The sequence below is a fragment of the Bos mutus genome, chromosome 18 (genome assembly GCF_027580195.1).
Source record: "Bos mutus isolate GX-2022 chromosome 18, NWIPB_WYAK_1.1, whole genome shotgun sequence".
NCBI lineage: Eukaryota > Metazoa > Chordata > Mammalia > Artiodactyla > Bovidae > Bos > Bos mutus.
Genome location: NC_091634.1, coordinates 37,923,000 through 37,995,088, shown reverse-complemented (window position 1 = coordinate 37,995,088; position 72,089 = coordinate 37,923,000). Strand labels below are relative to the sequence as shown.

General features: G+C 45.2%; 1 protein-coding gene across 2 annotated transcripts; it reads left to right on the top strand.

Moving 5' to 3' along the window:
* The first annotated feature begins 39,843 nt into the window (after window positions 1–39,843).
* CES5A (carboxylesterase 5A) lies at window positions 39,844–67,943 on the top strand. Of its 2 annotated transcripts, XM_005899869.2 has the most exons (13): window positions 39,844–39,916; window positions 41,341–41,548; window positions 44,361–44,499; window positions 46,471–46,604; window positions 49,607–49,760; window positions 50,793–50,897; window positions 53,014–53,118; window positions 54,761–54,901; window positions 58,342–58,410; window positions 60,158–60,305; window positions 64,881–65,030; window positions 67,548–67,620; window positions 67,712–67,943. In XM_005899869.2, exons 1-13 carry the CDS (start codon window positions 39,844–39,846, stop codon window positions 67,941–67,943), a joined length of 1,731 nt encoding a protein of 576 aa, XP_005899931.1. The 2 variants fall into 2 exon arrangements, with proteins under 2 accessions (XP_005899931.1, XP_070242957.1); XM_070386856.1 differs by lacking the exon at window positions 64,881–65,030.
* Window positions 67,944–72,089: the final 4,146 nt, after the last annotated feature.

Below are 72,089 nucleotides of genomic sequence, written 5' to 3'. Positions count from 1 at the left end.
CCATCTTCTAGTTTCCTCATCTGTAAAGTAAGCCAATCTTCCTGCTTTCTGAGGTTACTGGGAAGATCAAACAGAGGGTATAGGGGAATGGATGTGAAAATGTTTCATGGAAAGTTGTGCCATATTCGTAAAGGGTTTCTTTTCTTCTAATTAAATCGAGGTTATTTTTATACAATAGAAACACACAACTTCTAAATATTCGGTTCTGTAAGTCTGCACAATTGTAATCGACTCTGAGACCACCAGTCCAAACAAGATATAAAGCATTTCCATCACTCCAGGAAGTTCCCTTGGGTCCATTTCTAGTCAGCCTTCCCACCCCGCAGGCAACTACTGTTCTGATTCTTATCACCTTAGTTTAGTTTTACCTGTTCTAGAACTTTGCATGGATGAAATCACACAGTATGTACTCTTTTGCGCCTGGCTTCTTTGGCCCACCATAATATTATTGGGATTCATCCAAAAACATCCAAGGTTGCTCTTTTCTTTACTGCCAACTAGTATTCCACTGTATAAATGTAACAGTTTATCTATTTTCCTGTTGAAAACATTTGAGTTATTTTGGGGTTTTGAATATTATGATTAAGGCTTCAGGGTGTAGTCCTGTATGTATTTTAGGTGCACAAATGCATGCATGTGTTTGTTGAATTGGAAGTGACACATTGGAGCAAATGATGTATGTTTAACTTTATTAGAAGTTGCCAAACAGATATTCAAAGTGGTTGTGCTGTTTATGTTCCCAGCAGCCATGCATGAGAGTTCTGGTTGGTCTATAGACTCAACATTTTGTATTGTCGGTCCCTTTTGATTATAGCTATTCTGGTGGGCATCCATGGCTTGTTCTCGATCTGAGGGGACAGCACATAGACCTTCACCATTAAACGAAATATTAATGGTAGAGGGTTTTGGTTTTGTTTTTTTTTAGATACTACTTATCAAGTTGAGAAAATTCCCTTTTATTTTACTCTTACTGAAAGTTTTTATCACGAATTGGAGTTGAAATGTGTTAAAAGCTTTTTTCCTGAATCATTTATTATGATCACATGGCTTTTTCCCCTTTTAAGTTTTCATATGATGATATCATTGATTGATTTTCTAATATTGAACCAGGCTTATATTTTTTCTGGTAAATCTCACTTGGTTATGTATTTTATTCTTTTTATTATATTGCTGAATTCGCTTGTTATTATTTTGTTGAGAAATTTTATATCTATATTCATGAAGAATATTATCTGTAGTTTTCTTTTTGCCACTATCTGTCTGCTTTTGGTATCAAGGTGATGCTGACTTCATAAAATGAAAGGGGTGTTTCCTTCACTCCAATTTTGGGAAGAGATTGTATAGAATTCGTATTATTTCTTCTTTAAATATTTTGTGAAATTTGCCACTGAAACCACTGGGCCTAGAAATTTCTTTTGTGAAAGGTTTTTACCTACAGATTCATTTTCTTTCATATTTATAGGACTGTTTAGGTTGTCTGTTTATCTTGAGTGATTTTTGGTTCTTTGTGGTTTTCCAGGAATTGTTTAATTTCATCTAAGTTGTTGAATTTGCATGAAATGATGTATTTGTAGTATTTCCTTCTTACTCTTTTAATGTAAAGTAGTATATCCCTTCTTTTCATCCTGATATTAGTATATCCCTTCTTTCATTCCTGATATTAATGTTTGTGCTTTGTTTTTCTTTGTGAACCTTCCAAGACACACTTCAATTTTATTGATCATCTAAGAGAAGAACAACTTTGGGCTTGATTAGTTGTTTCTATTACTTTTTTCTTTTCAATTTCCTTTACTCTGCCTTACCTTTATTGTTTATTCTGATTGCTTTGGTTTTATTTTGCTTTTCTTTCTCTACTTTCTTGTGGAAGTTTAAACTACTGATTTGAGACCTTTCTTTTTTACTAATGTAAGCATTTGATATAAATTTCTAAGCACTGCTTTATAAGTGAAGAGTGAAAGTATTAATTGCTTAGTCGTGTCTGATACTTTGCAACCCAATGTACTGTAGCCTGCCAGGCTCCTCTGTCCATGGAATTCTCCAGGCAAGAATACTGAAGTGGGTTGCCATTCCCTTCTCCAGAGGATCTTCCCGACCCAGGAACTGAACCCAGGTCTCCTACATTGCAGGCATATTCTTTACCATCTGAGCCACCCAGGAAAGCCCAGCTGCTTTATATGCATCCCACAAATTTTAATATGTCATATATTCATTTTCATTCAGTTCAAGTATTTTCTGATTTCTCCTGAGACTTCTTTTCTGACCCATGTATTATTTAAAAGTGTATTGTTTCATATGCTACTGCTTGGAAATTTTCCTCTTATCTTTATCTTATTGGTTTCCAGTTTAATGCCATTATAGCTTGAGAACATATTTTACATGATTTCAAGTACTTTAAAATTGTTAAAATTTGTTTTATATCTAGAATATGGTCTGTCTTGGTAAGTATTTAATGTTCCCTTGAAAAGAATGTGTATGCTACTTTTGACTGGGAAAAATAAGGAATTGGTAAGCGTCAAATGGATGTACTTTGGTCTTGGTGGTGTTCAGTTCATCTGTATCTGAGAATTCAGAGTTGTCCTTCCTATTCCTTGAGCTAAAATTATAGAGTTATCCTAGAGCTCTCTGTTCATGATAGTGCCCACTTGGGTTTCAGGCTGATCTGTATTCAGGTCCAGGGATATGAGAGTGGGGGAAAGATAATTCACAACTGGTTCATTAGTACTGTGAATTCTGGTCTTATTCTGCTATCTATCTGTTATTATTTACCTTACAGAGTCCTCTGAATGCTCCATGCATTTTTTCCAGGTCTTAACGTTGGCTTCTCTTTGGGGAACTATACTCTTGCACTCAGTTTGTGAAATGTGAATGGAGTGTCTACGATGACTGGTAGGGAAAGGGCATGTGACTCAAACTGTGCACCCTTTCCTTGAAAGGACAAATGGCTGACTTCACAGTTGTCCAAACAGAAATGGTTGTCCTTAGAGAATCTTAGCATGAGAACAGGCCAGAGAAGTTGGGTCTCAGCATGGAGCCAGAGAGTGTGTGTGCAAGCAATATATCTTGCCTGTATCTATTGGCAAGATTAATGTGCAAGGAAGGCCCTGGGCCAGAGTTTATTTTTAATAGTCAGAAGCCAATCTTACTTTTGAAATGTGCTGCATCTTCTTGAGATGACAGGCAAGAGATGGTTCATCCCTCCTTTCCCTCACCCCATGAAATCTAAACTTCTCAGAATTTAGAGATGACAAAGCTTAGTCACCCCGGAGACTTAATATTCAAGAAGAAAAAAAAAAAAATGGGAGAGGGTAGGGGGGAAAGACAGGTAGGGGGAAAGGAATATGATCTGTTTCTCTGCAGTGTTTTGCTGCATTTGCTAAAGTTCATCAGGCTCCCAAACTATGGGGGTAGATAATATTTTGGGCATGTCATGAGACATATTCCTTGGTTGTTGGGATCACATAAGCTTAAAAACATGGAGACCATGAACTTGTAGCCTGGGATTATTCTGATGGAGAGAAAGAGGACCCTTGAAGGAAAGGGCTGTGCCTGAGATCTACAGAGAATTAACAGCAGGTAGGAATATTCCCTTGTGTAGGCTCCTCCATTAGTGTCCAAACTCCTTCCTGTCATAGCTCACATAGTACCCACCCCTTTTACAGCTTCTCTACATTTCCAGAAGGGCCCATTTTTTGCAGGGAGTTCCCAAGGTGTGGATATGTTAATTTGGCTTGGGCACTCTCCACCTGTCTGTCCCCAATCCATCTGGCAGTCCCCCTGGAGTCTTCTTTGGCATAGCTGAATTTGGCCAGGCAAGGTCTGAGGTGTGAAAAGTGTAGCCAGAAGCATGTAACTTGCTTTGGGCCATAGAATGTAAGCGGAAGTGACATGGGTCACCTGAGAATAGAGGCCTTTAAGTAAGTTTGTGCTTGTGCTCAATGTCTAAGTTGAGTACAACTCTTTGCGACCCCATGGACTGTAGCTTGCCAAGCTCCTCTGTCCATAGGATTTTCCAGGTGAGAATACTGGAGTGGGTTACCATTTCTTTCTCCAGGGGATCTTCCCAACCCAGGGATGGAACCCTCATTTCCTGCATTGACAGGCAGATTCTTTACCACTGAGCCACCATAGCAGGACTTGTAAGCCTGACTTACTGCTGTATCATTCATCAGAAGTTATCCTGTGCCATGCTCTATGCAGGGGAGGCCCTGGGTGCACAGTCTTGCCTCTGCTCTCCAGGAGCTCAAAGCCAGCGAGGGGGACAAATATGGAGCAGCTGTCACACAGGGTGGTCAGGCTGGGTAATGCTATGACTCCGGCAGGAGGCATCAGTCAAGGGAGTGGTCATCTCTGCTGGAGGGAGGGGTAAGAAGAGGCTTTACCAAAAACACAGATCTAGGGCTGAATCTTGAAGGACATGTCAAGTTCTCCAGGAAGGAAGGCATAAGAGGGAACTCTAGCAAGGGAACTACCCTCTACACTTTCCTCTCTTGTGGTGTTTATCTTACTCTGCCCTTCTGATACCACTCATGTGTTTGCTTGGACTCCTACAGCCCATTTGCTGCCCTACTTAACATCCCTGTGTGTCAGTTTCCTCATCTGTAAAGTGAGTGTAATACTACTGCTCCCTTTTTTGAGGACTAAATTTTTTAACATGTATGAATGTCTTTGAGGCAAATGGAGGTGCTCTCTGTGCACGTAAAAGTTACAGTACAATACTTTGTACATAATACCTGCTCAAAAATGATTTCTGCATTAAAGTGTTCTTTAACTTCAAGTAACCCCTCATCTAAAACAAAAACTTTATTCTAACTGTAAGGAGCCTCTCGTAACCTCATGTCTACTCTCAAAAGGCATCCCTTTCTTGAATTAGTTAATTCTCTGATCCATATGGGTGTCATTCTGTGATCTGCCAGGACTAAAGAAGCACCTACCATTAAAAGTCAGACACAGAAGAAGGTCTCCCAGACCTGGCTGTATGACTCAGGGACCAGATGGAGAAATGCAACATATGCTAGGATGCAACTGTAAAGAGACTTCCCAGGACAGACCTGCTTTCCAGCTTGTAGGTACTTTCACATGGAGAGCATCATTGCCAGGAAGGTGGGCATCGGGGAATTATCTGATTTGGCAGAGAGATCCCAGCAGCTTCTCAAGTGGATTCTCCCGCAAGTCCTCCAAACAAGTCCACTAAAAAAGGAAAGATATCAGACTGCAGAGGTGCAAAGACGGCATTGTGAAATCAAACGCCAAGTCCCTCCTTTTCTATTCCCTTCCATTGGTTCTTTGAGGCATGGGAAGTAGATTTCCAAATATCACAGAAAGTTAGGCATGCTATGGAGGATGGTACGGAAATAACAGCCCAGGTACTGGGGGTTCTCGAAGACTAGAGGTGACGGAGGCCCCAAGGATGCATGAGAGTTGAAGTGGCACATCAGAGGACGCCCACTGAAGTCAGCAGAACAGAAGACCCGAGCACATGGGCTGTCCTTGGCGACCATGAAGGACCCATCTACAGGCTGGAATTTTGGCAACAAGGGCAATTTCAGCATTTGTGTGTCTTTGCTCTGACTCAGTGTTTTCATATGTTGCTTCCTGTTTATTAAGTTCTATTCCTGATAACTTTGTGATGAGAGCGTTGGCAGGCCTGCCTGTCTCATATTTTGTATGGTGACAGGAAGACTATGTGGAGTGTGTGTGGAAGAGAGGATATACCAAACAAAGGCATTAATCGCTGAGACACATTCGCAGGAGAGTACACGGGAGGGTGCACTGACATGGATGAGAGATAAGGAAGTGTTTCAGTACTCAAACCACCTCGATGCCATGTTCTGCTGACTAGCAGGGTTAGGGTGGAGGGGTAGCTAGGGACCCACGCAAGGACTTAGACAGCACACTGAGAGTTTCACTTGCATCCTGACAATATTGGGAGCCACTCCTGGGACTGAGGATGGTGAGGGGCAGGAACACAGTGGGTTTTACCAGGAACTGGGTGAGGAGAGTAAGGCATTGTCATGGGCACGGAATTTAAGTGGAGGCCAAAAATTAGTAACTAAGATAACTAATAATGCAGTACTTTAAAATTTAAAGGTAATGCAAAAAAAAAAAAAAATCTACAGTACACACAAAACCAAAACGTATACCAAAATTTTTAAATAAAGACATTTAACCCTGTACTTACACGATGTGGCATTCATCACCTCAACCCAATCCTCAGCTTGTTATAGACTGTCTATATGTAAGTTTTTGATATTTGTTCATTGTGGACTTTTTTGCATTAATTTTGTTTTTTAAAAAATATCACACAAATGATTATTTATCTTGATCACTGAGTAATTTTGAAGCTGCCATAAATATTATGCCTCAGCTGCCTCACCCTAGTCCCAGCCCCAACTCTGAGCTGGTAACTCAGGCCTGTGAGGAGCAGAGGCCTACAGGGCTAGGGTGAGTGGGGGAGATGAGTGGGGGTGGGTCCATGTGAGAGATGCAGCCAGATTGTGTGAATGCAGGCGGGAGGAGATGTGCGGGCAGGCCTGCTGCTCGCTCCTCCCTGCTTCGGAGTATTCTGAGGAGGGGGCAAGAGGGGGATGCTGTCAGCAGCCCATCTGTCCTACATGCCTGCCAACCAGGCTTGTGAGCTAGGCTTCCACTTCCATCAGCGATGCTGCTGGAAAACCATCTTCCCAGAAAGTCGGAAGGTTGAACTTGGCCTTGCCTTGGGGCTGATCCACGATGGTCCCCAGGGGCTGATGGACCCCTATCTGCTCCCTTCCAATGCCTACTCAGGGCCACTCCCCTCCTCAATTACCACCCCTGTGAGCCCTGGTCCCAGCTTTGACTTCTCTCATGTGGCCTGTGTAGATCCCATGAGAGGCCACATGTGCTGAGACCCCACAGGTGTGTGGACCTGGCTGTGTCACCAAGGTCTCAGATTGTACCCAGACCTTGAACATAACCTGCCTCTGTGCTCCTGCAGGTTGAGGTTGGGAAGCAGACCCTGGAAGTCCACTAAGGGCCTTGAGCTCCAAGGCCACCCATGATGTAAAGTCAGAATCAACTGGGAACTCTGAGTCTTGAGATCTGATTGTCAAGATCATGACCACATGATCTCAGGTTCTGAATAGAGAAATAAGAGGGACAGAAGAGGAGGGGGCAAGGCACTGGCTCAGAAGTCAGCAGCCCCGGGTTCTGGTCCCGGCTGCTGAGCCACCTACTTACGGTAACCTTAAATCCCTTTGACTCTTGGAGCCTCAGCTTCCCGATTTGACAGATTAGGAAATTAGACTAGAGGGGCTCTGGTGTTCTGTTACATGAGTATACCCACTGCCTTTAACACTCTTGTTTATTCCAACCTCAATATTAGCTCACCAGCCTGAGCTTCAGCTTGTTAAGACCATGCCACCAAGCCCTCATTCCTCTGGCAGGCTTTGTGTCACAATGTGGAACTTGAGAATGAAGCCAACAATTCAGTTTGGTTCAGTCACTCCATCGTGTCCAACTCTGCAACCCCATGGACTGCAGCATGCCATCACCATCATCCTTGTCCATCACCAACTCCCAGAGCTTGCTCAAACTCATGTCCATTGAGTTGACAGGAAGTACAAAAATGAGAAACTTTAAGGGACCAGGTCCTGAAACATCATCAGAACCCCTAGATACAGCCATACCTGAAGCCAGACTGTCTCAGTTATATGAATCTGTAAGTTTGGTTTTTGTTTTCAACTAACATTCAAATTGGGTCTTCTGTCACTTGCAACAGCATGAGTGGGTTTAATATAGGAACTTACTTACCCAGGAAGACCCCACGTGGGAGAGAGGGTGGCAGGTACTTCCCAGGCACCGTGAAGCTTTATCTGCCCCTACCCCCTGAGCTTTGTCCAGCAGCCACTGGAGATGATACTAATCACAGTGACACTGGCTTCTCTGTAGCCCTTTGACCTGCCAGAGTATGAGACTGTTTCTCCATCTCGTGTATTTATTTGTTGAACAAACCTCAGAAGAGCTGCATGTGGGCCTTGAAGGCCTGACACAGCCCAGCTCTTCTGCAGAGGAACACAGGGTAGAGTTGCCTGGAAGCTGGCGAAAGCCATGAAGGAGGGGAGCCTACCACCTGGGACTCACTCAACCTCTGCCCAGCAGGACATTTGATCTGAGACCTGGGGAGTTCTGTTACTGACTCTGTGTATGGCTGAGTTAAGCTTCCAGCCTAACAGAGACTATTAGTTGAGGTGGGCTTGAGGTAGGAAGGGGCTCTGGCAGAGCGCTGTCAAGGCTCCAGAATTAAGTCGTGCACCTTGCTCCGATGCCCCTCTTACTATCTGTTTTGTTAATTGTCTGTGAGATCATGGACAAATCACTTCACCTCTTTGTGCTTAAAGAAAACTTGGAGAGGAGGAAATTTGAGATGGGAAAAAGGAGTTCTATCATGGACATGTTTAATTTGAGATGCCTATTTAAAATAGCCCCCAACATCCCTGCATCCTGCTGTTCATGCCCTGAGTAATATTTCCCCCTTGAGTGTGGTCTGAATTTAGTGACTCACTTTCAGCAAACAGAACTGGGAAGAGGTGGTGGAAGGTCCCTTCTGTGAGTAATGACAAGAAGACCACAGCTTCTGTCTTGGGTACTCTTTCTTGTTCTTCGGCTCACTTACTATGATGCAAGGCAACTGCTGTGCTGTGGGCAATCTACAGAGAGGCTCTCATGGCAAGGAACTGAGGGAGACCCCCATCAACAGTCAGTGAGAGATAGGGACTCTCAGTCTAGTGACCGGCAAGGAAGCAAATCCTGCCCACAGCCACAAAAGTGAGCTTGAAAGCAGGTCCTCTCTCAGTCACACCCTTAGGAAGAGACCACAGCCCCAAACGACAGTCTGACTACACCCTCATGAGAGAACCTGAGCCAGAGACACCCAGATAAGTGGCACCCAAATTCCTGACTCACAAGAACTGTGAGACAACACGTCTTTATTGTTTCATGCTGCTAAATGGGGTGGCGGGGCAAGGGGTCATTTGTTACTTGGCAATAGAGAACTAATACACTCAAGTGGCTACTTGTGCTTGGAGCTTAAGGGAGAGGTCAAGGGTGGACATATATGTTTAGGAACCATTAGTGTTTGATGGCATTTGAAGCCATGGAACCGAATGATACTATTTAAGTAGAAACAGTAGCTAGAGAGGAGCAGAGGTCTGAAGAGTGAACCTTGGGGCTTCCCAACATTCAGAGTCATTGAGCAAAGGAGAGAGATTCAGCAAAGTAAGTGGGCATGAAGTGGCTGAGGTGGAAGGAGGAAGGCAGAGGGTGTGGTATTGAGAATCAGGAGGAGGTCATGTGTCAGAGGGTGGTTGAGGTCAATGCTCTTGAAGGGTCAGTCAAGGCCAAGGCAGAGGAGTGCACTTTGGCTGCGACCACATGGAGCTGGTTGGTGACCTGGACAATAGTGGTTTGAGCCGAGTGGGTCCCCCTAGAGAAGACTGAGGAAAGTGTGGAAAGCAGATGATCTGTGCAATCAACTACGTATTGATAGCATGAGGCATGGTCAGAGAAATACGGACTTTCTCTTTCAGTTCCGGTATAACTGTGTTTGCTTTTCCATGTGGTCCCTGGTCCTGGGAGATGGCTGGCAGAAAGAGACAGAGGCTCTACAGAATGGAAGGTGGCTTTGGGGAACAGGACCCGGCTAGGGCAAGTTTGGTGGCAGAGCCAAGGAGCTCAAATTAAGACCGTTTCTTTGTATGGCCTGAGTTAGAATCTATCTTCCAGTCATTCAGCACTCACTCACTGTGCCGGGACTCTGCCAAACTGGGGTGATCTGTCATGAGGTCAGACGTCACCCCAAAGGGAGAGCATTCAGGGTCTAGGGGCAGGTTGTTTAAACGAACATCAGGGGGACCTTGCAATTAGTCAAGTGTAACAGAGGTCTGTCCTGTGCAATGGGCAACCAAGGAAAGAAGGGCCTGAGGCTTGCAAATGAAGACTTCCTGGAGGAGGTGGCCCTGAAGCAGAGGCTGAAAGGGAGTGGCTACAACTGTGCCGGGACCCTTTCCTCCCCTCCCCTGCAACCTACCTGTTCTCACTCCCTTCCGAGCTCCTGCCCCTTCTCTTCTCCCCTTTCTCTCCTCCCCTCCGCCTTCTCTCCCTCCTGCTTCCCTGGCCCATGATGAAAGGCCTTCTTGGCCTCCCAGCTGATGAATTATGCATGCCCTTCAGCGGTGTGCCTGGCATCCAATTAGGGCCTGGCCAGGTTGATAACAGAAACAGATTAAAATGTAATTCATTGAGGCTGACATTTAAGCCCCAGTGTGAATGACAGGGAAGAGAGCAAAGCTCTCCCAGAACTGTGGAGTGGGAGCTCTCAGCTACCTGCACCTGCTTAGCTCAAGCCAGGTTAGCACATGGGCCAGGCCTTCTGATGCTCCACCAGTCTGGGGAAAGGCCCACAGCAGGCTGTGAGCTAAAGCAGTTGTTTTTTAAACCTCTAATTTGGAAACAATTTGCGATTTATACAGGAGTTCCGACAATAGCTCAGAGAGTTCCCAGATAGCCTTCAGTGTGAGCTTTCCCTCATGTTAACATCTTATGTAACCATAGTACAGTGATCGAAACTAAGGAATTACATGGGCACAATACCATTAACTAAACTATTGATGTTTTTCAGATTTCAGACAGTTTCCCACTAACGTCCTTTTTCTGTTCCAGAATCCAGTCCAGGATCCTATATTCCAAAACAAGCTTTTGGTGCTGCCTCTACAGGGGCAGCAGTCTCTCAGCACACACCAGACCACGGGTTCTCAAACTTTATCGGGTCCAGAGAGTCACCAGGGATTTTGCTTAAATGGCACATTCTTCCCTAGACATCCCAATTCAGCGAATCTTGGGTAGAACCCTGGCATCTGTTTGTTTTTTTAATTAAAAAAATTTTAAATAACTTAATTTATATTTGGCTGTGCTGGATCTTCATTGCTGCATGGACTTTTCTCTACTTGCAGCGAATAGGGACCATTCCAGCTTCTCATTATGGAAGCTTCTCTTGTGGTGGAGCACGGGCTTCAGTAGTTGTGGCTCCCGGGCTCTAGAGCACAGGCTCAGTAGTTGGGGTGCATGGGCTTAGTTGCTCCATGGCATGTGGGATCTTCCCGTGTCTCCTGCATTGGCAGGCAGATTCTTTACCACTGAGCCACCACGGAAGCCCCTGGTATCTATATTTTTAACAAGCACCCCAGGTAGTGTAGAACTGCTGGCCCCGACCAGCATTCCAAGTAAAGCTGGGTTGGTTCCTAGTTCTTCTGGCAAGTCAATGTCCACCAGCAGATTTTCCCTCATCCTAGCTCAGCCTTAGGACAGAACAGAGTTACCTCTAACCATCACTTATTGCTAGATCCTGAAGGGAGGAGAGCTGGGCTCAGATGTTGACCAGGGCTAAACCCCAGGGAAGCACTGCTTGGAGAGGAAAGGAAGTAACATTTATCAGCCAGCCATAGAAGTATATATGTTTTCTTATTTAATCTGAAAAATAACCCCTATGTGAGCTGTGCCAAATCACTTCAGTTGTATCCGACTCTTTGTGACCCCATGGACTGTAGCCCACCAGGCTCTTCTGTTCATGAGATTTCCCAGGCAAGAATACTGGAGTGGGTTGCCATTTCCTTCTCCAGAAAATTGTAGGAGGCCCAGTTAAATTTGAACCTCAGATGATACAATACTGGGAACACACTAATCTTAAAAAAATAATTGTCTTTCACCTGAAATTCATATTTTACTGGGTCCCCTATATTTTGCCTTGCAACCCTAACTAAATGATGTCCTTTGGTTGCAGAACTGGTAAGTGGGCCTGACCCAAATCTGCCTCAATGTCTGAAGCACAGTGCACCCTGTGGTCACCTGCTTGATGCCAACATCACTTGCTGGACCACCAGCAACAGGTGGTGGAGACCACATGTATGGGTCCCCTGCTGTATCTGCAGAGCTTGGCACAGTATGGCAGTGGGTGCTTAAGAAGTATTTGTTGAATTAATCAATGCACAAATAGGCTTACTATTCTCTACTTTTTTTTAAAAAGCTGCAAATTATGGTGATTAAACGGAAAGACTAAGCTGGTGGGGCACGGGGGCAGTGATATGACGCCGATACAATGTAAGAGGAGTTTGAGGGTCCAAGGTCTCACACCCACCCCTGGGAATCCCAGCCCTTGCACTGTGAACAAGGGCAAAGAGCCAACTCTTCTCATCTCAATCTCTCAGGGCTTCTGCCTTCCCAACTGGGAAGTGGGATTGGGTCCCTTCCAGCACTAGGCTTCTGTGATTCTATGACTTTTCTTCCTAACCCCACCCTTCTGAGTAGGGAAGGATTATGACCAAACGACAGGGTTTGCTCCCAACTCCTGTGTCTTCCTCCCAGTCCACTATTTCCTACTGCTCCTCTTCTTCCTCTCCCTCATCCTCCTCCAGGGCAATTTGCTAAGCACCCCTGTGGTGCCTGGTCTTGAGTTCCTTTCCTAGAATACTGTCTTCCACACCGTCAGACCAAATCAGAAGCGCGGAGAGACCCGGCATGGCACAGTTCTTTGCAGACAAGGGAAGATGTTGGGAGCGCATTGTATCTTTTAAAATAGACCCGTTGTCGTCGGAATGTATTTTTAGCTGTGGAGAGATTGGCATGCTCTCAGTGCCACCATCTGCCAAAGGCAGTTGCTAGGCAACTGACACTGACGACAGCAAGGGGATGACTTCATGGAGGATCTGGGGACCCTGATGGCCCAATCCCTCTCCTCTGTCTAATTCCTGCATGCCGCCAGCGAGGCCCAAGGGAATCTGCATCCCTCTTCTGGGAGAGGACAGGGAGCCAGTTTAAGGCTTGTGAGCTGAGCACAGAGGATGCTGTTCATGTCACAAGGGACACTGGGCCATCACTGCCACCGTGACTGGTAGATTTTCCTATGTGGAATCTGTAGATGCTGCTGCGTTTTAAGGCTGGGCTCTGGACTCAGTGAGCCCAAAGGGTGCATGTCCCCCTCCCCTGCAGCCCCGGAGGCACTGATCTGAACTGGAGCAGGAGCTGTTTTGAAGGTACCAGCCCCGAGCAGGCTCCATGGATAAAGCAGCCTGCTGGCAGCCAGAACCCCTGGGTCCTGGCTCGATTCAGCCTTTTGCTCTCTCTTTCTCTCTGGGTGATTTGTGGTGAGGCCCTGCCTTTCTCTGCCCACCCCCCCACATTTTGTCACCTTCAAAGTCAGGATATGGAACCAGATAAAATACATTTATAGGGATAAAAAGCAGAATAACCACAGAGCACAAAAAAACCTGGGTTCAGATCTTGACCTTGCCCCTTACTGCCCCTGTGTGACGTCACACAGGACCCTGAGCTCCTGAGTGCCTCAGTTTCCCAATCTGTAAATGGCAACAGTGACATTCACTGTGTTGTGCAGAGTCAGCAAAGCAGCGCATGGAAAATAAGCAGAGCACCTTTATTATGGAGTCCAGTAAATGGGTAGATTTTATTTCATTTCTGTAGCAGAAACTACAGAGTGGCCACGGCACCCGTCTCGCCTCCTCCAGATTACTGCTTCAAGCAGCGTACACTTCCAGCCCGCCTTGCCGCTCTGTGGTCACTAAGGACACATGAGAGGAGAGGGTGGGTGCCACTTCGATGTCACTCACTTGTAGCAAATTGCCTCCCAGCACGTCCTCTTTTTCCCTTCCTACAAGCCAGGGCATGGCTATGCCACGACACCTCTTTGGCTGTGCCGAGCAGGATGGCATGCTGGGAGTGGTGGAGGGCTGACAGGGCAAGAGATTGGAGGGAACCTGGGTCCCGGTATTGAGACTAGGACTGAGTGCATGTGGTTTGCTTTGGAAGGCTCAGGGCACTGGCAGGTGAGTGGGGAGGTGACAAAGGGAAGAGAAGGCAGCCAGTAAAGGCCAGCTACCACAGTGGATGACCAGGGGTGAGTTCCATGGGGAAGTTCTGAGAAACAGTGTAGAATACAGCCTTCAGAGCTAGCCACGGGTGGAGGAACTGGGCCATATTTATGCCCACACCCATCAGTGTCAGGGCAGGGGTTGGGGGGAACTAGTTCTCAGGCACTTCCAGTCTTCTGTGTACTGGTGGGCCAAGTGAATGTCATCAGGCCAAGGGCAGCCCTCTGCCAAAGATGCAGGTGCTGGCTTTGGGCATGGGCCCAGTAAGGGGACCCAAGGGAATGTAAGCCCAGAACCAGAAGCTTCAGCTCTGGTTCTTCAGAAAGAGAAATAAACTCCTATGTTCCTCAAGCCACTATATACTGAGGATTCTTTGCAGCTTAACCTTGACCCTAATGTAATTTCCAAATACTATGCATATGGAAGCTTTCAGTTTTATGCAGTCTCTCCAAGCTGCTGGACCCCTGGATAGTCACAGAGGTTGTCACAGTTAAGGAAACAAGGTTCATGCTAAGGAGCACACTTATCTCAACAGAGCATACAGCCCTTGGTATCTCTGGGGCTCGGGCAGTACATGGTGTATGTCTTCAGAGAAGGGGCAAATGGGTGTGGACTGGCATAGTCACAGAACCTGAAACTTTACCTGCTGGAGACTACGGGAAGAGATGAGTGCAGGGCATCCTCACTGAGCTGTGGGATGGCTCCACTGTTGGCGGGGGGGGCGGGGCACACAGGTACCTTGGCTCAAATGACTGTTGTGCTGGTACAACAGTGGTCTTGAACTGGTAGATGCTGGATTTGGGTGCATTGTGCATTTAGAGGAGTGGGCTACAGGGCGCCTCTTTGCTGGAAGTGAGTGGTGGAGGGGGACCAGCCACAGGGCACGTGGCTACCGTTAGCTGGTGCCCCTCAGCCCACACCTGATGCCTCTGCTGTCCAGCTGGTGTGTCAGGGCTCACTGAGGCTGTGGCTGCCCAGCAGAGTGAGGGTCCTGTAGTGCCTTGGGTGACCAGCTGGGGCCAGGCACTCCTGTGAGCAGTGCCTCCCACTGTCTCAGCACACAGTGAACATGCCAACTTCTTGGAAGGCAGAGCTGGGAGCCCCCTAGAGATGATCTTTTCTAGCCTGTCATTTTGAGAATGGTGGCACTGAGCCCAGAGAAGGCAATGAACTCCCAAGGCCAGTAGAGGAACCTGAATCCAGATTTCCTGATTTCCCAGAGTTGGGGGATGCAGCTGACATAAAGATAGGGTGTGTGTGTGTGTGTGTGTGTGTGCGCGCGCTCAGTCACGTCCAACTCTGCAACCCCCTGGACTGTAGCCCTCCAGGCTCCTCTGTCCATGGAATTTTCCAGGCAAGAATACTGGAGTGGATTGCCATTTCCTACTTCAGGGAATCTGCCCCACCCAGAGATTGAACCTGTGTCTCCTGTGTCTCCTGCATGGGCAGGTGGATTCTTTACTGCTGTGTGCAGGCCTCAAATCTGCTGTTGGCCACTTCTGAGCCATTTCTCCACTTGTAGGACCCTTTAAAAGTTTGTTATTTATTTGGCTGCACCAAGTCTTAGTTGCAGCATGTGGGATCTTCATTCTTCATAGAAGCATATGGGATCTAGTTTAGGCATACAAACTCTTAGTTTCAGTATATGGGATCTAGTTCCCTGACCAGGGATCAAACCCAAGCCCCCTGCATTGAAAGTGCAGAGTCTTAGCTACTATTTCATGGACCTCAGAATTTGAAGAGCACTCAAGAGATGATCAGGTCAGGTCTCTCTGTCTCCAGGCATGCGTGCATCCTCAGCTATGGCAGCTCACTCGAGGCCACCTTTCCTTGCCCTTCAGACACCATAGCTCCTCTCTGCCACCTCTGTGTGTCCTACCGCAGTGGTCTGCCAGTTCTCCTTGGTGTCTTACTGCAGTCATTCCTGCTTCGCTTTTGGTTTGATTTATTTTAACCTCTAGATACAGGTTGGTTTTGCTACATTATGCATTATGACAGTGAGGAGTGGGTTGAAATCCATGAATTCGCCCTCACTTTCTTTCCTCTTTCCATGGGAAAGGGGGTGGAGGGAAGGATCCAGGCCCCCACCTCCAGCCCCCATGGACTGAGAACAAGTAGATGAGGACTGTCCACCCAGACCCCCAGGTCCCAGTCATCCCCAAGGCTCTGGAGGGAAGGGTGGAGGGCAGTGTCTTTCAGAAACCAGTGGGCTCTACAGCCTGACCCAACCCCAGGCAAATGAAAGTTGCCCTTTTCTGCTTTATTACAATCCCATCACTTCTCCTCCCTCCTCCAACCTATAAATATGGAACATTTTTTTCTTCTGTTCTAGATTCTCTTTGCGTTTTATTCTCTTCGGGAAAATATGAGCATTTTCTTTGTTCTCTTTGAGCAGTTTGTGCCTGGAATGGAGAGAAGGGAAGAAGAAGGGGTGTAGCCTTCACCCATCAAGGGAAAGGGGTGGCTCCCTTGTAGCCAGTGCTGGGTGCCTTTGCCCCTTGTGGGTGGGGAGGTGGAGAGGCCTCTGTAGGGCAACCTTTTTGGGGAATCAGATTATGAGTCAAGGTGCTTATGGCCCGTGCAAGATATAAGGTGGACTAAACTGTGAGCAGAGAGAGCATCCTGGATTTACAGGTAGCAAGCGAGATGGGAAAAATTAGCATGGACTCTAGGAATTAAGAGAGAACACTGTTGGAACAAGAAGTCTCCATTGGAGGCTGACAGATAGGATCTGGGCAAGATGAGAGGAGAAGCAGGAACAGGAAGCATTCATGTTCAGGGGTGGGGGGCCAGGATGGTGAAGAAACAGGGGTCCTGTGCTTGAAGGAGTAGGAGCAAGCCTGGAGGGGTGGCTGATTTCAGGGGTAGATGGACAAGGGCTATGGGAGGGAACAAATTGGAAAAGAATTTGTCCACCCTGCAGGGCAGGGTGAAGAGAAGACAAAGCCAAGTGCAGACCAGAGGCCAGTTAGTCACACCAGATCACTGATGGCCTAAGGCTTCAGGGAATGATGGGACATCCATGTCCTTTTTCTGAGAGCTGTTGGGGAGGTATGGGGGGTGGGGATGGAGGGACCCAGTGAGTGGAGCCCAAAGAGGGAGTATAGGTGGTTTCCTGTGGCGTCTGGTGTGCCTCAAACCCCAGGAGGCCTGGAGATATCCTTACAAACCTTCTACGCAGCACATCCGTGAGGATCAGTGACAGAGCTTGATGGTGGGGGCAGGGAGGGGGACTTGTCCTGCTGTCTGTCCCTCCACCCCTGCCCCCCACTCTCACTCCAAGAATCCCTGGGATGAGTGAGCCTGCCTTGCCACACCCCGGGAGAGTGTCCTTGTCAAAGTGATGGGGCTCATCTGAAAGAAATGAAAGCACTCTGAGCAGAAGTCTTCTGCAGTTTTATTCTGAAACATGTTGCCCACAGGATGGAATTCTCCATTCCTTCCCATAGCATTTGAAGCTCCTGATAAATTGACCCTGACCCAATGTCCTATTCTCATTTCTCATCGTTGTCCTGTATCATCATTGTTATCTTCATCACATGAATAATTAAAATCAACTAGCTTTTATTAAGCATCTATGTGCCAGGAATTCTTCTAGGCATTAAACATGTGATAACATTTCGTCTTTATCACAACGTCAACTCTTTGCAACCCCATGGACTGTAGCCTGCCAAGCTCCTCTGTCCATGGGATTTCCCAGGCGAAACTATTGGAGTGGGTTGCCATTTCCTCCTCCCAACCCAGGGATCGAACCCGCATCTCTAGGAACTATTATCCTCTCCATCTTACAAGAAGAGACACATGAGGCACAAAGAAATGTACTGGCCTCAGATCTTTCCAGCAGCCTGTGACTCAACAGCAGATACATCTGACACTGAACTTCTCGCTTTCCATGCTTGCCCACACCTGGCAGACTTTCCCCAGGCTGTTCCCCCCAGCCCGAACTGCCTCCTCACCTCTCAGCTTCTCTCCACCTGATGGACAAGCACACAAGACCTACCTGCAAGCCCTAACTTAAAAATCGCCTCTTGTAGAAACTCTTCTGCAGCTTCCTGGGGAGCGCTTTCTCTCGGCCTCCCCAGCACACCGTGATTATGATGTTAGTCACATCGGGCTTCTGGTTTTTGTTCATGTGCCTGTTATTTCCCTCAAAGGAAGAGATGACTCTTTTTAAAAATTTTTGCACCATGAAGGAAACAGTTAATGACATTCAAAGAAACTAAAGGAACTACATTTTGTTTAGCTTCATGCCTTTTCTCTTCCTTCCCCCTCCCCACCTCCCCAGTCTAGGTATGAAGCAGGGGTGCAATAAATATTTGTTAAATGGAGACATCTTTCCGGCCCCACTCAGCTTTTTTTCTGACCACCCCATTCCCAACTCTGTGCTGTGTGGGAGAATCCAGACGTCTTATACAGCTGCAGCTCAGTGTGTCCCTTTTGGCTGGAATTCAAGGAGCAATTACAGACAAATAAGTATTATTACAACTGGCATCAATCAGCATCCCTCTCCTCAAACGCTCTCACCAGGAGACAAGAGTGATCTCAGCTAGACACTGTCTGGTTTAAGCCCAAGTGTCTTTTTTGGTGCCTGGGGCGTGTGTAATCCTCAGAGGGGCCGCCCCCACCCCCGCCCCAACATTGACCATTTGTAACAGTCCATATAGTCTGAGACTACAGGTCCCTAGAGGCAGATAGACCTGAATCTGAATCCTGACGGTCACTTTTTCTCTCTGTGAATTTGGACAAGGGGCTTAACTTCTTTGAATTTCAGTGTTCTCACTGGTCACATAAAATCAATTATTCTTCCCAGGGGTGTTATAGCAAGGATTAAATGAACTGGCACACTTAAAGTGTCAAAAGATTTCCCAGGAAATTAATAAATTAAAACTTCCTTTTCCTCTTATGTGTGCATGCTAAGTTGCTTCAGTCATGTCCAACTCTTTTCGACCCCATGGACCATAGCCTGCCAGGCTCCCCTGTCCATGAGAGAATACTAGAGTGGGTTGCCATGCCCTCCCCCAGAGGATCTTCCCTACCCAGGGATCAAACCCATATCTCTTATGTCTTCTGCAATGGCAGGCAGATTCTTTACCACTAGAGCCCTCTGGGAAGCCCTCCCTTTCCTCTTCTCAATTATTATTGTTTCTCTCCTCTGTACTAGGGTTATGGTCTATAATCATGAGGGCTTTGTGTCAGCAGCTATTAATAGATGATAAGTCCCAACATTATCTACAGTTTGAAGCTTCTTGCAAAGCACACTCTTCCCCCCAATCCCTCTTCAAACCCCACTGACCCCAGGCCTCTGACAGCTGTGGATGGTGCCTCTGATAATCCCACTTCATTGTGAATATCCTTCTGGGGAAGGTTTAAATAAACAATCATTTTATAGGATGTTGGTCAGGACTGAGAGGTGAAACCAAGGTGATGTCTTCTTTCATCTGCCTTCCTGTCTCCTATGGGAAGGGCCTTAGAAGGTCAGTCCTGATGGGCAGTAAAGTTGTGCCATCACTTCCCCCCTGGGGGTGGAAGACAGGCCCCTTGGACACTTGACCAAACTGGACAGAAGGCAGCATGTAAGAAAATTTCTACTGCCCATTCCATGTCCCATTGATCACAGCCCCCCAAAATGTCCAGTCACCATTGCAGAGTGGATGCTCACCTCTCTCGTTCCCTGACACTGGTGCCCCGGCCTGCCAGGTGATGAAGCTTCTATTTCCTTCTAAATAGAGCAGAGGATGTCGAAAATCTTCCATGGCTTCTGGCAGGTGAAGGATCAAAGCGGTGCTCAGCAGCCAGAGGCACAGTCAAAAAGGTGAAGATCAAAGGGAATGGGCTTCATTTGAGAGCAAACTCTCCTGTTCCTCATTACAGTCCTCGCCAAGGCTTCTGTCACCCTGCGCTGCAAGGAACAAGGATGAGGAATGTGGGCGGCGGCTGGCTGCTGAAGCCGCGTGCTGACAGACAGACAATCTTGGGACAGCTGCAATGTCATTGTGAGCCTTGCAATTAAAATAAAATCCATCGACTTATAAGACAAAAACAGAAATCAATACTAGTTGGATCTGAAAAACCAGTTCATTCCAAGAGCCCTTTGGTTGGCCTAAATCCTCCATTTAAATGGGTGGTGGGAGTGTTTGCCATGGAAACCATCAGAGGGAAGCTGAGGGGACCCAGGTGTTGGCAGGTGATTGCAGACTGTTGCTGGCACCCACACAGCAGGGGGCATAACTGAGGCCTAGATAAACAGGAGATCCAGAGAGGCTGGAGCAGAGGCTTGATGTGTTTTGTAAGGGGAAGGCCTCCTCACTGAGGATGGGGCATCTGCTTTCCAAGCTGTATAGTCAGCAGCTTCATGTATTTTGTCTGTATGAGTTTAACTCTACGGTGAAGTTTTGTTTCTTTAACAAAACAAAACTTTAATTAGGTTGCCCATGAGGTATCTGCTCGCTGACTTCATTTCTCTCCTTGTGTAGGTATGGAGAGGTAAGCCGCACTTACCATAACTCAGGCAAACCCCTCCCTGTCTTCTTGCCTCAATTTCCCCATGAGACACACAGTAAGGATGTGCAATCAAATGAGCACTTCCTTGATGCACTCTTTAGAGAAGTAGTTGAACGAAACTTGGAAGATCCCCTGGAGAAGGAAATGGCAATCCACTCCAGCACTCTTGCCTGGAAAATCCCATGGACGGAGGAGCCTGATAGGCTACAGGCCATAGGGTTGCAAAGAGTCGGACACGATTGAGCGACTTCACTTTCTTTCTTTCTTTCTTCTTTGGGTGAGACATTGGGCAGGTGGGATGTAAATGTCCTGGTACTAAGATGAATGTGTGCAGGTTAAATTCAAATTGGCAGGCAAGCTGCCTTGGCGTTTGGCTGCAGAGTGAGGGCAAGTTTGACTCCTGTTCCTCACCCCAAATCTGCACAACTTGGCTTGCTTCTTTCCCCCAAGACAGTCTCTAAGGTTCTTCCCGGCTCTGACAAGGAAAGCGCTCCTGTAGGCTGTGTCCTTTGCCCTTAGAAGTAGCCATGGCATTGCAATTTCATTTTTCCTGGAGGACAAGTTCCCTGGACTCCTGAAGACCCCTGCACAGGCTTTATTATGGGGGGATGGTACTGGGTCGCTTCTTTCAGAGTGAAAGTCTCCTTGTCCATCTGAGGCAGTTATTATTCCTTGAGAGGAAAGCACAAAGGCCCAATGTGCTTCTCATCCGCCTTTTCTCTCTTGATCAACATGAGCGGGTATTAATCTCACTTAATTCCCTGCAGCTGGCCTTTACTTTGCATGGCTGTTTGGGAATAAAGTTTTTTTGTCCTGCACCCCCTCTTTTCTTTCTTTTTAAGCAAACACATTTTCTTTTGAGTTCTGAATGAATGCCATTCCAAGTTTTCAGTGGGAAGCAGCCGTCTCTGAAACATTCTCCTGGGACAGGACATTAGAGCAGTAAATAGGAACAAAGCCATTTCCTGTAGCTGGAGAAATGAGCCTGGGTGGAGGCTTCTGTGTTGATGGGAAGGGTTAACAGGGACTCCGTTCAGGTCTAGATCCATGCTTACTTGCTGTGTGACCTTGGGAAATCCCCTTATCCTCTCTGGGCCACATTTTTGCCATCTGTGCAATCAGGAGTTTGGATTTGATTAATGATTTCAGTATCTAAGAATACTTTGGAACCCTTTATTAAGTTGAAATCTATACAAAGGCAATATGGATCATGTGAAATTGCCATTTGTTGTTGTTGTCCTGTCGCTAAGTCATGTCCGACTCTTTGTGACCCCAAGGACTGCAGCAGGGCAGGCCTCCCTGTCCATCACCATTTCCCAGAATTTGCACAAATTCGTGTCCATTGAGTAGGTGATGCTATCTAACCATCTCATCCTCTGTCGTCCCCTTCTCCTCCTGCCTTCAATCTTTCCCAGCATCAGGGTCTTTTGCAGTGAGTCAGCTTTTCACATCAGGTGGCCAAAGTATTGGAGCTTCAGTTTTAGCATCAGTCCTTCCAATAAACATTCAGGGTTGATTTCCTTTAAGACTGACTTGTTCATATGGTTTAGGGCAGGGTTTCTCAGCCTCTGCACTGTTGACCCTAGAGGTAGATAACTGTGGGAGGCTGCCCTGTGGAATGGATGGCAGCATCCCTGGCCTCTACTCACCAGATGCCAGTAGCACTCCCCAAATTGTGACAATCACAAATGTCTTCAGACATTTCCACTTGTCCCTGGGGGAGGGGAGCAAAAATTGCTCCTGATTGAAGCCCACTATTTTAATCCAATAAAACAGTGAAAAGGTGAGAGTCTCCTTTGAAGGGAGATGGGAGGGAGTGTGATGTGGATCCATTCTCCATTGCCCCAGAGGCTCTTCTGACACACTAGTGTTTTAGGAGACACAATGTAAAAACTTACAGACTCAGAATCCCAGTTGTCTCTTAGCTCAGAATTGCCATGTGAATCTAGGGCCCCATTTCCAAGTCAGATTTTCAGTTGGAAAGGCAGAGGAGGGGGCTCTGGAGGGACAGTCAGTCACCTCCTCAGTGCTCCCAGCTCCCATTCTGGAAGGATGTGTAGCACTGCAAGTGCTTTTTCTGGGCATCTTCATTTGGACACCGTCTCCAGGAAGCCTTCCATCATAATGCCAATGAGAGAACATACTCTCAACTCCTGTGTCGATTCTGAAAGCACCATTTGGAACCAGTTAAGTGGAACCATTCTTTTCCACCTAACTGAGCTGTCCTTTCCTTGCTATAGGCTCAGACAGCTTTCAAGATCTTTGAGATGCTGGTGTCCAGTATTTGATCCACACTGAGGTGTCTCCAGGCCCTCACCACAGAACCTCAATCTCAGTGTCCATCTGTCACATTAGTTGTGGGTTGATTGAACCTCTGCTTCCTCATTTATGAAATGCAGCCATTAAGACATCCATATAGGATGACTGAGAAGAGGAAATTAAATTACCTACTTAAGTGCCTTCACTGTGCCAGGCACACAGTGATCTCTTGGGACGCGGTCATGAGTGTGACGACACCTGTAAATTTCAGTGTTGGCACCACCACACCTAGTTTCCTTGTTCAGACTATCTTCCCAGGAAGCCCCCAGCCTCTCCCATGGTGGCAGAGACCTAGCCAGATTGCAGCAGGGGCTTCTGTGCCCTAGCTGCCCCTTAGGGACATATCTCATTATTAGGATAAAACCTTTCTTCCATAATTAGAGATGAGGCTTTAAAGGACTTCTTACTGAATTTCAATTTCCAAGTCTATTGAAACAACCTCTTGAGGTTTTATCAATACATTCATTCTGCCGAATTTTTTGTGTTTAGGATGAGCCATTATACTTTGGAGGCTTCCTCCTTTAGTCTCTTATTTGCCTTTATTTTGCTTCAGGTATGTCTTTCCCCAGATAAAAATAACCATTTTTTTCCAATTATAAAAATATTACTTGCTCATTACAAATAAAGTTTCAAACAATATGGAAAAGTATAAAGTAAAGATCACTTTGGTTCCTGTTTTGAAGATCTACCTGCTTTTGACATCTTGTGACCCACCTTTCAGAGTTCCTGAATACACTTACACATGATTTTACATCCATGCACTCAGGAAATACTCACTATTTGCTTTTACCTTTTTATCAAAATATACCATATATCATGTATATGGAAAAGTGCACAAATCCTCAGTATACAAATCAAGTTTTCACAAATTTTTGCTCATGCAACCACATCACACAGATCAAAATGGAGAGCATCCCCATTACCCGAAGCCTTGCAGTCATTACCTACCTCACCAAGGCAACCACTGTTCTGACTTCTGCCACCATAGATTAGCCTGACTGTATTTGAAATTGAGATTATGGGACTAATGCACTGTGTAATCTTTTTGTGTCTGGCTTTTAAAGTTTGACATTGGGAGAGACATTCATTTCATGGCATATAGCAGCAGTTCATTCTTTTTCATTACTGTATGGTATTCCACTTATGGCTAGACCACAGTTATTTATCCCAGTAATACATTTGTTTACTTATCCTACTGATGCCAGAAATTTGAATTCATTCCAATTCTCTACTTTTACAAATAATTCTGCTATGCACAGTAAAGTAGCTTTCTAAAGCCTAATGGTAAAGACATACTGTCATCTGTAAGTGCCTCTTAAGCAAAAAGGAAACATGGAGATATCTACCCCATGCTGAGTTCTGATTTTTTTTCCCCATTGTACACTGAGAGGCTTGGAGGCAATGTTTTCCTGGGGTCCTTCCATCAGGCAAATAAGGGGATTCTGGGAACACATTGCTACATCCAGGCTCCTACCTGGTCCTTCTTCAGGCTAAGGCAGATATAGTAGCCAGGGTTCTCCAGAGAAACAAGAGGCACTAGGATAGATAGGGAGAGATATGTAAGAGGAGAGCAGTTGTAGAAGCTGGTTCACGTAGTTATGGAGAACTGGAAGTCCCACGACCTGCTGTCTGCTGGTGGTATAATTCAGTCTGGGTCTGGAGGCCCGAGAGCCCCAGGGGGCCGCTGACATCAGTCCTCATCCACGTCCAAAGGCCAGAAGCACAGATGTCTGAGGGCAGGAAAAAACAGGTATTTCAGTTCATGCAGAAAGCAGATTTGACCTTTCTCCACTTTTTTTTTTTGGTCCTATTCAGGATCATGGATTAAAAGATGCCCACCCACATTGGTAAGGGTGACTATCTTTACTCAGTCTACTGATTCAAATGCTAATCTCTCCCAGAAACACCCTCACAGACACACCCAGAAACTATGCCTTACCAGCTCTCTGGGTCTCCTTTAGCCCAGTTAAATTGACACATAAAATTAATCATCACAGCTGGCTTCCACTCAACACATCCATTCGGTTTAGGTGTTGATGGACTTCTAAGAAAGATGAAGCAGGGAGTTCCCTGGCAGCCCAGGGGTTAGGAATCCACACTTCCATTGCAGGGGCACAGATTCGGTCCCTGGTTGGGGAACTAAGATCTCACACGCCTCTTGCAGGACCAAAAAAAAAAAAGACAAAGCAAACCTTCATCTTGGACCCCTCTAAGACCCTGGGTCACTTACAGGGTCCCAGGACCACTTCTTCCTCTTCCCCCAAAGCCCCAGCCCTGGAGGTGTCTTGGCCTTTGGTCAAAGTAAAGAACAAATCGCTCTCCCTGCATCCCACTTCCTGCTGGCTCTCCCCTCCCCTGCTTCCAAGAAAAGTGCTTTGTTTCCCACAGAGGACAGCAGGGAGTAGTCCCTGGTAGTTAGATGCTCTTGGCATGGGCTTTAGAGGAGCAGAACACTTAGCAGTCCCCTGGAGACACAAGCTGAAGAGGAGCAGAATGAGAGCTCTTTGCACACAAGTGAGCAGTCCAGGCCTCACTCAGGAATGTGGGAATGCTGCCGTGGCTCCAGTCAATAGAAAATCCAAGTCTGTGAACCCATTCCTTGGGATGAGTACCACTTGCCCTGGGGGCAGATTATGAGTTGAAAACACAGGTTTTCTAATAGAGTTTTACTTTCAAATGCTGACTCTGTCCATTCAGCATCCAAGACCTTGGGCAAGATAATAACTTTTGAAACCACAGTTTTGTCATGTTTAATATAAGGATAAACCCCATCTCCTAGGGTAGTCATGAGGATTAAATGAGGCAATGCCTGCCACCCTTTTGGTCCACAGTGCTTGCATATTGTAAGGTGGCACCCTGAATCTGTGTAGAGAACAGTGGTCAGGAGTCAGGAACCTGCATTCTGGTCAAAACTGACCCTCTATAACTCTGCGTGACCCCAGCGCTCTGATGAGGTTGACTTTGGGAATCTCTAGATCCCTCCTAGTTGTAATTCTCTTGGAATCAGTACAGCCATAGTTGTTGCCTCCAAAATCAAATTGCAGTATAAGATAGGGGATGAAACTCAGAAGTTAGGGAACTAAGTACTTAATTCCCTTAAGCCGTAATTCTGTCCTGTATAGAATGGCAGTAATAATATCCATTTCATACAGTTGTAGGTAGGTTAATTAAAGCAATGTATGTAAAGCACTTAGCACCGTGAAAGCCATGATAATAATAACAAAACAGTAAATATTACATGGTTGTATAATATTAATATGATCACTCAAATAATTTAAATAATTAATTCCCTCCAGCTGGAAGGAGCTGAACTTCTAAAGCTTAACTCATGACACTTAATTTCATGACAATCATTGAAAGTAAAGGGAAATATTGCAATGTAACTACCCCAAACTTAGAATAAAAATATAATGTTCTTTGATGTTGATAACGCTAAATTAGCACGCAGAGGCCTCACTGTACGCAAATGGTGAGAGAATCTAGCCTGAACTCTCTTTGGGCTCCCTAACCCCCTGTCCAGTTCTGGAGAACCAGTGATAATCCCTGGGTTATCAAGGCATGGTTTGGGAGCAAGAGGCTTGCAGGGGCAACTGCCAGTCAGCTAGGAGACCCTGACTCTGATAGCCTGAACTCTTTCTGGGCTCCCTAACCCCCTGTCCAGTTCTGGAGAACCAGTGATAATCCCTGGATTATCAAGGCATGGTTTGGGAGCAAGAGGCTTGCAGGGTCAACTGCCAGTCAGCTAGGAGACCCTGACTCTGAGGGTTAGGTGGCTGTCGGCTGGAACAATGGGGACCCTGGGCCTCAGAACATTGTTCTGGCAGGCTGGCCAGACTGATTCAACACAAGGGAATGGCAGGGTCCCAAAGGGCAGCAAGAGAAGGAAAACCCCAATATATAGATATTTTTCAAATCTCTGCTTGTGTTATATTTGCTGTTGTTTAATTCAAAGTGAAAGTGTTAGTTGCTCAGTCATGTCCCACTCTTTGCGACCTCATCAGCTGTAGCCTGCTGGGCTCCTCTGTCCATGGACTTCTCCAGGCAAGAATACTGGAGTGGGTTACCATTTTCTTCTCCAGGGGATCTTCTTGACCCAGGGATCAAACCGGCATCTCTTGCATCTCCTGCATTGGCAGGCGGGTTCTTTACCATCTGAGCCACCAGGGAAGCCCACAAAGTAAATCACATGGCCAACCTCTGAGTCACTGTAGAAGAGTCAATGCCATAGTTGTGGATATGGGTAGATATGGACAAAATCTACCACTAATCTACTGGGGCCCCTTCCCACTCCTTACCCCCTCCTTCTGATAGGGGCTCAAACACTTGTTCTCCTTTGATGTGGCCCTGCACCTTCCTGGGGTTAGATGTCATGGTTTGAAGCTCAAAGTGGGAGGGTAGGATGAAAACCCTCAAGGCTAGGGGAGGAGTATGCTAGGGCCTATGAGCTCCCTGCAGAGGAGGCTTGAAGCCTTTGCTCCAACAACTATGAGTACAATGGTTTAACTTTAATAGAAACTACCATTCAGTTGTACAAAGTGCTTTTTGCTCTTTTAACTCTTCCCAGCAATGTATAGTCTGCATCCTTGCCAATACTTAGATTTTTTTTATTTTTAGCATTTTGGGTGGTAATTATACTGTGGTTTTAATTATATTACCCTGAAGGTTAATGATATTGAACACCCTTTTATGTGCTTATTAACTATTTGGATAGATTCTTTCATAAAATGTCTGTTCATTTTTTCAGATGTTTTTGATCTGTGTACAGTTGATTTGCAATGTTCTGTTACCTTCTGCTGTACAGTAAAGTGAGTCAGTTATATATATACATACATCTACTCTTTTTTAGATTGTATTCCCATATAGGTCATTACAGAGTATTGAATAGAGTACCCTGTGCTATTCAGTCGATTGTTAGTTACCTTGTGTAATAGTGTGTATGTCAGTCCCAGTCTCCCAATTTATCCCTCCCTCCACCTTTGTAACTACAAATTTTTTTTCTACATCTATAACCCTATTTCTGTTTTGTAAATAAATTCATATGTACCATTTTTTTAGATTCCACATATAAGTTTTGTCCATTTTTAATTAGATGATTTGTCTTTTTATCATTGAACTGTGGGAATGCTTATATATTCCAGATATGATTTATCAGATACATGTATTGTGAATGCTTTCTCCCAGTCTGTGGCTTGTCTTTTCACTTTCTTAATGATATCTCTTGATGAGCAGTTTTGTATGTGTGCTAAGTCACTTCAGTCATGTCTGACTCTTTGTGACCCTGCGGACTGCAGCCTGTCAGGTACCTCTGTCCATGGGATTCTCCAGGCAAGAATACTGAAGTGGGTTGCCATTTCCCTCTCCAGGGGATCTTCCTGACCCAGGAATCAATCAAACCCGTGTTTTCTGAATTGTCTGAGTCTGCCAGTAGCATATTCTTTCCTGAATATGTGTTTATTTCATTTTCATCCTTGAAGGGTATTTTCCCTAGATAAAGAATTTTAGAATGACAATGTTTTTCTTTCATCATTTTGTTATCTTTTGCCTTCCATTCATTCTAATGAGACTAGCTATCATTCTTATTGCTTTCCTCTGAAATCCAATATGTATTTTATTCTCTGGCTGTTGGAAAGACTTTTTTTAAGTTTTGGTTTTCAGCAGTTGATTGTGATGTGCCAAGCTGTAGGTTTCTTTGTGTGTATTTACCCTGTTTTAGATTTGTTGGGATTCTTAGATATGTGGGTTGATGTCTTCCATCAGTTTTGCAGCCAGTATGTCTTCAAATATCTCTGCTGGGTTTGAATTATTCCAGGCCACATTTGTGTAAAACTCCCTTTTAACTATCAAATTGAATAGGAAAACACATTTATAATTTTAAATTTAACATTTGTTAAAGACTTGCTCTGTCTGGCTCTAAGCTGGTCATTGATGTGTAAAAGGTAAATCTAATGTGTCCCTGACCTCATGCAGTTCATACCCTGATAAGAGAGGTAGCTCTGAGGTTATAGTAAGATCTGAAAGCCATTGAATGAAAAGGTGACTGAATCCCCAGGAAGAAGGGCTCTGCAAAATTATGACAAGTATATACTGTGACAGTTTCCGTAGTTCTTCTCCTATGGCTATGTACTTGGGTGACTGTGTCAGCAAACAGTTCCAGGACTGTTGGACACAAAGTTTGAATTGTCTTTAATATCTAGAGACCCAGAGTGTCATCATAATCCCATTATTAGAGTGGGGACCTATATAGGGACAAATAATAAATGGAATCTCAGCTAAATTTTAGCTCATAATGGGCCCACTAGATCAGTAGACTCCTACCCAGTGATCATTTCTCCAGTACCCAAGTGCATAAATTGGGATTGATATACTTGGCAATTGGAGTAGTCCCTCATATTGGGTTCATGGTTTATGGAGTTAGAGCTGTCACAACGGGAAGGCCAAATGGAAACCTCTGTCCTGCCAGAATCCAGGAGGTCCCCATCCCATGGCCAAAACAAGAAATATAAAACAGTACTGTGTCCTTGGGGAGGGATATGACATAGACTAATGCCACCATTAAGGACCTAAAAGATAAAAGGATGTTAGTTCCTCTCACATATCCATTTAATTCACCTGTTTAGCACCTGTAGAAACTGAATGGAACCTGGAGAATGACTGATGTCTACAGCAGACTTAACCAAGTAGTACCTCTGATCATGGGGCTTCCCAGGTGGCACTAGTGGTAAGGAACCCACCTGCCAATGCAGGAGACTTAAAAGACGCTGGTTTGATCCCTGGGTCAGGAAGATCCCCTGGAGGAGGGCGTGGCAACCCACTCCAGTATTCTTGTCTGAAAAATCCCTATGGACAGAGGAGCCCGGCAGGCTATAGTCCATAGTGAAGCAAAGAATCAGACACGACTGAAGTGACTCAGCATGCATGCACGCCACCCTGACCATAGCTGCTGTGCTAAATGTGGTATCCTTGCCATTAAATGTGGTATCCTTGCCACTAATAAGGCCTCTGCTATAAGGTATATAGCCATTGATTTAGAAAATGCAGTCTTTCCTATTCCAATTTAGGAAGAAGATCAGAAATAGTTCACATTCACATGGGATGAGTAATATTCATCTGCAAGGCTGTCTCCCACTGTCTGTCATAATATAGTCCAAAAACATCTAGACTGCCAGGTATTCCACAGAATATCACACTCTCCCATTAAATTGACAACGTCATGCTGACTGGACAGGATGATCAAGGGGTGACTAGCATTCTGGAGGCCTTAGGATCCAGAGGGCAGGAGATAAATCCTATGGAAATTCAGAGAGTAGACACTTCATTGAAGGTTTTAGGAATCTAGTGATTAGGACCATATGAGAATCTCCCTTTAAAAATAAAAGACAAATCTATGCAAATTGAAATTCCTATCAAAAAGAAGAAAGTTAGGCCTCCTTGGGTTCTGTAGGTACCAAATTTTACACCGAGGCATAATGCTTTGCTCCAAATACCAGGTGAAACATAAAGAGACCTGCTGTTTGAGTGACAGGATCTGCCAGGCCTTATAGTGTTGGAGATGTCAGAGTCAGGAAAAGATGCACTCTGTGGAGTCTATGTCAAGCTCCAGTGGGATAATCATGATACAGTTCCCTGGAATTCTGGAATAAGGCCATTGCCAACTCCAGCAGAGAATTACATGCCCTGTGAGAAGCATCTCCTGGTATGTTACTGGTCCTGGTAGAGAAGAAATGCTAGATCCTGGGCACTGAGTGCCCATGACTCTGAAATTTTCCATTGTGAACTGGATCCTGGCTACAGTTTTCTTTAGGGAAGGACTTAGAAATTGCTTACAGGTAGTGGCATTGCATAATTCTTCCATAAGAGGATCCAGAAGACTTTATTCAAGATATTGTGATTTTTCATTATTATGGCTTACATAAAACTTCCGCTCACCAGCTCTTGACTTTTTCTGGTTTTAAAAGTTAAATAATGTTCAAATTGGCTGTCCACCTATCTTACTTCTAGGAATACCATGGTCTATTACTCGCTGTCATAGATCTTCATGGGATGAGGCAACCTGGTTGCCACTATCTTTGCTGCCCATTAAGGTAATTATTTCTGCCTTATCTGTAATGGTTAAGTAGCACTACCTGGCCTCTGCTTTTCCTGACTCATTCCCACGGAATCTGAATAAAGCCCATTTTCATAGTAGAATTGACTACCGTCAACCCTGATCTAACAAGGACTGTCACCATCTGGCTTCTCAAAGATGCTGGTGGCCTCTACACTAGTGCATTTCTTGTTGCCTTTGTGAAGAGAGTTCCTGGGTTCTCTTAGTAAAGATCATTAGGTGGTGGTTTCCCTCGTATTAGGAAATAAATGTATTCTAACAGACCTACAGTCCCTAGTTTTCTGATCTCTTCATCAAGATTCTGCCATGGCAATTCTAGCAGTTCCATCTCTTTTACTATAGGCTGTCAATGTGTCCAAGCTTCAAGGAGCCATTCCTGAAGCATGCTAGACCAGCCTGAGGCATTCTTTCAGGACAATAAATCCCAAGTCATGAGCATGTGCTTTTGTGTTAATCAGTTCCCTCCCACACAGACTTATGTTTTGCCCCATGCCTCAGGTCCACCACCCTCAAGAGTCACTCCCACACATGTTTTTCTCATTCCTGCTGCTGCTGCTAAGTTGCTTCAGTCGTGTCTGACTCTGTGCGACCCCATAGACAGCAGCCCGCTAGGCTCCTCTGTCCCTGGGGTTCTCCAGGCAAGAATACTGGAGTGGGTTGCCATTTCCTTCTCCAATGCATGAAAGTGAAAAGTGAAAGTGAAGTCATTCAGTCGTGCCCAACTCTTATCGACCCCATGGACTGCAGCCTACCGGGCTCCTCCGTCCATGAGATTTTCCAGGCAAGAGTACTGGAGTGGGTTGTCATTGCCTTCTCCGTTCTCATTCCTACCAGGACGTATTAGCCGTGTCATGCAATTAATTCAGTAAGAAGTCCATTTCCTCCCAGAGAAGGAACTGTATTTTCTTGTTTAGGCTGCAACCTGTCCCTGGTTATTAACTTGGGGCAATGCATGAAGTCAGGTGATCTTTATGAGGAAAAGCATTTTCATAGGAGACACACATCATAGATCACATCTGCTGTCTTCTAGTGAGAAGGAGAGAGCTGCTCCTGCTAGTTTGGAGAGTTTAAGAGAATCTGGGTGCTCATTTCTCAAATGCATACCTCCAAATGTCTCCATTCCATGTCTCAGGGTCTTAATCATTCTTTATATGGGACCTCACTTTAGCATCAATAAACTGTGGAAAATTCTGAAAGAGATGGGAATACCAGACCACCTGACTTGCCTCTTGAGAAACCTGTATGCAGGTCAGGAAGCAACAGTTAGAACTGGACATGGAACAACAGACTGGTTCCAAATAGGAAAAGGAGTACGTCAAGGCTGTATATTGTCACCCTGCTTATTTAACTTCTATGCAGAGTACATCATGAGAAACGCTGCACTAGAAGAAGCACCAGCTGGAATCAAGATTGCCAGGAGAAATATCAATAACCTCAGATATGCAGATGATACCACCCTTATGGCAGAAAGTGAAGAGGAACTAAAAAGCCTCTTGATGAAAGTGAAAGTGGAGAGTGAAAAAGTTGGCTTAAAGCTCAACATACAGAAAACGAAGATCATGGCATCCGGTCCCATCACTTCATGGGAAATAGATGGGGAAACAGTGGAAACAGTGTCAGACTTTATTTTTTGGGGCTCCAAAATCACTGCAGATGGTAATTGCAGCCATGAAATTAAAAGACGCTTACTCCTTGGAAGGAAAGTTATGACCAACCTAGATAGCATATTCAAAAGCAGAGATATTACTTTGCCAACAAAGGTCTGTCTAGTCAAGGCTATGGTTTTTCCAGTGGTCATGTATAGATGTGAGAGTTGGACTGTAAAGAAAGCTGAGCGCTGAAGAATTGATGCTTTTGAACTGTGGTGTTGGAGAAGATTCTTGCGAATCCCTTGGACTGCAAGGAGATCCAACCAGTCCATCCTAAAGGAGACCAGTCCTGGGTGTTCATTGGAAGGACTGATGCTGAGGCTGAAACTCCAATACTTTGGCCACCTCATGAGAAGAGTTGACTCATTGGAAAAGACCCTGATGCTGGGATGGATTGGGGACAGGAGGAGAAGGGGAACAACAGAGGATGAGACGGCTGGATGGCATCACCAACTCGATGCACATGAGTTTGAGTGAACTCCAGGAGTTGGTGATGGACAGGGAGGCCTGGCGTGCTTCGATTCATGGGGTTGCAGAGTCGGACATGACTGAGCGACTGAACTAAACTGAACTGACCTTTAGCATAGGAGATCTTCCATGGCTGTATATTCAACCTCCTTTGTAGCTCTCTCACTCTTGTGGTTAAATTTTGAGAATAACTTTCAGCATGATCTAACTATGGTTCCAGGAGAGAAGGTATCTTTCAGAGCTGAAAGAGCCTTCTAATTTTCGTGGCATACTCTGTTAATAGCTGAGCTTGTCATTTTCTTTAAGATTTCCAAGAAGCTTCAAAGCTAGCCCAAACCACAATCCTTATCATTATCATTGCCTCTATGCTGCTGCTAGAGGCACTTCGGTCATGTCCAACTCTTTGCAACCCCATGACCTGCAGTCCACCAGGTTCCTCTGTCCATGGGATTCTCCAGGCAAGAATACTAGAATGAGTTTCCATTCCTTCTCCAGGAGATTTTCCCAACCCAGGGATCGAACCCATATCACTTGGTTGTCCTGCATTGGCAGGTGGGTTCTTTACCACTAGAGCCACCTGGGAAGCCCATTGCCTCCATAACTTAGAGTTAATCCATATATCAGTGCTGTCCCTCCAGCTGGAGAGAGTCTTAGTGACATGATGTTGTCAGACTGGAGTGATCCAGTTACAGAATCCCACTGAGGGTCTCCTTCCTAGGCCCCCCTCTAGGGCTAGTTGACTTAGTTTTGTCCCCTGAGAGTAGAACCTGAGACAGACAGGGGAGGAAACTGCAAGATAAGTATGTATTACTAAAACTGCTGCTGTGACCAAGGAGAGCCCAATTTCTCCAGGACTTCCTGCTACCTGAGCAGGATACAGAACATCTCCAGAGGCTGGAGCACAGGGTTACTCCTGGAGGGGTTAACCATCCTATAATTCCAGTCTCACTTGAACAAAGACAAACGGGAACAGAAAATACAAAGTCATGTGGCCCATTGAGGCTTCAAGTGGCATTCTGTCTGCAAGGTGAGGCTGAGCGTGCATAGAACTGTCCACTGCAGCTAAGACTTAAACCAGAAGTGTGCTGAGGTTTAGTGACCAAGTGATGAGTGACGTCATCATCATTGTCATTGTTATCCTCCTCATCATCATTATTTGTGGCTAAACCAGCTGTAGAACAAGGGCAGAGTTATTTATATATATATAAATTAGGGGTCTTCAGCCTCTGGGAGCCAATGCCTGATGATCTGAGGTAGAGCTGATGTGATAAGAATAGAAATAAAGTGCACGATAAGCGTAACGTGTTTGAATCATACCTAAACCACCCCCCTCCCAGCCCTGTTCCATGGAAAAATTGTCATACACAAAGCCAATCCCAGTGCCAAAAAGGTTGGGGACCACTGTTATAAGTAATATAATGAGAAACCTACAGAATATATAGGAGGAAAGGAAAAATGAATCTCACATTTGATAATAAAGAGGTCTATATAAAGGAGATGGTATTTCCATGGGATCTTAAAAGACAAATAGGGTGTTCATGGACGGACTGATACTGAAGCTGAAACTCCAATACTTTGGCCACCTCATGCAAAGAGTTGACTCATTGGAAAAGACCCTGATGCTGGGAGGGATTGGGGGCAGGAGGAGAAGGGGACGACAGAGGATGAGATGGCTGGATGGCATCACCGACTCAATGGACATGAGTTTGGGTGAACTCCGGGAGTTGGTGATGGACAGGGAGGCTTGGCGTGCTGTGATTCATGGGGTCGCAAAGAGTCAGACACGACTGAGTGACTGAACTGAACTGACTGAGGATTTCATCAGGTGAAGTCAAGGCAAAACATCCAGGAGAGGAAACTATAATTAACAAAGACCATATACACCCATGGTGTACAGTGATGGAGTACAGTGATGAGTATAGTTATGGGGCTGTAGTGATGGCATGTTTTTATGGGGTTGTTGGGATGGGGTGCAATGAGGCATCTCTCTGGGATGGCAGTATTTGGGTTTCACATGAATGTGAAGTGGGTTTGAAGAAAGATTGAAAGAAGGAAACTCTAAAGGTCCAGCTCTGGGTCCATGTGGGAAAACAGAGGCATTGCCCGCTGACCTGATTCCATCCCCAGACCATCCTCCCTTTGTTTTGTCAACCTGCGGGCCAGTCTCCACTTTGAGGCCACAGGGTTGCTCTGATGCCTTCAGGGTTCCTTCAGTCTCCCATTATGAGAATCGAAAAGTGTGCTTTTGATCTCCACTTGCATCTGTCAGCAGGGGTGGTTGAGTGCATGCTTTACGCCATGCCTCAGACTGGGGTCCCCTCTCATTTTTGGTTTCTCCCTCAGGGGTTGTAGCAGAGCAATCTAGAGAACAGTGAGAGCCCATTGAAGGCCTGTGTCTCTCTGGGGCCATCCAGGCCACTGGTCTGTGCTACTGATGGGGACATCAAGGTCCTAGGAGGTGATGTCAAGTGATTAGTCAGCTTCCGAGAAGATTATGTGATTTTTCATAGATCAAGAACTGCAGAAGTCAGCCATCCTTCCAGAATCTTACTTCTGTTCCTCATTTCTTACTCCATCCTCTCTAAATGGCAAAGCCTGCAGCTTGGAGGCAGGAAATCTGGGCTCAAGTCCCAGCTATGCTGCCTTTCAGCCTTGTGATATTTGACAATTCATCCTACCTTGCCAAACTTCAGCTTCCTCATCTACAGAATGGCAAACATTGCATTAAATTAGAGAATGGCTGCAAAGCATTCAGCCTGGGATCTGACACCTACAAAGCATTCCATACATGAAAACTAGTACCATTGTTTCTTGACATATATTAGTGTCTCCCAGAGTGGAGTTCCTGAGCACTAGGGGACAGGCGACCTAGATGGAACAGGAAATAGAAGATATATGGTTAGGAAGCCATATCCTCCACAATTCTCTTTCAGTAATGGTTTTGCAGAAAAGATAGACTCAGTTTGCATGTTTCATATATACATACATGTAAGATATACATACATATATAAAATAAAATATATGTTTATCTATCTTATTAATAAGAGATATATATGCATATTGTTGTTGTTTAGTCACTAAGTCATATCCTACTCTTTGCCACCCTATGGACTATAGCCTGCCAGGCTTCTCTGTTCATGGGATTTCCCAGGCAAGAATACTGGAATGGGTTGTCATTTCCTTCTCCAGAGGATCTTCCCAACCCAGGGATCAAACCCATCTCTTGCATTGCAGGTGGATTCCTTACTGCTGAGCCACCATATATATCTGGTTAATTTTTCTTTATAACAAAGAGAGAACACCCTTGTCCCTCTGGTTAATGGGAGAAAATTACATTGTGTTTAATCTGGTAAACTCAGTCCTATTCAATACTTTAAAGTCTCTTTAAGTAACATAAACTTTTTTCATGGAGAAGGAAATGGCAGCCCACTCCAGTGTTCTTGCCTGGAGGGTCCCATGGACAGAGGAGACTGGCAGGCTACAGTCCATGGGGTCACAAAGAGTCAGACATGACTCCACCACTGAGCACATACACATATTGCTAACACAACATTATAAATCTACTGTACTTCAATTAAAAAAATAAATAAGCTTTAAAAAGTAATTTTTTCAAATGAATGTGTGGCCTCTCAGATTGGCTTCCTAGCTTCCCTCCTCCTCTCCAAGGTGCAATCTGGCTGTATGAATTGGGGAAAGGCAATGGCACCCCACTCCAGTACTTTTGCCTGGAGAATCCCATGGACAGAGGAGCCTGGCAGGCTGCAGTCCATGGGGTTGCTAGAGTCGGACACGACTGAGCGACTTCACTTTCACTTTTCACTTTCGTGCATTAGAGAAGGAAATGGCAGCCCACTCCAGTGTTCTTGCCTGGAGAATCCCAGGGACAGGGAAGCCTGGTGGGCTGCCGTCTATGGGGTCACACAGAGTCAGACACGACTGAAGCGACTTAGCAGCAGTAGCAGCAGCATATGAGTAGGGCAGAAGGAGCCTGGAGCCATTTGTAAACATCTTCTTGTGATTTCCACGGCAATTTCCCTCTGCACCAGGTTTCTGGGAGGATGATGAATTTTAACATGGTAGGCTAGTGATCTGTCCTCTTGTCTTGATCAAAACAAATGGTCCTCCCCTGCTAACTCAGCCCTCACTTTAGCTCTGACCAGCACTCAGCACTGTGCTCCGCCCAGGTCAAGTTGTGGTTCCACTTTGTTTTCAAGCCTAGAAAGCACCTCTGTGGGCCTCTTGCCCTCTTCCCCCTCCAGCTCATGGCCAGGTTCTCAATCACCTCTGAGTTCCCTTCAAGATTTTATCTGGGATCCTTCCAAGGAACAGCAGATCTGAGGGAAGTGGGAGCATCACCTGTGATTTGTCTGTCCTCTTTTATTTTGTTGTGCCGCTGCAGTCTGGTTCAGTGGTGTGGACACACCAGAGGCAGCCTCCTCCTCCTGAAGAGCTAAGCTTGCTTTGGTACCCTCCCACCTCTCATACCTCCCACTTTGGGACGTAAGTCTAGGAGAGGGACTCAGAGCAACTTGTGTCAATGCCTGCCTTCCCTATCTCGGTTTCCTTTTCCTTCCCAAGGTCCACAGTGTAAAGGGGACCAAGACTCTCCTCTTGGTCCTATTTTGAGATGCTCTACATCACACCCTTTGGCTCACATGATGGTTGCCAGGGGAAGGGGGAATGATTTTGCAGTATGGGAATGCAAGACATACTGGTTTACTCTTTCTAAAATACTATCCCTATTGTATTAGATATTAATGATTTCTTTGATAATTAACAGTTTTCAAGGTCAATTTAAAGAAAAATATCAAGTGAATTGATAGTAAAGTTAGTAGTGGGAATGATACAAATTGTAAAGTTAGGAGGTCAATGGCCGAGTTGGGGAAACACCGGGGAAACATGGTAAAAGCTGTGATACGTACATGGGTAGAAAAGACCGTAAGGCAGTCATGTACACAACTCATTAACAAGCAGGACGGGTGGAAAAAGCAGAGCATTCAGTTGTTCAGGAGAACCTAGGAAAGCTTCTTGAAAGAGGTGGCCATTGAACTGGACTTTAAAGGATAAGAAGCTAGAGACGAAAGACTTTCAAATGTGTGTGCGGAGATGTGACAATAGCAAGAGTACAAGTGAAGACACTTTTAAAATTGTTGAATGAGTACTGGTATAAGGTGTTAATATTATTTCTGATTCGATGGAGGGACAGAATTGTAGGGCAACAAGACTCTTTCTGGAGGCAGTGAGGGAGGGCCAGAGCCGGGAGATAGTCTAAGAAGGCTCAAGATTATAGACAAAATGGACATTTCAGACACTGGGTGGGAAGGCCAGGGGAGATGCCATTCTGAGCTGGCAAAGTTTATGCCTCAGAGTCAATCACTTATCCAATCAGCAGCCTTCTTCCTCTCCTCGGAAACTTCTCTGCCTTTCCACCCTGCTCTGGGTTCTTCTGGCATCACAGGCAGGAATGGAAACCTCATTTGTACTGGGGTCTCTAGAATTTGTAATCCTTAAATGTCTTCTCAATTCTCATAACATGGGAGACCGAGGCCTGGAGAAAAAGGTTTAGATTCTGATCTAGGAAACACTACTGACCACCTACTATACAGTCCGGGCATACACTAAATGCTTTGATGTCTAAAATGCTATAGTTCTCTTGAACCTATTACAACAAACAAAACATGAATTAAGATATTTGTAGGGACTTCCCTGGTGGTCCAGTAATTAGGAATTCATCTTGCAATTCAGGGGACAGAGGTTCAACAAAAGTTTATGGAGCACCTGATGAGCAAAGTACATCAGGCAGCCCCTTGCTCTGACCTTGAGGATGACCTTACCTGCTAGTGCAGAGTTCTGTATCTGGCTCATAACTCCCCTCTTTTAGGAGCTGACTATTCTAGGAAACTTCCCTTGCTTCTCAAACCCACTATTGCTGTTGTTAAATTCCTTCTCTGTATCTCCAGAGGGTGGGGCAGAATAACGTACTTTTCAACAAGTGCCCCTGATAATTTTGACCCCACTGGCCCAGCCCCACGTATTTGGGAAGCTCTATCCTGAGTCCTGAACCCTATGTGAGGTATGGAGCCTGTGAGGGGCAGGATGGTGATAGTCCTGGGTTCTGAACTGGATCATCCATGACCCACCAGTACTGCAACAAGAATCCAGAATGCTGATGACTGGTCCCAACAGAATGGCTTATAATAATTTCACTCCCTAGGTTTGTCTCTTTATATTTACTGTGGGGAGCCTGGATCTAGATTAGGATTGCAGAGTCTTCATCCACACACAACTCGAGCCAGTAGAAATGCTTTGGGGCTCATGTGGTGATTTTTTTTTTAAATTGAGGCCACATTTAAGAATTGAGAAGTATCATAGACTTCTAGTTTGGCCAACCTACATTATCATGAACTAAAAGTTTACTGGAGTGGAGTAGTCATTGCCCCTTTAAACAGAGCATGTGCTGTCTGGTTTTCCACAGTCCCTACCATTCCCTATTGTCTCTCCTGGCCAGCTTCATTCACTGCTTGTTTGCTGCCTTCCTAGCCTCTGTAGGCATCTGAGTTGAGATGCACCCAAAAGTTCCCAAATGTACTTTCTGCCTCTACCATCCTGTGAATCCAAAGCCTATCAAATTATCTCTAAATGCTCCCCTCCCCCCACCCAACACTGCACTCAAGAGTTAATCATCAGCTTCTTATGTAAATCAGAACAGGAAAGTCTTGCTTGGCCAATTCCTCCGAAAATCTTAGCTATTATTCGTCACTGAAGCTGTGTCCTGTGTCTGCCTGCTCAACACTTGTCTCCTATCAGGAAGTTGTTTCTTGTCCCTGACGGAAGATCCTCGAGGCCAGCTGTGGCCGTGGATGTCCAGAGAGTCAGGCGGGCCGGCCAGATGAGTGGGGAGTGGGTGCACCCAGGCCAGACCCTGATCTGGGCTGTTTGGGTCCTTGCAGCTGCCACCAAGGGTGAGACGCCCAGTGGGAGAGGAGGGCCCTCAGAAGATGGGATAGGGGATTTCCCTGCCTTGGAGGATTTTCTACTGGTGGAAAATGGAAAATGGAGGGTTGTGTAGAACCTCAGGGCACCTGACCCATGTCCTGGTGTTGCTGAGAGCCCCAGGCCAGAGTCTCCTTCTCAGGTGTGTGTAGAGCACAGAAGATCCTGTCCTGTCTTTGGGTTGCTTGAATCTTGGGAGGCTTGGAAGGGCATGGAATGGAGCCTATGTTTCTATAACACCAACTGCTGAGGCAGGACTGTTGCTGTTGAAATGAGTTTAGAACAGGTGATGCCAAGAAATCTGGGCGCTCCTAAGTAAATACCTGGGCAACTAACTTCTCAAGGCTCCATATTTGATGTGGAAACCAAGAAGCTTGCACAGTCTCCCTAAGTGTTATCCTTGTACCCCTGGAGGTAAATGAGCTGATTTCAGGAAGCGTAAGATAATTTTTTGTTTTTGTTGCTCTATATGTATTTTCTTGTATACTCAAAAGCATATACCTAAGTCATCAAAGCCACAGTTCCATAGGTGTCATTGTTTAGAATTCCACTAAGTAAAAAAATTTTTTTTAACTTTACAATATTGTATTGGTTTTGCCATATATCGAAATGAATCTGCCACAGGTATACATGTGTTCCCCATCCCGAAACTTCCTCCCTCCTCCCTCCCCATACCATCCCTCTGGATCGTCCCAGTGCACCAGCCCCAAGCATCCAGTATCGTAGAATTCCACTAAGTGAAATTTTAGAAGCCTATCTCAACTTAATTTTAAGAAAAGAAGAAAGCCAGTAGTCACACAGGTGATACACAGACTTGCCAGCAGTTATGCTGGTGGGTATAAAAATAACTGAAATGTGGGCCAGATTTTATGGGGTCCTAGGGTAAAGAATCTGCCTGCAATACTGGAAACCCAGGTTCGATCCCTGGGTTGGGAAGATCCCCTGGAGAAGGGCATGGCAACCCACTCCAGTATTCTTGCCTGGAGAATTCCATGGACAGAGGAGCCTGGCAGGCTACACAGTCCACAGGGTCACAAGGAGATGGACACAACTGAACAACTAACACACTCAGGCTCTGTAAAGGCTGGTGTGTGTTTTTTCCACAGTAAAGAAAAGCTTGTGTGCAGCAGCAGGGAGATGGGTTCCCAACTTACATCTTAGAAAGTTTTGTGGCTTGGTCTATGCTCCTAGGAGACATTCAGTGAATGCTTTGATGAAGATGACTTCTAGGGGAATGTCGAAGGAGCAGTGGACATGGATTCATTGAGAAGGAATCCAGATACTTGCACAGACTCTGGGTTGAGAAAGAGCTCTCCACCCTGGGAAACTCTGAGTTTGGCTTGTTCCCAGCCTCTTCCCTGCGCCCCTAATTCCTCCCTCTGTGTTTCCTCAGGGCCAGCCACCGCTGATGCACCAGCCAGGCACACCAACCTGGGATGGGTCCAGGGGACGCAAGCTTCTGTTCTGGGAAACGACATGCTCGTGAATGTGTTCCTTGGGGTCCCTTATGCCGCACCCCCTGTAGGGCCCCTGCGATTTGCAAAACCGGAGCCTTTACTGCCCTGGGATGGTTTCCTAAATGCCACGTCCTACCCTAAATTGTAAGAACTGGCTTGGTCCCAGGGGTGGCCTGTGACCTGGGAGTAGGGGCGGCCTGTGACCTGGGAGTAGGGGCAGAACGTTGAGGGGAAGTAAAGGTCATGCAGCCCAGTGGAAAAGGGGGGGGCATTTGTGAGGAGGATGTGGAGGGTCAGATGTGGTTGAGGCTTCTGTGATGGCATGGCTCCCCACCTTGTTTAACATGGCTTCCCACCTGTTTAAACAAGCAGAGTCCCTGGGCTCTCTTCTGAACTCCCTGAATCCCCAGACCTGGGCCTGGGAAACTGCACTGTAAAGAAGCTCTCTAGTGATCTTGAGGACCAGTCAGGCTGGGGAACCATTGTGATGGGCTGACTGAGTCTTTGGGTTACAAGAGGTTATTGATGCATCTCCAGGTGACCTCTACCCCAGGCTTAGTCTCCACCATTGGACTGGATCAGGTCTTTAGAGTGAGAACCATCCCAGATGAATTTTAACTCTAGCAATTCACAAGGTGCCCAATGCAGGGCCTGGCCCATAGTGGGGAATCCATAATTACCTGGGGAATGGATACATGAATGTGTCTCTGTGACCCAGGGGAGCTGGGAGGGCTGATGCCCCCAGACACTGCAAATTTTCCAGATGAGATGAGCAAGTAGTTCCCAGGTAAATTGTGGAGGTGTCTAGTGCACTGGGTGGGAGGTGAGGCTTGGAAATGCCAAGAATCTTTTTTTTTTTTTTAAGTGTAAGTTTATTTATTTATTTACTTTTGGCTGTGCTTTGTCTTCATCGCTCCTCGGGCTCTCTCTCGTTCTGGCGAGCAGGGGCTGCTTTCCAGCCCAGTGCACAGGCTTCTCATCACGGTGACTTCTCTTGTGGTAAAGAACAGGCTCTAGGGGTGCAGGCTCTAGGCATGCAGGCTTCAGTAGTTGCAGCACACGAGCTCAGTAGTTGTGGTCCATGGGCCTAGCTGCCCCTCAGCATGTGGAATCTTCCCAGTCCAGGGATCCAACCTGTGGCCCCTGTACTGGTAGGCAGATTCTTGATCACTGGACCACCAGTGAAGTCCACCAAGAATCTTTCAACTCTCAGATTCTGTGAAGCCCTCAGATTGGGCCATGTTTGTTCTTGGCATTGGGGTCCCAGGCAGAAGGAGGACCTTGGTGCCAGAAAACTAAGCCACAGAAGAAAACCCCATGTTGTCCAGACACCTAGGACAATAAGTTGAACCTCATGTGTTCATTCATTCATTCAACTAATATCCACTGAGAACCAACTCAGAAACTGGCTCTCCATTAGGCCCTGAGATCATGATGCTTGAGTTAGACACAGCTTCCCTCAAGGAACCTGCAGACTGGCTGTGGTGTTGAAGACATAAACAATAAGGACAGTTAAAATATGGGGTGACAAGGCAAGCATTAGGGAGACAGAGCTGGTCAGTGAGGAAGCCTTGAGGGGAGGCCAGAGATGGCTTTGTTAAAAGCAGTGAGCCCCAATTTCTGATACACAACATACACAGGAAGAAAAAAGCATTTGAAGCAATGATTTTCTGCTGCCTAATCTGTAGACTATTCTATTTTAGAAAAACAATGAACATTAATTGAGCACTTACTAGACATATTCACATATATAATCTCACTTAGTCCTACTATGCCTTGGGCTAGGGACTATAAGGTACCAAGGTGACTCACACAGAACCCTAGGCTTTTAGCTGCTCACTAGGAGAGATTCTAGGAAAGAACACAAAATATATACGTGTTTCCAAAGACCTTCCAGGTGGCTCAGTGGTAAAGAATCCACCTGCCAACCCAGGAGACACAGGTTCAATCCTTGGGTTGGGAAGCTCCCCTGGAGAAGGAAATGGCAACCCACTTCAGTATTCTTGCCTGGGAAATCCCACGGACAGAGGAGCCAGGCGGGCTACAGTCCATGGGGTCGCAAACCAGTCTGACACGACTTAGCGACTAAACAATTCCAAGAGCTCTGGTCTAGCTGGAGAAATCTCAGGAGGCTTCTTGGAGGAGGTGACACTTTGACAGCATCTGAAAGAAAGGGAAGAATGTGAACAAGCAGATCTGGGGAGAGAGTAGTCAGGGCAGAGGGACTAGCTTAGGCAAAGGCCTGATTGCAGGAATCTTGCTGCTAGCCTACCTCTGTTGTTTCTGGTAGAAAGGCCTGGGAATGTCCTTTTGTTCCTCTAGAGGCAGAAAAGGGAGTCCCCAAAGCACAACCCTTGATACACAACCCTGTGACCTACTGTCTACAGCTTGGAGAATTGTTGAGCCAGCTTTAGTCTTTACGTGTGTGTGTGTGTGGATTATGGTAATGGGGGTAGGCATGAGTGGGTCCTGGGGGTTCATGGTGTAATTATTCTGCACAATGTGCTTTCTTACTCAGAAACCAGATCAAGGAGAATTATAGCTTGTTTGGGCTTCCCAAGTGGCACCAATGATAAAGAATCTGCCTGCCAATGCAGGAGACCCAGAAGATATGGGTTCGATCCCTGGGTTCAGGAAGATCCTCTGGAGGAGGGCATGGCAACCCACTCCAGTATTCTTGCCTGGAGAACCCCATGGACAGAATCCCATGTAAGCCTGGTGGGTTACAGTCCATAGGGTCGCAAAGAGTTGGACATAACTTAAGTGACTTAACATGCACAGCTTGTTTGGGCCACCATGGGGGCTGGGGTGTTTTTAAACTTTGTACCAGAGCACTGAATCCCTATTCTGCTCAGGCATAGGCCATCACTAGGCCTCCCTGCTGTCACAAAAGCTGGCCCCTCCGAGGCAGGTCTGCTGACAGCAACTCTGGGGTCTTCTCCTTCCCTTTTCCAAGGTGCTTCCAGAACTCAGAGTGGCTGTTCACAGATCAACACATTCTCAAGGTGCATTACCCCAAATTCAGAGTATCGGAAGACTGCCTGTATCTTAATATCTATGCACCGGCCCATGCAGAAACCGGCTCCAAGCTCCCGGTAAGGCTCACAGCTCCTGCTGTGCTAGGGGCTCCAGTTGCAGGTTCTGGGCCTAGGACCTGGGTGGAGTGTCTGGATATCTGGAATCAAATATAGTCTCCCTTGGGTAAAAGGGAAATGTAATCACTTGACATGTCAATAGCTTTCTTAAAAATCATTCTACTGACAGATTCGCTTTGTCTTCTTTTGTGATTACTTCTTTATGGTTAGTGATTTGACCTCTGATTTTTTATTTTGTTTTGGTTTTCGCCTCTGTTGGGTATTAAATAGTCTGCAAACAGAAAACACCCTGCTTTGAAGGACTCTGATTTTTTTTGGTTTGGAAAATCCTGTTTTTTAAAAAATATTTATGTATTCGTTTATTTTTGGCCATGCTGGGTCTTTGTCGCTGCAAGTGTCTTTCTCTAGTTGCTGTAAGCTGGGGCTTGTCTTGTTGCAGAACATGGGCTCTAGAGTGAGAGCTCAGTAGTTGTGGCACACGGGCTTAGTCACTTCGAGGCATGTGGAATCTTCCCAGACCAGGGATTTAACCAGTGCCCCCTGCATTGGCAGGCATATTCTTATCCTCTGGACCACCCAGGAAGTCTGGGGGACATCCTGTTTTAAAGAAGATAATTGCCTTTTGCAAATTTTTTATTTTCAAATGAAGACAGGTTATAATGAGAAATGTTTCACTTAAGAATGCGAAAGATCTTTGTACAAGTGAGTGTACTTTGCATCTAATTTTGGACCACACCCTCTCTCTCCCCCTTGCCACTGCAACAGAGACTTGCTCTATTGTATCATAACAGCAGCACCTATTGAGGGCTGACTGTGTGCCAGGTACAGTTCATTCTCTCATCTAAGCCCCCACAATAACCCAGTGGGGAGGATTATTGGACCTAGTCTACAGACGCGGAAGCTGAGGACCAGGGAGGGCATAAGCAGCTTGGTCCACATTATACACACCGTAAGCGGCAGATCTGGGTATCAATCCAGTGCTTTGTCCAGTTCTCCTTTACCTCCATGGCTTTCTTCTCTTTCCTACCCCATGAGTTATAGTCACTAATATGACTTTTAAAAGAGAAGAGAAGGGATTTTTTTTTTAATTAAGTATATACATGGTAATATGCATTAAGTATGGGCTTCCCAGGTGGTGCTAGTGGTAAAGAACCTGCCTGCCAACGCAGGAGACTTAATAAGAGACTCAGGTTCGATCCCTGGGTCGGGAAGATCCCTTGAAGAAGGTAATGGTGACCCACTCCAGTATTCTTGCCTGGAGAATCTCATGGACAGGGCAGCCTGGCGGGCTACAGTCCATGGGGTGGCAAAGAGTTGGACATGACTGAAGTGACTTCGCACACATACATTAAGTATATACCTGGTGATAATACCATTTGAATGTTTGATGTTTCCTGGCCCCAATTTTTCTAATTGGTAAAGTAAAACTTCCACACTTTTCTCTTTTTCCCTCCTCTCTTCTCTTCTCTCTGTAAGTAGGATAAACTCTTAGATTAAAACAGTTTAAGTGGCTCTTGGTCTCATATATCGCTTATAGCTATTTCCATTTTTCTGTGGGTCACAAGTTTCATGACATTAAGTTAACACTTTTTGAGCTCTTGAAATATGCCAACATTGTTCCATGAACTTCAGATGAAGAATTTTCTTTAAACGTCATGATAACCTCATAAACGAGACACTTTCATTCTGCACATCTTACAGATGAGAAAAACGAACCTCAGAAAGGTTCAGAAGGCTGCTCAAAGCCACACAACTAGTCAAGGGCAGAGATGGGAATCAAACCCAGGCACTCATATGCCAGAATCCACATACATAACCCTGGGCCTTCTTGAAAAGACAAAACCGCTGAGGCTGTTTGGGAAGGAAAGTGAAACATTCCTATTTCCCTAAAGAAAGAATGTCCCAGCATGCATGAGGGGGGGCTGTGGGTGCCTGGTGGGCTGGCTGGAGGGTTCCTTTCCCCTTCCTCAGGTCATGGTGTGGCTCCCTGGCGGCGCCTTCGAGACTGGCTCAGCGTCCATCTTTGATGGGTCCGCCCTGGCTTCCTATGAGGACGTGCTGGTTGTGACCATTCAGTACCGACTAGGAATATTCGGCTTCTTCAAGTGAGTCTCCCCAAGGGATTGACACCCCTGACCACCGAGGAGCAGCTGGGTGCAGCCACAGGAAACTTAGTGCTTGGCAACCTAAGGAGAAATGAGCCTTCAGGGACGCTGAACTAATTTGGCCCAAACTAGTTAGGTTATGTTAGCAGCTGTAACTGATAAACCCCAAGTTTATCTGTTAAACTTAAACTTTCCTTCTCACTCAACTAAAATCCAACCAAGTGTTTCTGACTGACAGGCATTCTTCTCCATGGTCAATCAGGGACACAGGTTCCTTCCATCCCTCCTCCAGGGCCACACCCAGCTTCTCTGCAGTTGGCCAGCAGATGGAGAACAAGCAGGAGAATCATACCAGGGTGGTCTTTCCAGGCCAGCCTGGTGGGGGCGATTATTGCTCTGTTTACATACAATTGGCAGAACTCAGTCATAATAGCCACACTCAACTGCGAGGGAAATGTGCTCCCTGGCAGATGAGGAAACCAGGAGTGTGAGCAGTTCCAAGTGTCTGCCATTGGGCCCCACATCAAGCCTCCTCCATCGCTCACCTAGGAATAGTCACTCCATTGATGACTTCCCTCCCCCACCAAGTAGTATCAGGCATGTTTCAGTGCTCATGTGAGCCCAACGCCATGCCAGGCACTTGCTATGCATTCATTATAACTCACCCTCAGGCTAATTCTATGAGAAACATACTGTTGTTATTCTCATTTTACACTTGAAAAATGGAAGCACAGAGAGGTGAAACAACTTCCCAGAACGGAGCTAGGTCTCTTGGCCACTTCCCTGATACTATTTAGAACATGGCAGAACTCAAGCCCTGGCCAGGATGTGAGCCAAAGGTCAGAAAGTATGGGGAAGGCAGCAAGGAGTCCAGCATGTATCCTGCCCCTGAGAGGCTGTCAGTGTCATGGGGAAAATAACACAGGGACACAAATCCCCGCCAGGCAGGACATCAGTCACGTTCTGAGGGTAAGAGGTGCCAGAGCTGCATGTAGAAACAGAGGCGGGAGCTGCAAGAAATCAGCCAGTCTTCCTGAGAGAAGTGGAATTGGAACTAATTGCACCTTAAAGATGGGGTTGGACTTAGGGATGAAGGGTTGGGAGAGAGCACTCTTGGCAACAGGAGCTGCCTGAGCAAAGACTAGGAAGTTGGAAGGAAACATAGTTGGAAGTTGGAAGGAAGTTGGGGCTGGAACAGTATTTGCAAACTGGGCTTTGGGGCATGTAGCACAGGGAGGTGGCTGAGAGGCTGCTGTGGAGGCAGAAAGGACTGAGATCAGACTAATGTCCTGACCAGAGTGCTTACATGTTTAGCAGGTCTGTACATTGGGATTCTGCCTAATATTCTCTCAACAGAAAGGTTTCCAAAAGTTGTTTATAACATCTGGGTTCTAATAGACAGGTAGATGAGAATATAATAGGAAATGGGTGCGAAAAGGTAGGGCCAGGCCTGATTGGGAAAGACCCTGAATGCCAGGCTGTACATGGTGACTGGTTTTTAGTGGATAAAGAAGGAGGGACCCAGGAGTGCCCTGCAGAGCAATAGAGTGGAAGGTCACTCCAAAGTAGAGTGCAGGCTGGCCCAGGGGTACCTGGGCTTCAGATGGGACATCTGATTGGGATGCTTCTGTGCAGCCTAGATGCAGGTCATGGGGTGAAGCAGGCTGGTGGCTGAATAACTAGAGGGATTACTAGCATGGATATGGCACTTACTGTGTGCCTGCACCGTCAGTCTTCACAACAGTCATGTGAAGCAGGTACCATTATCAACCCCATTCAGACATGAGAACGTTGAGGCAAAGCAAGTTAAGCGACTTGCTCATGGTCACCCAGATCATAAGTGACCAGATTATGAATCAGGATAAACAAAGGGAGGAATGGGAACCAACGTGGGAGCCATGATGGAATGGAGGTGAAATTAGCAGAGTGTGGCTCCTGACCAGATGCAGGGATTGTGGGAGAGAGAAGGTGGAGGTGGGGCCAGCACAGGCATCAGGGACAGACAGAGAGAACCAAGGGGAGGGGCGGTGTGGGGGACTGGAAGATGGAGGAGGAGTAGACTATGATCCCGAGGTCACCCTCATACGTGGTGGGAAGCATACGTGTACTACCCAGCAGCAGGGGCACACGGTTAGGAGAATGGACCCAGATCTGTGACTTTCTAGCTCCTGGGCTAGGGAGTTCACCTCTCTATGCCTCTGCTTCCTGTCTGTGAGACGGAAACGATGAATCCCTCAGTATCCTTAGAACACGCTTGCGGATATCAAGCATGGGAGTGGGCATGACGTGAGTGAGTTCTGGCTGCCTAGAAATGCAGCCACTGCCCAAACCACTTCCCAGCAGAGGTGGGGGAACATGGGGTGATGGAATCAGTCTCTCAATATTCCACCCTGAAACCCCCAGCCGGTTCCTCCCTCTGACCACACACAGTGGGGTAGTTCATGAAAATCGCCCTTTTGAGAACAAGGTGGAGAAGGGCGGAGAGAGTACCCACAAGGATGAAGGAGAAAGACCAGCACCACCTACCTCATAGGGTGGGAGGATTATAGGAACTCCAGCTATAAAGCCCTGGGGACAGCATTGTACACGATGCTGCAACAGCTGCTATTATTATCATTATTTTTAATTCAGTCATTCACTTGGAACCCCTGTGCCCAGGGAGGTCTTGCTTCCTGGTGCAGACCAACTCTCAGGAGCAGGACTCTTCTGGAATCCATGGATTCAGGGGAGGCTGTGAACACCCTGAAATTGCACATACCAAATTGTCCATGCATTTTTCTGGGGGTATGGAGCTTTCATCAGATTCTCAAAGAAACCCAAATCCCAACAGAGGGTGAGAATTAAGCCTGGTTCTCCCAGCGACCCCAGGCCTCTGGCTCCCCGCTTTTCTCCAGCTGGAGTGGCGGTGCCCTGACACAGCCCACAGCCTCCGCCTCCAACCCCTGAGGCTGTGGGAAGCAGACTGGCCAGATGAGTGTTCTCACCCTGCCTCTTGTCCACAGCACAGGGGACGAGCATGCGCGGGGAAACTGGGCCTTCATGGATCAGGTGGCTGCTCTGATCTGGGTCCAGGAAAACATTGAGTTCTTCGGTGGGGACCCACGCTGCGTGACCATCTTCGGCGAGTCAGCAGGAGCGATAAGTGTTTCCAGCCTTGTGAGTTTCTTCTCTTTGGGACCTGAAGGAACTTCGGTGGGAGAGGTGACAAAAATTAGGACAATGAGTCATGCACATCTAATTGCTGCTTTCGTGTTGAACAAATGCTCATAAACACATTGTCTCCCTCGAGCCTCACAAATACACGGTGAGTAAGGGGCTTAGTCTCATTTCAAGGGCAAGAAGTGAAGGAGCCAGCACCCCCGTGCCAGAAGGCTTGACCTTCAAGTTCATGAGGAACCTGGGCCTCTGAGAGGTTAGAAGATTTGCCCAAACCTTTGCAGCTAGTCCTTGAAATTCCCAAACCAGGACTTTTTTTCCCTCTAAGTGTAGAACACTTACGGAGAAGGCAATGGCAACCCATTCCAGTACTCTTGCCTAGAAAATCCCATGGATGGAGGAGCCTGGTAGGCTGCAGTCCATGGAGTCATGAAGAGTTGAACATGACTGAGCGACTTCACTTTGACTTTTCACTTTCATGCATTGGAAAAGGAAATGACAACCCACTCCAGTGTTCTTGCCTGGAGAGTCCCAGGGATGGCGGAGCCTGGTGGGCTGCCGTCTATGGGGTTGCACAGAGTCGGACACGACTGAAGTGACTTAGCAGGGTAGAACAACTAAGGAGGCTTCCTGGTAGGTTTTATTTCTTTTATTTTTATTATTTTTAATTTTTTAATTGCTTTAAAATGTGTATTGTTTCTGCCACACAACAACACAAATCAGCCTATGTAGACATGTTTAGCCTCCCTCCACCTCCCTCATCCCACCTCTCTAGGTTGTCACAGAGTGCCAGACTGGGCTCCCTGTGTCGCACAGCAGCCTCCCACTGGCTGTCTACTGTACACACAGTAGTATATATACACGCCAATGCAGCTTTCTCAGGGCATCACCCCTTCCACCTATGTCCACAGGTCTGCTCTCTGCATCTGCTTCTCTGTGAAAGTTTTCTCTAAAGAAAGGCTGGCTATTATGTGTGATGGGTGGGAAGCTCCCTGAATAACGTTTCCTGGGCCTCCTGTGTTCTCTCTCCAGATTCTGTCCCCCATGACCAAAGGCTTATTCCACAGAGCCATCATGGAGAGTGGGGTGGCCATCATCCCTTACCTGAAGGCCCCTGATTACGAGAGGAATGATGATGTAGGTATATTGTAAACTCCTCTCCAGCTTCCTGTCTTTGGTCAGGAGAGAATGTGATCAGGTGTCCAGAGACCATCTGCTTGGCTGTCCGTACTGACCATGACTAAAGGATCTGATGTTGGCCCAAGGTGACCCTTCTTGCTTCATGGAAGGTCTGGTTCAACAGGACGTCGGCCCAGGCGCACAATGCACTGTTGCTGGTGTGCTTGCATGTGTGGGGGCGGTGGGCAGGGGTGGTGTAAGCATATGTGATAGTTCTTACGTTTTACCCATTATTCTTTGCTGGTGACATATGACTCAGTTTTCTGTATTATGTATGGCTTATCTGCTTTCTCTACTCTACCTAGCGGAGAAGGCAATGGCACCCTACTCCAGTACTCTTGCCTGGAGAATCCCATGGATGGAGGAGCCTGGAAGGCTGCAGTCCATGGGGTCGCTGAGGGTCGGACATGACTGAGCGATTTCACTTTCCCTTTTCACTTTCATGCATTGGAGAAGGAAATGGCAACCCACTCCAGTGTTCTTGCCTGGAGAATCCCAGGGATGGGGGAGCCTGGTGGGCTGCCGTCCATGGGGTCGCACAGAGTTGGACACGACTGAAGTGACTTAGCAGCACTCTACCTAGAGCGCTATGTTAAGAAAGGTTCTGAAGTTGTTTCCAGCTCAGTGTGAAATAACACTGTTACTGATAAATGCTGTCTGGCATGAGACTGTGAGGGGGAAGTGAAGCATGTGCCCCAGGTATTTGTCATCTATCATCTTGTCTTAGCGCTCTACCCAGATAAGAAGACCTGGAGGCCAAGGTCTCTCTGTATCTTTCATGTCCCAGCATAGTATCTGGTGTGTATTAGAAGATTCTAAATGTTTGCTGAATGAATGAGTTCACAAATGAGCTGATTCACTCGATGAATATTAATTAAGCACTGGACTATGGAGCCATCTCCTGGGTATCATTCACATTAGTGGTGCATTTTTTTAAGCACCTTGTAGAAAATAACAACCAAAAGTGGGAACACAGAGCTGTAATATGATTTTTAAAAATACTCTCAATACACAGAGAATATTGATTTTGGTAGAATGATATATCAAGCTACTTTTAGTTTGTGTGTTTGCCACACACATATTGAGTGCTCTTTGTTTTCCCTGCTGTATTTTAAGACCAATGAGTGTTTAAGTGGAGAAAGCATATACAAACTTAAGACTGTGTGTGTAAGCAGATGTGTGATAGTTCTTACATCTTATCCATTATTCTTTGCTGGTGATATATAACTCAGTCCTCTGTATTATGTATGGCTTATTTACTTAATCTACTTTGGCCACCTGATTCGAAGAGCCAACTCATTGGAAAATACTCTGATGCTGGGAAAGACTGAGGGCAGGATAAGGGGGTGACAGAAGATAAGATGGTTGGATGGCATCAATCCTTTTTATGATTTTTAACCTGGAACCCACGGAAAGTAGAAGAGGTGGTTCTAGAACCCCTGCAGTTGTATGCAGACTGCATGTGTGTGCGTCTTTCAGGGAGAGCGTCTGTAGCTTCCACTGGATACTCAGAGCATCCATGACTCCCAGAAGAGTAAGGACAACTACTATCAAGAGCCAAGTTCTATATATGTAGGAAGTCCAGGGAGAGAGCAGGAAGGTGTCTAGCAAAGGCTAACTAGGACAGGAAGATGAGGACACTTAGAGTAACAGGAGATTAGAAAAGGAAGGGCTCATGGGCTCTATGGGCTAAAAGGACATCCTGGAAAAGATGGGGCTTGGGCCTCAAGGAATAAATGGAATTGGTAGAGACAGAAAAAGGATGTTCAGGACATGTTCAGATGCTCCAGGTTGGGGTGGCGGTGGGACTTGAGCGGAGCTGACAGGCTGAAACAGATCCAGCTCAGGTGATTACTAAAGATGGCGAGGAGAGTCAGGCAAGAGAGAAAAGATGATGCAGTGCCAGCCTGTCCTCAGTGTGCACATTCCATTATGGGCCCGTGGTGAGAGAGGCCACATGCTGGTCTTCATATATGAAGCAGCAGCCTAGGGCTGGACTGAGGACGTTTTTCAACTCTCATTTTCCTGGAGGCTTTCAGTTCTGTGCACTGACCTATTCCTTCTCCGAAAATAGTTGCAGACAATTGCAAGTATTTGTGACTGCAGCGCGTCGGACTCCGTTGCCCTGCTGCAGTGCCTGCGGGCAAAGTCCTCCAAGGAGTTGCTGAGCATCAACCAGGTGAAGAGGGGGGGGAGTTTGGGGACAAGGTTGTCCTTTGAATGGAATCGTAGGCAAATCCTACCTCTCTCTTATTTATTTCAATTCTGAACTTGGACAGATGGGGGTTGGGGATTCCTAGTAATGACTATAAAAAAAAGCAATGTGGAATATAGAGCTCTTATAGTTTAATTTAAGGAGATTGACAAGCCAGGGTGCTGCTTAGCTTGGAGAAGACACAACAAAACCCCAAGATTGTAACTGTCTCTACATCAGTGAAGGGATCTCACAGGGAAGAGGGTCCACATTTGCTCCACAGGCCACCAGGAGCTAAAGTCAAGATCAAGAGCTGGAAGTTGGGGAGCCATAACTAAGCACTTTCTAAAAACTCAGTTATCTGAAAAAGGATCAGCTCCTTTAGAAGACAGTGAGATACCCACCTCTGTAGGTATGTAAGCAGGGTCTAAATGACCATAGATGAATTTCAATCACCAAGTAATTTATTGGACTGGATAACCTTTTATGCCTAATCTTCCAATCTTGAGACCCTCTGATAGTCCTTGAGAGACAATGAAATCCTTACCTGTCCGTTTCCGACATTTGTTAAACAATTATTTGGCATGGATTGAAAAATCTGCTACAAGTTGTACTAGGACCCAGGAAATAGATAAGTTCTTGACCCAATGTAGTGTGAAAGTTCTTTTTGTGGGCTCTCTTCTACCCCTACTCCCAAAACAGAGACCTAAAAACAAACAAACAAAAAAAAATCATGAATAGAACCAGATGTTGCTTCCTAAGACCCAAGAACCGTCCATCCAGACCCAAGTCTCAGTGCTGAGGAAGACACCTTGGGAAGACAGCATACCAACCCACACTACCCTGGCCATCCCCTCACCTCACCTCTCTGTCCATGGCATTTGGACAGTGGTTCCACGCTTGAGCGTGCATCAGACTCACCTGGAGGGCTGGTTACTGAGCTGCACGCCCCAGAGTTTTGTATTTGGCAGGCCTGGGATAGGGCATGAGAATTTTTTTTTAAATTTATTTCTATTTATTTTTGGCTGTGCTGGGTCTTCATTGCTGTACAGGGTTTCTCTAGTTGCAGGGAGCAGGGGCTATTCTTTGTGGTGGTGTGTGAACTTCTCATCGCAGTGGTTCCTCTTGTGGAGCACGGGCTCCAGGCACTTGGGCTTCAGTAGTTGTGGCGCACTGGGCTTAGTTCCTCTGAGGCACGTGGGATCTTCCTGGACTGGGGATCGAACCTGTGTTCCCTGCATTGGCTGGGGGGTTCTTTACCACTAGACCACCAGGGAAGCCCGAGAATTTGCAATTGTAACAAGTTCCCAGGCAATGCTGCTGGTCCTGGAGCCACTTTCTGAGAATCATTGTGCTGGGGTATTATATATCTTAGGGAGTTACTACTTTTTTATCCTCATTTAGAAGACCAGGAAATTCAGGCCCAGAAAAGTTGGGCCCCTTTGCCCAAGTGAGTGGCAGAGTTGGCCAGGAAGCACTGATGCCTCGGGATGGGCCAAGAGTGATTGATTTTTCTTTTCTTAATGCCTTTTGCTATAGTGGATTGGTTCAGTTGGGCTAGAGTCTGGGGACAGCAGGTTTTGTGAAATGAAACAGCTGCTGATTTTTCTCTTCTTCCTTGTTTCAGAAAACCAAGTCTTTCACTCGAGTGGTTGATGGCCTTTTCTTTCCTAATGAGCCGCTAGACCTGTTGGCTCAAAAATTATTTCATCTGGTTCCTTCCATCATCGGAGTCAATAACCACGAGTGTGGCTTCCTGCTACCCATGGTAAGAATTCCTCTGTGCCTCCTCCCACTCCTTCAACAGTGAGGCAGCTGTCTGCTTCACACTGGGCGAGCACATAGCTCTCACCAGCATTATGAGGGCTGGAGCCCATCACCCCAAATACACACCAGTCACTTTTTCTCTCTGAAGGAGGAGAACTGTGGATTGGGGGCAGCTGCAGCAAGTGTTCACTCTGTTCTTCCTATAGGGTTAAAGAAACAATTGTACAAAAAAGTGAGAGATCCAAATGGACTTTGTTCAAAATATTACAAATGATTGTTTCAAATAAGCACTGTTTCTCCCTCAAAGGTGAAATTCACACAGGTTTAGAAAACTGCAGACCTTCACACTTTCATTTCAAGCCTTGGTTCTGGCATTTCATTTCCAAGAATGCCAGTGCAAGTTGCAAAATTATTGACTTGTTTCATTCATCCAACAAATATGAACCAAGGGTTTACTCTATGCCCTGCACTCATTAAAAAAAACAGCATTCAGCAATGAGCAAGTCACATGGTTCCTGCTTTTTGCCAGCTTACATTCTCAAGGGGAGAGACAGATAATATGCAAGATTGAATGGATGGTTTCAGAGAGTCAGAGAAGGCAATGGCACCCCACTCCAGTACTCTTGCCTGGAAAATCCCATGGATGGAGGAGCCTGGTGGGCTGCAGTCCATGGGGTCGCTAAGAGTTGGACACGACTGAGCGACTTCACTTTCACTTCTCACTTTCATGCATGGGAGAAGGAAATGGCAACCCACTCCAGTGTTCTTGCCTGGAGAATCCCAGGGACCGGGGAGCCTGGTGGGCTGCCGTCTATGGGGTTGCACAGAGTCAGACACGACTGAAGCGACTTAGCAGCAGCAGCAGCAAGGGCTATGAAGAACATAGACTGAGAAGAGGAGGCTTCTTTAGGGAGCAGAAAAGAGGTCAGGAAAAAGTTCTCTGAGGAGGGACCATTTGAGCTGAGATCTGAATGCTTAGTAGGAGCCATGGTTTGTTTGACCCTGTAGTTTGAGTCTCCCCATTTAAAATAAGCTTTTCATCTGTCCTCAGAGGGCTTCCCAGGTGGCGCTAGTGGTAAAGAACCCACCTGCCAATGCAGGAGACATAAGAGATACAAATTTGATCCGTGGGTTGGAAAGGTTCCCTGGAGGAGGAAATGGCAACCCACTCCAGTGTTCTTGCCTGGAGAATCCCATGGACGGAGAAACCTGGCAGACTATAGTCCACAGGGTCGCAAAGATTCGGACACAACTAAAGCAACTTAGCACACGTGCAATGCTGTGCTCAGAAGAGAGCGCTCAGTTCTTTATATTTCCTAGTTCATTTCTACAGATCAACCTCCACCTTTCAAGTAGGGGCAGTGAAATACAGTGTATGAAATGCAGGCTATGAAATACAGTGATTTGTCGAGTTACAAGGCTAGCTGGTGGTCCTCTGGAATCAAAACCCTGAGATCACTGGGTTGTTAAAGGCATGTTCTGGCGATTATTAATTTGACATACAGAGCAATGTTTCAGGGTAGGTGGAGTGGGGATTTTTTCCCCTCATTGTAATTGAAGCAACTGAGTCACAGACTGTGGCTTAAGTTAGTTCTTTTAATGCTTTGTGGATCTGTACTAGAAAAAGGGAGACAGGCGCTACTGATAACAGCCTCATCACCATAATCACTGTGACTGAGTGTCTTTCATAAGCCAAGTGTTTGGCGACTGTACAATAATGCAAACAGGCATTATTATCCCCATTTAGCAGCTAAAGAAACTGAGACTCAGAGAGGCTAATGTGACTTTCCTAAATCTCCTAGCTAGAGAGGAGACAGCAGTGTATAAATTTCATATATTTAGGTTCTGCCTGTAAATGCTGAGTTCTCTATTTACCGGCTGTGTGACCTTCGAGGAGCTGCCTAACCTCTCTGAATCTCTGTTCCCTCATCTATGAAATATGGCTAAAGTTACTACCTGCCTCACAGATACACATCAAATAGTCTGGCATATAGTCTAAATGCTAGGCATTTATTAGATATTGGAATTATTCAAGTAGGAGGACAGGACTTGGTGTCCAAGTCTGTACAGCAAAAGCCTGCATGAGTGCTGTCCTTCTGTGGTTGTTTGAGACCATAGAAAACCTCCAAAAACCAATCCTGGCTCCTGAACATACAGAGAGGGTTCTTAGTAGTTTAAAAGTACTTGTGGATTATTTGAAAGACTCTAGGGGTTCTCTCAGATTCCACAAGACAGATTTGTTTAAATATCTGTCATGATTCATTACCCCAAGATTTTCAGCAGAAAATGTACCAGAGAAATTCATTTGACAAGTGAATACTATTTCTATTACCTCATGTTTTTAAGCTGTGATATTGGCCAGGGAAGGGTCATTTTAAAAATAACTGCTTGTAGCTCTTACTCTGTACCAAGCAGCCTCTGTGTTTTTAACCATCCACTCTGCAGCCTCACTTGCTGCCTGCCTCTGCCAACTGCTGGTTTCTCAGACAGCCCAATGACAAAGGACTTTAGAAAGAGAGCAATAAATAAACCACTTCAACTTGCTGTTGAAGCCAAGTGGTGGTCTGCATTAGTTTCCTAGGGCTGCCGTAATGAAATACCGCAGAGGTGGCCTAAACCACAGAAATGTATTTTCTCAGTGTTCTAGAGGCTAGAAGTTCAAGATCAAAGTGCCAGCAGGTTTGGTTTCCTCTGCGGCCTCCTCTTTGGTTTGCCGGTGGCCACCTTCTCGCTGTGGCCTCACAGGTCTTTCCTCCGTGTGCACACCCCTTGAGTCTCTGCATGTCCAAATTTCCTCTTCTTGTAAGGACACCGATCAGACTGGATTAGGGCCCATCCTAGCATCCTCATGTTAGTTCAACAACCCCTTTAAAGACCCTCCTCTCCGTACACAGTCACATTCTGAGGTCCTAGAAGGAGCCTGGTAGACTGCAGTCCATGGGGTCTCGAAGAGTCGGACAGGACTGAGCGACTTCCCTTTCACTTTTCACTTTCATGCATTGGAGAGGGAAATGCAACCCACTCCAGTGTTCTTGCCTGGAGAATCCCAGGGACGGGGAGCCTGGTGGGCTGCTGTCTATGGGGTCGCGCAGAGTCGGACAAGACTGAAGCGACTTAGCAGCAGCAGCAGCAGCAGGGGTTCCACATAGGAATTTGGTAGAGGACACACCCAACTCATAATGTGGTGGCCACTCAGCTCCCTCAAGACCTCAGGTATGACAGGGAACGGCTGCTTGATAAATTCAAATGTGAGAAAAAGAATCATCATTGCTCAACCAACCCACTGAGGCTGCTCCTTACACATGGACCCCTCGGGGCTGAAAGGGTTCCTGCTCTAGCCAGCCTCCCCTCTGAAAGGTGGGTGCCTGGGCACTTGGGGAGACCAGTTTCCCTTCTGATGACCTGATGTACTCACGGAGGACTCCCTGCTTCTTTCCACAGAAGGAGTTTCCTGAGATCCTCTGGGGCTCCAACAAGTCCCTCGCCCTGCAACTGATACACTCAGTCCTGGTAAGTGAGCTTGACTCTCCTCCAAGATCCATTCATTTCACAAACCTCCTGGGTCACACTCAGGGGTAAGGCTGGGATAGAGATTTATTCATTCATTCATTAGTAGATCTTCACTAAACAGAGTTCTGCAATCCCTTATCCACAGTCTCAACATCCAAATAGCTCTGACAGCCCACAAGCTCGGCAGCCAAAATTCACCTAGACTGATACACAGCCATTGGTCTTCATTATTCCTACACGTTCATTCACTTTGTCCCACTATATGTTTCTATGTGATCAATGTGGGGGCTGAGCATATCATATAATATGCAGCATATGTACTGAATTATTCATCTAAGAACTGAAAAGTTTTGAATTCTGAAAACCACCTGGGACTAGAGACCCATATTCACTACATACCAGTCAGGTACTGTTCTCTGTTCTAGCAGTGCTGAGGGCCTTTAGCCAATCATTTATTCATTCACTCCCTATACTAGGGGTATAGAGATATATCAACCTAGACACTAAGACAGAGACAGATTTCTTCCCTTCCTTCCTTTCTTCTTTCCATAAACATACACTCAGTGTGTATTCTGTGCCAGGTTCATTTCATTCATTTTTTCATTGAATAAATGTTTCTTGAGAGTCTGCACACCCTGACACGTCCTTAGGTCCTGGGTACAGTGATAGAGGAACTGAAGGGCCTCTTAATGAAAGTAAAAAAGGAGAGTGGGAAAAAAACTGACTTAAAACTCAGCACTCAGGAAACTAAGATCATGGCATCCGGTTCCATCACTTCATGGCAAATAGTTGGGGAAACAATGGAAACAGTGAGAGACTTTATTTTCTTGGGCTCCAAAATCACTGTAGATGGTGACCACAGCCATGAAATTAAAAGACACTTGCTCCTTGGAAGAAAAGCTATGACCAACCTAGACAGCATATTTAAAAGCAGTTCGTCTAGTCAAAGCTATGGTTTTTTCAGTAGTCATGTATGGATGTGATAGTTGGACCATAAAGAAAGCTGAGCGCCAAAGAATTGATGCTTTTTAACTGTGGTGTTAGAGAAGACTTTTGAGAGTCCCTTGGACTGCAAGGAGATCAAACCAGTCAATCCTAAAGGAAATCAGTCCTGAATATTCATTGGAAGGACTGATGCTGAAATTGAAGCTCCAATACTTTGGCCACCTGATGCAAAGAGCTGACTCATTGGAAAAGACCCTGATGTTGGGGAAGATTGAAGGTAGGAGGAGAAGGGGACAACAGAGGATGAGATGGTTGGATGGTATCACTGACTCGATGGACATAAGTTTGAGCAGGCCCTGGGAGTTGGTAATGGACAGGGAAGCCTGGCATGCTGCTGTCCATGGGGCCACAAAGAGTCAGACACAATTGAGCGACTGAACTGAACAGTGATAGCAGGCACTCTCCCTGAATTTGAGGGACTTGTAGACTGTTGGGATGGGTGAACATGACCAAACACCTCATACTGGAGTTAAGAACATGGGACCTGGATGCAAATAGACTTGTGAAGGAGTCATGGTTCTACCACTTTGGACAAACCACATCACCTCTCTAAACCTCAGTTCCCTCACCTGTCAAATGGAGTTAATTCTGATGCCTGCGTCATAGTATTACTGTGTGGATTCAATGAGACAATGCATATAAAGCACTCAGAATTATGCTTGCAAAGGCAAATGTTTGGCGAGTGTCGCTATGATGGCTATTGCAGTTGACCTGGATCTCTTGCTACCATGATGTTTTACAGCACATCCCTGTCCAGTATTTATACCTTGTGGCTAATGAATATTTCCACAATAAGCACTCTCTGGTCGATATACGAAATCGCTTCCTGGATTTGCTTGGAGATGTGTTCTTTGTGATCCCTGGGCTGGTCACAGCTCAATATCACACAGGTAAGTCTCCTCGCACCCCTCCTCCTGCAAGGCTGGTGGCCGCAGGGATCCCTTTGCCTGTATACTGGCGGCCACCTGCTCTGCCCTGCCCTGCTGTTCCCTTGCTGAGAGGGAGCTCCCAAGGCTGCCTGGGATATAGCCCTGCATGCTGACCTTCGCAGTTCCCCTGCCTTTCAGAGTTCAGGAATGTTGATCAGGCCTTGTTGATTCTAGTACTTTCCTTTCTTCAGGACTGTGTAGAAAAGTCCCATCCCCCCATATTTTCAGAGGCCGGCCCACACTTACCTTTCTCTTTGGAATGCGTGCGTGTGCATGCTCAGTTGTGTCTGACTCTTTGTGACTCCGTGGGCTACAATCTTCCAGTTTTCCAGGCAATAATACTGGAGCAAGTTGCCAATTCCTACTCCAGGGGATCTTCCCGACCCAGGAATCAAACCCATGTCTCCTGCATTGGCAGGTGGATTCTTTACTAGTGAGTCACCTGGGAAGCCCTGTCTGGAAATGTCTTCCCAAATATCTATAAGGAGTAGTGGAGCAATAAGAAAGAGATTACTTGTGGGGCACAAACCTGCCTTTCTTTCTTTTAAAAAAAGTTTGTATTTATTTACTTTTAATTGAAGTACAGTTGATTTACAATGTTGTGTAAATTTCTGCTATACAGCAAAATAATTCAGCTACATATATGTATATATATACACATATATATATTCTTTTCAGTATTCTTTTCCATTATGGCTTATCACAGATATTGAGTATAGTTTCCTGTGCTATACAGTAGGACCTTGTTGTTATCCGTTCTATACATAATAATTTTCATCTGCTAACCCCAAACTCCCAGTCCGTCCCTCCCCATCCCCCTTCCCTGTTGGCAACCACAGATTTGTCCTCTGTGTCTGTGAGCCCATTCACAATTAGGTTCATTTGTGTCGTAGTTTAGATACTACATGTAAGTGATGTTATAGGGTATTTGCCTTTTTCTTTCACGGCTTACTTTCTTTCTGGCTTACTTCATTTGTATGGTAATCTCTAGTTGCATCTGTGTTGCAGCAGATGGCATCATTTCATTCTTTTTATGACTGAGTAGTATTCCACTGTGTATATATGTGTATATAAATACATATACACACACCCCATCTTCTTTATCCATCTCTCTGCTGATGGACATTTAGGTTGTCTCCATGTTTTGGATATTGTGAGTACTGCTGCTATGAACATTAGGGTGCATGTATCTTTTTGGATTATGGGGCTTCCCAGGTGATGCTAGTGATAAAGAATCCTTTTGCCAATGCAGGACATATATATTTAATTTATATATATGAATTATTATTTGGCCATTAAAAAGTAATGAAATATTGATACGTGCCACAACATGGATGAAGCTTGGAAGCACTGCTAAGTGTAAGAAGCCAGACACAAAAGCTTATATGTTGTGTGATTCTGTTTATGTGATATGTCCAGAATAGGCAAATCTACAGAGTCATAGAGTTTTCATGAATGAAAGGGAGGCGTCAATGAGGGAATGAGTGCCTCAACGGGCCTGGGTTTCTGTCTGGAGTGACAAGAATGTTCTGGACCTAGATAGTGGTGATGATTGCACAACATTCTGAACTTTCTAAAAGCTGCTGAATTACACACCCTGAAACTACTAAAATGTTGACATTTATGTTGGTGAGTTTTTACGACTTACAGTGAAGAAACTGCAAAAGCAAGCCACAGATGGAAGAATATATTCACAACACAGCTATCCCACCAAGAAATCCATATCCAGACTAGAAGAATTCTTATAGTTCAATAATGAAAAGACAAATGATCCATTTACAAATGGGTGAAAGGCTTGAAAAGACACTATGCAATAGAGGAAAAATGAGAACGAAAAGCACATGAAAAGGTGCTCAACAGTATTAATCATCAGGGAAATGCAAAGTAAGCCCAAAATGAGGCAATCATTTACACCTGCTAGAATGATTAATATTTAATATTAAAAACTCAAGCCATATACCAAAAAGTATTGCCAAGGACGTGGAATGTTTAGTACTTTTGACAAGAATGGGAAATGGTTACAATCACTCTGGAAAACAGCACGTTTCTTACAAAGTTAGACATATACCTACTCTATTATTCAAATATACATAAGACTTGTGTATGGATATCCAAGCAGCTTCAATCATAATAGCCCCAAACTGGAAAGAACCCAAAATGTCTTTCATCAGATGAATAGATAAATAATTTATGGTATATTCATGCAAAAGCATACTACTTGGTGACAGGGAATCAACTATTGATACAAGGAAAACATGGATGAACCTCAAAAACATTATGATGAGCCAAAGAAGCCAGATTCAAGAGAGTACATATTGTGTTATTCCATTCACACAAAGTTCAAGAACAAGCAAAATTAATCAATTGTGATAGGAATAAAAATATTGTGTTTCTTGGTAGAATGACTAGAAGGAGCTACAAGGGAACTTCTGGGGTGATGGAAATGCTCTGTATCCTTGGGGTGGTGTTTACATGAAGGTGCACGCATTTGTTAAATTTCACCAAAATGCACATTTAAAATCTGTGCTTTTTACCTGATACTTTGATGAAAAGAGAGAAAATGAGAGGCAAGGAAGCACAGACTGTGAGTACAAAGCAACTGCATTATTAAGGCTAGCTAGAAAGGATTTAGAGAAATAAGCCAGTAACTGGAGGGCAAGTTGAAACCAAGAGTATGTATGCTTGTATGTGTTTCTCTGTGTGTATGCATGCATGCATGTGTACGTGTGTGCTTTAATGAGAGACTTTGTAAGCTTGTTTGCCACTGATGGTGATGATCCAATAGAGAGAAACTGATGCAGAGAAGGAGCAGAAATGGCAGAGCAAAGACGTGCACTAGAAGAGAGATGAAGCAACATAGGACGCAGTGGAGCATCTTGGAAGCAGGAGGATAGCTTTGTCCTATTTTCTGCAGACAGCTGAACCAGGGTCAATGAAAGGAAGTCACAAGGAGGTACATCTTGGATCAGTATAAAGCATTTTTTAAATTGGAGAATAATTGCTTTATGATGTTGTGTTAGTTTCTGCTGTATAATAACATGAATCAACTATAAGTATACATACATCCCCTCCCTTCTGGACCTCCCTCCCATCCACCCCCACCCCAGCCCTCCAGGTTATCACAGAGCACAGAGAGCTGACCTCCTGTGCTATACAACAGCTTCCCACTAGCTATCTATTTTACACATGGTATTTAAATACATGTCAATGCTATTCTCCTAATTTATCCCACCCTCCTTTGGTTTTTGTTTGTTTGTTTGTTTTGAAAAGTAGAACTGTTGCCCTTGCAGGCTGCCCTGAGGGGTTCAGTTCAGTTCAGTTCAGTCACTCAGTCGTGTCCGACTCTGCGACCCCATGAATCACAGCACGCCAGGCCTCCCTGTCCATCACCAACTCCCGGAGTTCACTCAGACTCACGTCCATCGAGTCAGTGATGCCATCCAGCCATTTCATCCTCTGTCGTCCCCTTCTCCTCCTGCCCCCAATCCCTCCCAGCATCAGAGTCTTTTCCAGTGAGTCAACTCTTCGCATGAGGTGGCCAAAGTACTGGAGTTTCAGCTTTAGCATCATTCCTTCTAAAGAAATCCCAGGGCTGATCTCCTTCAGAATGGACTGGTTGGATCTCCTTGCAGTCCAAGGGACTCTCAAGAGTCTTCTCCAACACCACAGTTCAAAAGCATCAATTCTTCGGTGCTCAGCTTTCTTCACAGTCCAACTCTCACATCCATACCACTGGAAAAACCATAGCCTTGACTAGACGGACCTTTGTTGTCAAAGTAATATCTCTGCTTTTGAATGTGCTGTTTAGGTTGATCATAACTTTTCTTCCAAGGAGTAAGCATGTTTTAATTTCATGGCTGCAGTCACCATCTGCAGTGATTTTGGAGCCCAAAAAATTAAAGTCTGACACTATTTCCACTATTTCCCATGAAGTGATGGGACCAGATGCCATGATCTTCATTTTCTGAATGTTGAGCTTTAAGCTAACTTTTTCACTCTCCTCTTTCACTTTCAGCAAGAGGCTTTTGAGTTCCTCTTCACTTTCTGCCATAAGAGTGGTGTCATCTGCATATCTGAGATTATTGATATTTCTCCCAGCAATCTTGATTCCAGCTTGTGCTTCTTCCAGCCCAGCGTTTCACATGATGTATTCTGCATATAAGTTAAATAAGCAGGGTGACAATATACAGCCTTGACGTACTCCTTTTCCTATGTGGAACCAGTCTGTTGTTCCATGTCCAGTTCTAACTGTTGCTTCTTGACCTGCATACAGGTTTCTCAAGAGGCAGGTCAGGTGGTCTGGTATTCCCATCTCTTTCAGAATTTTGCCCTGAGGGGTAATGAGTTCTGTTTCCAGGAGCAGGAAACCCTAGCCTCAGATGAGGAAGAAGGAGTTAGCTTTTTAGGTCACCTCTAGTCTCTGGGCTGTTCCACCTGTGAGTCTGTGAATCCCAGACCAGATGGGTGGAGTGAGGGGCCAGCCTCTACTGTCCCCTGCCTGCATGTCTACCACAAACCCTCTCTACCTTCCTGTAGATGCTGGTGCCCCTGTCTACTTCTATGAGTTTCAGCATCGGCCCCAGTGCTTGAAGGACAGGAAGCCATCTTTTGTCAAGGCTGATCACACTGATGAAATCCGCTTCGTCTTTGGAGGCGCCTTCCTGAAGGGCAACATTGTCATGTTTGGTAAGAAACTGGCCTGAGGGGTTCCTGCTCTTGCAGGAACATGAAATAGGGAGAAGGGGATAAGGAGAGAATCACCACCTTTAGCATGAAGCCTCGCCCACCCCACCACTATGCAAGAGCCTGGGAGTGCTGGCGGGGTGGACTGAACCTCTGGTTAACAGACACAACCTTTCCCTGGAGAATGGCCCCAGTCATAGTTTTAGAAACAAGGATGAAAAAGAAGGGCCAACATTTGCTCGATAAATGTTTCTGTTTGGACTAAAGGCAGGGTGGCCATCTGGGGGCACTCATGCAATTCAATATTTATTTACTGGGCTGCACTGGGTCTTAGCTGTGGCCTGTGAGTTCTTCCATTGTCCTTGCGGCACACAGGATCTTAAGTTCCACCATGTGATCTCTTAATAGCAGCATATAGGATCTAGTTCCCTGACCAGGGATCGAACCTGGGTCCCCTGCATTAGGACTGCACAGTCTTAGTCTCTGGACCACCAGTAAGTCCCACAATCTGATCATTTTGAGAAACAAAGCCACTTAGTTCCCTCTCCCTGACACCTGATCTTATCCTCCCCGCCCTTCCCAGAGCTCCCCTGAGGCTACCATCCAGGGCTTTCAAAGGCAAAAGCCATATTTTTCATAATTTTAGCTGAAAGTGGTGTGGATTCAGGTGATCTTATGTGAATGCTTGTGAACTGTTTCTAGTGAGGTTAGCTCATTTATTCCTGAGCTTATGACCTGTTCATTGAGGTTATCAAAAATTTAAAAACCACAGGAACTATACACAGGAGTTAGGACTAAACTATTTCATTTAAAAAATTGCACAATATGGACCCTTAACCAATTCACGCTGGCCCCTCTGTGATAAGGACAGAACCTCTCCTCTAGAGTGTGTGTAGTGTGGTTTGTTCATTGCTTTATTTATTCTTTCTTATCTTTAATGCCAGTAATAACAGAACTACCTCTTAGGTTGTCATAAGGATTAAATGAAATAATTCTCATAAATCACGTGGTGAGTGCTTAATAAATATTACTATTACTACTCAGTAGCCATCACTGAGTCTATAGTATGTGATGGGCACATGGACTCTCAAAAATGGACAAATGAACAACATGTGTTTGGGTCAAAGAGTTAAATTACTTGGTATCTGAAGAGCTTGTGAAATCAATGAGAAAAGCACAACCCAGTCAAAAACTGAGTAACAGATATAAATAGATAGTTTAGGGAAACAGAAACACCAGTGGCTTTTGAACATAAAAATCTACCTAGACTGGCTCCTGGCAAAGAGGATTAAAAACTAACCTTGACCAAGTAATCATTTTTCATAGGTCAAAGTTGGGAAGAACATTTTACATAATGTATTTGAGCAGGTGGGGGATAATAGATAACCTCATGTATCAATGGAACACTCTATCAAAACTTAAAATGCACGTAGTCATTAGTCCAACAATTCAACTTCTAAGATTTTTTTGTGTGTGCAGTTATACTTCCTCGTGTGCAAAAATATATATGCACACAGTGAAACATTGCTTTTTTGAGCAAAAGATTGAAAAAATGTCAAGACCCATTAATATAGTACTGGATACCTGAATAATATATTTACATATAATTAAATATAAATATGGGCTTCCCATGTGGCTCAGTGGAAAAGAATCTGCCTGCCAATGCAGGAGATGCCAGAGATGTGGGTCTGATCCCTGGATTGGGAAGATCCCCTGGAGGAGGAAATAACAGCCCACTCTAGTATTCTTGCCTGGAAAATCCCACGGACAGAGGAGCTTGGCATGCTACTGTCCATGGTGTAACAAAGAGACAGACACGACTGAACGCACACGCAAGCACATACATATAAATACATATTTATATATTATATGTTTCTAGAACAACAAAGAGCAACAAATGGAAGTTTTATAGGTGCCAATGTGGAACTAACTCCTGGATACGGTTTTAGTGAAAGAGAAAGATATAGAATGTGTGTCCATTATAGTACCAAGTGTGTAAAAAGATGTCTGCTTAAAGCCCTGTGCACATCTACACTCTTTCAGAAGTGCACTCAAGAACGAGGAAACAATGGTCGCCTCTGAGGTTGCCTCTGAGGCTGGTAACTCAGTGACTAGAGAGAAGAGATGGGGAGAAACTTAACTTTCATTTGATTTACTTTCTGTGTTTCTAATTTTGTACTTTGAGCAGTATTACATTTTCAAATTAAAAAATACACATACAATTAATGGATTGGTAGAGAGGGAAAGAGGTGATCTTTGTCCCCAAGAAAATCGCAGTCACATGGAAAGGGCTGGAAGAGCATTGGACAGACAGCAAAGGTGTGTGTTCAGCCTCTGCCATGCAAAAGCATGGTTGCTTGGGACGGTGATTGTCTGCAAATGCACAATGAGTACTGCGACTTAGCAGGCTGTTAGGGACGAAACGGAAAGAAAGGCGCCAAAGCAATTCATCCAATGTGAGGCCCCTTGGGCTTCTGGCACATCATTGTGGGAATGAGATTTTGTGATTATTTCCTCCAGAAGAAGCCACAGAGGAAGAGAAAGGGCTGAGCAGGAAGATGATGAGATACTGGGCTAACTTTGCTCGGACTGGGTAAGTGAACCTCCCATCTTCCTCCATACCAGATGTTTGAGGATGAAAATCTCACTGGGTATTTGAGGCAAAAAAAATCTCTCACTTCCAGGAATCCTAATGGGAAAGGTCTGCCTCTGTGGCCGGCCTACAGGCAGTCTGAGGAATACTTGCAGCTGGACTTGAACATAAGTGTGGGACAGAGACTGAAAGAGCTGGAGCTGAAATTTTGGACAGAAACCCTCCCCTTAATGATGACCTCGTCCGGAGCTCTCCTGGCTTCTCTTTCTTCCTCAACCTTCCTTTTTCTACTCCTGCCTTTCATTTTCTCTTTTGCTCCCTGAGAAGTTATCTTTGTGTAGTTTCGGTTTTCCTTCTCCTACAATTTTTTCCACCATCATTAGCTTCATCTATGTTCAGTTACTTTATGGAATCAGCTGCTTTATCTGTGTTTTGGGAACTTGGGGATGATCCTTAAAAAACTATTTTCAACACAAAAAAATGCAATTTGTCTTGGAAGGCTACCAGATTTCTTTAGTAAAGCTGGAAGAGGGCTGGGCCATCAGTTGGCATCATCATGATCCTGTTACTGATCTAAAATAAAATAAGAATGCAAAACATATACAGGGAACAGAATTTAATTCTGGGCTGAAAACTCTCCCCACAGTCCCAGCAACCAAAATAAAGTGGGCTTTCTATCAGCAAAACGTATCTTGTGTACGTTTCCCAAATTACGAGTCCTCCAACCCCCATCCAGGTGAATTTTAACCACAAACCAAGAATGGATGTCCTGAACATCACTGCCTTGAACTATGTCTCTTATCTGACTCTAGAGATATTTCAGGGAGGGGGATATACCAGAGATCCTCCTCAGAAATGGAAACCAGATGTCGTCCGAGTCCCAGAAGTCAAGCACCAAGCAGCAAGTTCAGTCAGAGACACCAAGAAGAAAAGATGTTACACAGATGTGTGAAGCCTAATCCATCATTCAGTAAATCCACACTGGGTGCCTGATAGATACCAGTAATATCTCCAGTGGGCAGATAGCGGTTAACAAAGGCATACTCTCCACTGAATGGTAAGCAGACAGGAAGCAAATATTCAAACATGTGACTATCTTACATTATTACATTGAAGAGTTCACTCAGGAAAGTAAGATGTTTTAAGAAAGTATAAGAGGGGAACATAACTTAGGTGAAAGTCTCAGGAAGCTCTCTCTGGAGAAATAACATTTGTAATAAGAAGGGATGAATTAAAGTTAACCACATGATAATTAGGGAGAACATTATACATACCATCATTCAAAGGGTATACTTGGACTTTTTATACCCATATAATCCCTGTTACATCCATATAACTTACCCAGGTAATTAGTGTTTATTTTTTATTCCTTCAGAATTACACATGAAGTACACAGAATAAGAAAGTCTCTGAAATCTCAGTAACTTACAGTTCATCTAGATCAGAGATCTTCGCTTACAGCCTGAATCTGATCCCCACAAGTATTTTGTTTAGCTCACACAATGTCAAATATGTTTTGGAATTATTTTCCACCTAATTTTAAATTAGGGAAATTTCACATTAAAAGCTATATTTACAGCTTCTCAACAACAGATCTGGTGACACTGGAACAGAATTACCACACGGTAACGTGGACTTCTGAAAGCCCATGAAGTACCTTTGTGCAAATTAGAAGATATCCTTTCCTCAGAACTCTCCCCAGAAAATATCTACATCTGTGATATGAATGACACATCCTCTGAAGTAGTGTCCTTGTGCAGTGGACAACCTTCATAACTGTCCTCTGATGGAACAGTCTGCAGGAACTGAGGAGTGGCTATCCCTTGACAAAGGAATGAACTCTCAATGTTCCACAGCCCTCACTATTCCCCACTGTCTTGGTCCTGGCCCACTTCGCTCACTGACATTACCTGCCCCCTGAAGGTGTTTAGGTTTGGACCCTTTACCTTCTCATTCTACAGTAATCTGCAGAGGTGATGGGATTCACCCAAGATCACTTAGTGAGTTAGCAGCAAGCCAACTTTGAATCAACCAGGCCTTGAATCTCTTGTCCCTCCAGAGCAAGACTCTTCCTGCCATGTTGGCTGCCTCCATCAGCAGATGATCCAAAGTCACTGGATTGTCTCTAGTTTAAGTGATTTTGAAAGTTGCAGATCAGTGATGTTCAGGCTAATTTATGGCTCTTAAAAGAGGGACTGAGCCATATGCAAGCAAGCTGAAAATTCAATTGCTTCTGCAGCTGCAGAAGGCTAATTTCTACATTGATATTTGGCAAAACTACCAACTAGAAAATACCACTCAATTCATATTTTTAAATATTATTATATTAAATGAAATTACACATATTATTTATATACTGAATGCAGTCCTAACATCAAATATGGTTCTTATTTTGGTTGGTATCTTGCTGGAGGGAGCATATTTCTACTTCATCCAGATATAGGGCCCTCTCTCCTCATATTCCTGTCCACCTGCAACCAGATGTTTTATCAAATCAAAGTTGAAATATAAATGACACTTGGTATCCAACATTTTTCATTTAATTCAGAATTTATATGGGGTGTAAGTAGAAGAATTATATGGAGGGTTTTTCCAAAATCCAATGTCCAGCCACACCGCAGTCTAACTGAGGCAAAATCTTCTTGGGAGGGACCTGGATATCTATATTTTCAGCTTTTACATGTTCAATGCACACCCTGAATAAGAACTGCTGAGCATTAATCATGTGGCATATGTATTTTTCTAATTGTTAGAGCATCTTAAAAAAAATCCATTTTTATGGGGCATGGCCAAGATGGCAGAGTAGGAAGACCCCAATTCCACCTACTCGCATGGGCAAACTAAATTATAGCTATTTACAGAGCAATTATCAATGAGAATGACATGAAGACTAGCAGAAAATATTTTGATAGGCTAATAATTAAAGATATTAATTAAAAGAGGATCTACAATGAGATAGGTTGGAGGGGCAGAAATATTATAGTCAAGATCCATACCCCTGTATAGGCAACCCACAAACAGGATTATAATTCTAACTGCAGAGGTTCCCCCCAAGAGTGAGGAGTCGAAACTCCACATTGGGGTCCTCAGTCCAGAGACCCTGCACAGGGAAGATGATCCCCCAAAACATTTGACTTGGCAAGCCAGTGGATCTAACTTTCATGAGAGACAGAAGGCTGTAGGAAACAGAAACTCCACACTTAAGGACACACACAGAATATTACATGCTTGGAGACCCAGGGCAGAAGCAGTCATTTGAAATTACCTGGGTCAGACTCATCACAGTAGGCCAACATCACCCTGATACTAAAATCAAATGAAGATATCACACAAAAAAGAAAATTACAGGCTGATATCACTAACAAACATAGATGCAAATTCCTCAACAAGCTATTAGCAGATTGAATTCAACTATGCAGTAAAAGGAACATATAACATGATCAAGCAGAATTTATGGCAGGCATGCAGAGATAGTTCAATATCTGAAAATCAATCAATATTAAATACCACACCAACAAATTGAAGAATAAAAATCACATGATAATCACAAAAGATGTAGAAAAAGCTTTTGACAAAATTTGACCATTTATGATAAAAACTCTCAAAAAACAGATGTAGAGGAAACAAACCTCAACATAATATAGGCCATCTATGACAAGCCCACAGATAACATCACACTCAATAATGAAAAGCTGAAGGCATTTCCTCTTGTCAGAAACAAGCCAAGGATGCCCACCCTCACCACTTTTATTCAACTTAGTACTGGAGGTCTTAGCCACAGAAATTTGACAACAAAAAGAAATAAAAGGAATCCAGATTTCCTTTTGTTCCTGTTTGCAGATGGCATGATACTACATATAGAAAATCCTAAAGCTACCACTGAAAAAACATTCGAACTCATCAATGAATTCAGTAATGATTCAGGATACAAAATTAATATACAGAAATCTGCTATGTTTCTATACACTAACAATGAACTATCAGAAAGAGAAATTTAGAAAACAATTCCATTCACAATCACATCAAAAAGAATAAAATACCTAAGAAATAAATCTAACCAAAGAGATAAAACACTTGTACTCAAAAAGCTATAAGACACTGACCAAAGAAATTAATGATGACACAAACAAATGGAAAGATACACTGTGCTCATGCATTAGAAGAACTGATATTGTTAAATTGACCCTACTACCCAAGACAGTCTACAGATTCAATACAATTCCTATAAAAATGCCCATGGAATCTTTCACAGAACTAGAACTATTTGTATGGAGACACAGAAGAACCAGAATAGCCAAAACAATATTGAGAAAGAAGAACAAATCTGAAGGTATCATGTTTCCTGATTTCAAACTCTCGTACAAAACTACAGTAATCAAAACAATATGATCCTGGCACAAAAAAGGACACACAGATCAATGGAACAGAGGAGAGAGTCCCGAGTGAACTCACACACATCCGGTCCATTA

What these genes read in the sequence shown, in the direction of transcription:
- CES5A (XM_005899869.2), top strand. Translation starts at nt 39,844, where the DNA reads ATGAGTGGGGAGTGGGTGCACCCAGGCCAGACCCTGATCTGGGCTGTT. An exon ending in GCCACGTCCTACCCTAAATT is followed by an intron (nt 41,549 to 44,360) that starts GTAAGAACTGGC and finishes CCCTTTTCCAAG; the next exon opens with GTGCTTCCAGAACTCAGAGT. An exon ending in AGTTGCTGAGCATCAACCAG is followed by an intron (nt 53,119 to 54,760) that starts GTGAAGAGGGGG and finishes TCCTTGTTTCAG; the next exon opens with AAAACCAAGTCTTTCACTCG.